Source organism: Crinia signifera, chromosome 6 (assembly GCF_055691185.1).
Source record: "Crinia signifera chromosome 6, ASM5569118v1, whole genome shotgun sequence".
NCBI lineage: Eukaryota > Metazoa > Chordata > Amphibia > Anura > Myobatrachidae > Crinia > Crinia signifera.
In genome coordinates this window covers 14,550,165-14,618,601 of record NC_139222.1, presented here as the reverse complement: position 1 = coordinate 14,618,601, position 68,437 = coordinate 14,550,165, and the positions used below count along the sequence as shown (strand labels likewise).

The 68,437-nt window shown below is 47.5% G+C and overlaps 1 protein-coding gene across 1 annotated transcript; it reads right to left on the bottom strand.

Annotated features, from left to right (window-relative positions):
• Positions 1-7,783: 7,783 nt before the first annotated feature.
• LOC146010113 (uncharacterized) lies at positions 7,784-43,057 on the bottom strand. Its single transcript, XM_083151035.1, has 6 exons — positions 42,821-43,057; positions 41,203-41,354; positions 37,539-37,656; positions 8,915-10,475; positions 8,457-8,635; positions 7,784-8,374 (listed from the first exon to the last, which is right to left on the bottom strand). Exons 3-6 carry the CDS (start codon positions 37,615-37,617, stop codon positions 7,950-7,952), a joined length of 2,244 nt encoding a protein of 747 aa, XP_083007161.1. The 5' UTR covers positions 37,618-37,656; positions 41,203-41,354; positions 42,821-43,057; the 3' UTR covers positions 7,784-7,949.
• Between the last annotated feature and the right edge of the window lie 25,380 nt (positions 43,058-68,437).

Sequence of the window (68,437 nt, the reverse complement as noted above, 5' to 3'; positions counted from 1 at the left end):
ATGGAAAATCGCGGGCATCGCGTCGGTACCATCCCATGCTTTTTTTGGCCGCATGCGATGCGACCGACGCGATTTTCACATTTTCAATGCATTTCAATGGCAAATCGCGGGCATCTCGTCGGTCGCATCGCATACCATTATAAATGACCGCGATTGTGGCCGTGCTAGGAAACAAGTACCGACATTTTACATAGCAAATAATTGCCTTCTGGATCTACAGTAATAGTAGACCGTAACAGGGAGATGCAATGTACCCAAGATTACCAGACCCCTCGCCGTTGAGTTACAGGGAGCCGCAACTACAAGTTTCCAACCTAAGGCACTGAGTTTACGGGTTTCCTGTGCAGTTGAGGTAGAGCAATATGCTCTTACATTTCTTCGTGGAATTAACGCCCCCAACATTCCAACACCCTAATCTAAGGGACATCAAAGCTGTCTGACTGGGATGTAAGCAACACAATTATGGAAAACATCATTATAATCATAATTAAAAGCAATCCTAGCAGGAAGGAAAGGAGGGGAAGCAAACAACAAAATGCAATAGTACTTCCATGTTATATATAAAAGAGTGAGAGGTCATTAAAACTAAAAAATTCAGAAAAGAAAAGTTGGCTCCTAAGACCAGCTGCCCATAAATTAATGTTCAATAAACAATAAGAACATTCATAACCACATATAACAGCATTTTCATCCTAAAGCCGGAGTACAACATGCAAACGGGCACGTGAGAGGTGCTTGTGGATTCACGGAGGTAGGCCTCATTGTCATGGGGGATAGTAAGTCCTTAAATGAGGAGCCCTCAAAGACTCAAGAGTCTGGCAGAATAGAGAAAGATGTATGACTATCCTGGATCAGGCGGGAGCAGATGGGTGAAAACTCTTATTTAGCCTTGGACAGTTCAGCTGAGTGGTCCTGGAAGACAAGTTTATACCCCCTCCCAGGATACATTTTTCACCATGCAATGCCACACAAAATAATTCTTTATGGGGAAAAATTTAAAGTTTTGAAGAGGATAGATGTCCCAATCTATGTTCACGCTTAATGACTAAATTCGTTACACCAGTCTCGAATATCCAATAATCAAGGTGAGGTGAGCTTAATGAAATCATAAAATTCCCATCCTTTGTGTTTGGGAAGCCAAGGAGATGCAGATTATTGCGTAGGAAACTATTTCCAAAGTCTTCAATTATTTATGGAGCTGGGAAAAAACCTTAATATGCCTTTTAGTAACCGGTTTCATCTCACTCACTACAGCAAATGGATCACTCACCCTATGTTCCTCCTCAAGTACAAGCTACTGTTGGGCTGATTGATGTCAGCTCTGTTCTTTAAGTAAGGGGCCAATGGCTGCCCTCACTGCTTTGATTAAATACTCATAAGTCAAATGGGCGGTAGGGTCTTGTGCATGGATCAGAAGTGGGGGAGGCAGATTGCTCACCTGTGTGACTTCTCTAAATAACTGTTGTCGGTTGAAAAAAAAAAAAATAACTCAAGCGACCAGGTTCTAGGATACAATGTGTAGAGACTGACACAGGACATTTCAAAACAAAGATAAACATTTATTCAAGCTACAATAATAAAAACATGCAAATAAGTAACAAGTTAATGCTCAGCTTTTATCTCAGATGTTTTAAGATCTGTCCCGGAAGTTTAAAGAATAAAAGTCCAGTCGTCCTCAGGGTCCCCCTTTTAGTGACTACTGAGTTATTACACTGAGGTGGATTAGAATTCTATGTCTGCGGCAGACAGACCTAGCTTCAGGGACTTCTGCTATGTATAAGTCTCTAGGCTTTAAATACCCATCCTGCAGCAAATATCCTAGTATTGTAAGATTGCATTCTGGATGTAGCAGTCTGTTCACATGATATAAATGATCCCAAAATGACACGATTCCCATTCACATAGTTATGGACACAATAGCCCATACAGCTTACTAGACAGTTCTGATTAGACATACTGATAGCAATAACATATATTCATTATAATTAGTTTGCCTAAACACTGGCTATCCTTCCCACACACTATATCTTTCGCACCAGGTCAAGGGTAAAAAAGACAGCAGACACTTAGAATGGAACTATATTTGTAACTGGTGCCTATATGTCTGTAAAAAAGGGATTTTTGTAAGAACTTACCGTTCGAATCCCTTTCTCTGATATGGTCCTGGTGACACAGCTCAACACTGGGATGTAGGAGGGTCCGAAGGAGCCAGGCACCTATCCTAAAGCTTTTAGAGGGTAGGCTCCTCCCCTACTGCATCCCGGACTCGTCAGTTCAATCTTTCAAAGCCACTGGAATACATTAACTCAGTACAAATGCCTGCACATATTATATGCACATTTTATAACAATAGCTGTTAACTGTAACCATTTTAACATGAACATCATGAAACTTCTGGCATACTTACTGAGCGTAAGGGAGGGATCGCTGTGTCACCAGGACCATATCAGAGAAAGGGATTCGAACGGTAAGTTCTTACAAAAATCCCTTTTTCTCTTTCAATGGTCCTGGTGACACAGCTCAACACTGGGACGTTCCAGAGCCGGTCCTTTGGGTGGGTACGCTCAGGTCTGCAGCTCTCAGCACTGCTCGCCCGAATGATGCGTCCTCCGACGCGAACTCATGGAATCTATAGAATTTGGCAAAGGTATGAACAGATGACCAAGTGGCAGCCCTGCAAACCTGCTCAGCTGTTGCCCCATGTCGAACCGCCCAAGAGGTGGCAACTGACCTGGTGGTATGCGCATTTATTCTGGCCGGTACAGGCCTTCCCACTTTGGTGTATGCAAAAGCTATCACAGATCGCAACCACCTAGCAATAGTCTGCTTAGATGCAGGCCAACCAATTTTATGTATGTCATACAACACCAACAAGGTGTCAGTCTTTCTGACACTCTTTACTCTGTCCACATAAATGCGTAAAGCACGCACAACATCCAAACTCTTCAACTTGTCCCTTTTCTTAGAACCCTCTGGGGGTTAAAACACAGGTAGAATTATCTCCTGATTTAGATGGAAGGCAGAGACTACCTTCGGTAAAAACTGAGGCACTGTCCGAAGAACTGCCCTATCGTCTTGAAAAATTAAGAAAGGAGATTTACATGACAAAGCTCCTAACTCTGACACCCTCTTAGCTGATGCCACCGCCAACAAGAACACCAGCTTCCATGTGAGAAACTTAAGGTCTGCTGACCTCAACGGTTCAAAGGGTGCCTTTTGAAGGCATTCCAAAACCAGTGACAAATCCCAAGGAGCTACTGGTTGTTTGTATGGAGGTTTCAACCTAGATACCCCCTGTAAAAAAGTCTGAATTTCCGGTAAAATGGCTATCCTCTTCCTGAAATAGATGGACAAGGCCGAGATCTGCACCTTCAATGACTGAAGACTTAAGCCCGATGAGAAACCATCTTGTAAAAATTCCATCATTTTTGATAACTTAAAACGGAATGTGTGTGACTTCCGTCTCTCACACCACCGAATGTAAGTTTTCCAGACTCTATAATAATTTGCAGAGGATACAGCCTTCCTGGCTTTAATCATAGTGTGAACCACTGCATCAGAAAAACCTTTACTTCTCAAAATGGCGGTCTCAATAGCCAGGCCGTCAAAATTAATCGAGCTGAATCCAGGTGATTGAATGGGCCTTGTCTTAGAAGGTCTGGCCTCAGAGGTAGACGCCACGAGTCCACAGACAACCTCTGAAGTCTCGAGTACCAGGACCTCCTTGGCCAATCCGGGGCCACTAAGATCACCGGAACCGCCTGCGCCTATTTTCTTTAGAAGTCTCGCCAGCATTGGTACCGGTGGAAAGGCATAAAGGAGATTCCCCTCCCAGGGGATAGTCATAGCATCCACCGCCTCCGCTAGTGGATCCCTCGTTCTGGCATAGAACATGGGCACTTGATGGTTGAACCTGGATGCCATCAGGTCCACATCCGGAGTTCCCCACTTCAAGGTGATCTGCTGAAACACCTGAGGGTTTAAGCTCCATTCCCCTTCCTTGAGCTCCTCACTGCTCAGGAAGTCGGCCTCTATATTCTCCACTCCTGGTATGAATATAGCTGATACAGCTGGAACATTCTGTTCCGCCCACAGGAAGATTCTGGACGCCTCCCACATGGCTAATTTGCTGCGTGTGCCTCCCTGGTGATTCAGATACGCCACAGCTGTGGCATTGTCGGTCTGAATCCTTAAAGGGAGGTTCTGTAACCTGTCTCCGGCCAAGGAAATCACTTTCCAGACAGCCCTCAGCTCCAAGATGTTGATCGGTAGAGCCGACTCCTCTACAGTCCACAAGCCCTGCAGCCTGAGGTCTAAGACTACTGCCCCCCAGCCCTTGAGGCTGGCGTCGGTAGTAACTACCAGCCAGTTCCAGGTCTGCAATGACCGACCCCACTGAAGGGAATCCACTTCTGTCCACCATTTCAAGGAGTCTCGAGTGTCCGAAGACAGCACTATCAGCTCCGACTTCATGGTCTGTGTGTTGCCTGACCAAGCCGTCAAGATGTTCCATTGGAACACCCGAGAGTGGAACCTGGCAAATTGCAGCGTCTCGAACGACGCCACCATTTTCCCCAGCAGCTTGAGGCACCTCCATACTGAAATGCTCCGAGCGCTGAGAATCTCCTGGACTAAGGCGACCAGATCCCTGGCCTTTGCCTCCGGGAGAAATACCCGATGGAGATGGGTATCCAGAATGACTCCCAAGAATTGGAGCCTCTGTGATGGTACCAACTGAGATTTTTGTAAGTTTAAAATCCAGCCGTGAGCCTGCAAAAAACCGATGGCTTCTGCCAAATGACTCTGCAGCATGGCTGCTGACTCTGCTTTGAACAGCAGGTCGTCCAAATAAGGTATCACTGTGATTCCCCTGAGCCTCAGCACAGCCGCCATCACTGACATTATTTTTGTGAATACCCTTGGCGCGGTGGCCAGACCAAAGGGCAACGCCTGGAACTGTAAATGCAGGTCTCCTATTGCAAACCTCAACAAGGCTTGATGTTCCGGGTGTATAGGAACATGCAGATATGCGTCCTGGACATCCATGGACGCCAAAAATTCTCCCTGGTCCAGGCTCAGGAGCACTGACCGTAGAGACTCCATTTTGAAATGGTCTACCCATAAATGGACATTTAGAGACTTCAAATTTAGTATTGGTCTGAAAGACCCATCTGGTTTGGGCACTAGAAACAGAGTGGAATAAAAGCCTTTCTTCCACTCTGCCCTGGGAACCAGAGTAACCACCCCCTTCTCTAACAGGGAGTGAGCTGCTCTCACAAGAGCTGTACGAAGCCGAGCTTCCTTTGGCAAAGATGTGGGGATAAATCTTTTCAGAGGCAGACCTCTGAAAGGAATTTTGTAACCCTGGGCTATAATGTCTAACACCCAGGCATCCTGGTCTAGAGAAGCCCATGTGTCCCTGAAATGTGAGAGACGCCCCCCCACCTTTATCACTGCCGGGCAAAACCCCTGACAGTCATGCGGAGGGTTTGTCCTCTCCTTTGGTGGCAGGCTTCTTGTGAAAGGAGCCAAACTCGGACTTCGGGGCCTTGCCCCTAGAGGACTGAAACTTTCCCCTAAAGGACTGTCCTCGAAAGGACGCACCACCTCTAGGGGAGGGCCGAAAGGACGGCCTAAAGGCAGAAAATCTGGAAGTCTGCTTAGCCGTGGGGGCCGGCAGAAATGTACTTTTGCCGCCCGTGGCTTGTTTAATGATTTCCTCTAATTCTGATACAAATAATAACTTTCCTTTGAAAGCTAAAGTTTCTAAGGCCTTCTTAGACTCATTGTCTGCTTCACAGGCCTTAAGCCAGAGCACTCTCCTGGCATTAATAGACACTGTGGACACTCTGGTTGCCATTTTGAGTGCTTCCTCCTCTGCTTCCAACACATACTCAGCAGCCGCCTTTCGCTTCTCCGCCAGCAGCAATACACCAGAGTCAGCCTGTAGCATGGTGCATAACTCATTAGCCCACTCAATCATGGCCTTAGAGACCCAGGCTGAAGCAATAAGAGGACGTAGGGTGAATCCCACCCCTGCAAATATAGTTTTGAGGTTTCCCTCCAGCTTTTTGTCCACCGGATCTTTGAAATCTGCACCGCCTTGTACTGGTAATACAGTAGCCTTGGACAAACGTGCCACTGAAGCATCCACAACTGGCACTTTTTCCCAGAGCTCCGCATGAGCCTCTGGCATGGGGTACAGACTAAGGAATCTCTTAGGCATCTGCAGCCTCTTATCAGGGGTTTTCCAAGCCCCTTCCAACAATTCCTGTAAACCTTCATCCGAAGGAAAAGTAACAGCCTCCTTACGCTGTCGCTTAAACACACCTTTAGCAGGAGTCTTATCCTCCACTGACAGTTTCAAAGCCTGTTTCACAGCTACAATAAGATCCTCTACCCCTGCAGAAGAGGAATCTTCCAAATCATCACCCTGATCCCAGGGGATGTCAGTATACGCTCCCTCCTCCTCATCTACCAATGCAGGCATAGCATAAGACCTTTTAGGGGTCCCTGCAACCTCAACATCAATCTTGTCTAGTATCTCACTAAACCTGTTGATCCCCCTTGCAGTATCCTGCATCACCTGAATAAAGGCAGGATCTGCCTGGGTAAGAGGCAAGGAGCCAGAGGACTGCTGAGATGATGGCATAGGTCTCTGGGATTCTACCAAGACATCACTCTGTCTGTCCAGAAGCTGCACCAAAGCGTTCACTGACCTGCCCAGGGCACTAGCCCACGCGGGTTCAATCTGCTCTGCCCTCTGAGGTTCACTCCCCATGGGTCTCACAGCAGCGCAAGCATTACATAAGCCCCCCTTGGCCATCTGCTCAGGGACAAATTTTTGTGTACACACATTACAAGCGCTCAGTGCAATAAGGGCTCCCTCCCCCAAAACCACAGCATGTTGCTCAGACATGATGAAAAGTGAACTACACAGTGCATACAATGTACAAACGATTATACAGGTTTAATGCACTCAGTCACTTAGCTGTCTGTCGGTTTCAGATGCGGGGAAACGATGCCCAGGAAATCCAAACACTCTGCCAGGATCTGTAAGCCAGCTCAGCTCCGCTGCAAGCGTTCTGAAAGGCGCCAAACACAGAGTGAGGGAAGAGACCATAGTCCCTGCTGCTGCGGGGTCCGTGACTTTTGGCGCCAACCACCCCCAGTCAGCCGCTCCCTAGGTAGGATTTCCTAGTTCCAGTATCTCCCCCTCGACTGGGGACCACTTGGAACATGCCTGTAACAACACTCCTGTCCTCTCATATAGGAGCTCAGTGTGTAAGCTCCGCAGAAAATGGCCGCCGCCATCACGGAGCGCCTGTCCCCCATGATCCCCACCTAAATGTGAAGCCGGTTTCAGGACACTCCGGAGCCCAGGCAGCTTCTTAAAAGAAGCTGTAAGCGCTGCACAGGGAGGCCAGACAGTGTCTCCCTTGTGCACAGTGAGCTGACAGGACGCGCTTCTGTCAGCTCCTGCAGCGCTATCAGTGTGAGGATTCACTATGAGAATCCTCACACTGTGCCTACCTAGCTAGAGTAAAATTAATAAAACAATAAAATTCCCCTAACTACTCTAATTCTTCAGCTGCTCCTGCAGCCCTTTAGAATAGCACCCACTCCAGTGGGCACCTAACACGAACTGAAGAGTGAGTCCGGGATGCAGTAGGGGAGGAGCCTACCCTCTAAAAGCTTTAGGATAGGTGCCTGGCTCCTTCGGACCCTCCTACATGCCAGTGTTGAGCTGTGTCACCAGGACCATTGAAAGAGAAAACACTAATACTAATAAAAAGTACATTTATATAGCAATGAAGTTTTACAGATACAAAATGGAGGTTATACATGACAAAATGGCGTCCAAAAAGTAGTTAAAAATAACACCCTATACAACAAGACCTAATTTCTGTTTAAAGCATTTTCCACACTCAGAACATGGAAATGGTTTCTCACCTGTGTGAGTTCTCTGATGTATAACAAGATTTACTTTCTGTGTAAAACATTTTTCCACACTCAGAACATGGAAATAGTTTCTCACCTGTGTGACTTCTCTGATGTATAACAAGATGTGATATCCGTGTAAAACATTTTCCACACTTAGAACATAGAAATGGTTTCTCACCTGTGTGAGTTCTCTGATGTATAACAAGATTTACTTTCTGTGTAAAACATTGTCCACACTCAGAACATGGAAATGGTTTCTCACCTGTGTGACGTCTCTGATGAAGAACAAGAGCAGATTTGTAAGAAAAACATTTCCCACACTCAGAACATGGAAATAGTTCCTCGCCTGTGTGCCTTTTCTGATGTGTATTGAGATGTGATTTCTGTTTAAAACATCTCCCACACTCAGAGCATGGAAATAACTTCTCACCTGTGTGACTTCGGATGAATAACAAGACCTAATTTCTGTTTAAAGCATTTTCAACATTCAGAACATAGGAATGGTTTCTCACCTGTGTGAGTTCTCTGATGTATAACAAGACTTACTTTCTGTGTAAAACATTTTCCACACTCAGAACATGGAAATGGTTTCTCACCTGTGTGAGTTCTCTGATGTATAACAAGATGTGATATCTGTGTAAAACATTTCCCACACTCAGAGCATGGAAATGGTTTCTCACCTGTGTGACTTCTCTGATGAATACAAGACCTAATTTCTGTTTAAAGCATTTTCCATACTCAGAACATAGGAATGGTTTCTCACCTGTGTGACTTCTCTGATGAAGAACAAGAAATAGTTCACCTGTGTGACTTTTCTGATGTGTATTGAGAAGTGATTTCTGTTGGAAACATTTCCCACACTCAGAGCATGGAAATGCTTTCTTACCGGTGTGACTTCTCTGATGAATAACAAGACCTAATTTCTGTTTAAAGCATTTTCCACACTCAGAACATGGGAATGGTTTCTCACCTGTGTGAGTTCTGATGTATTACAAGATTTCCTTTCTGTGTAAAACATTTTCCACACTCAGAACATGGAAATGGTTTCTCACCTGTGTGAGTTCTCTGATGAATAACAAGAGCTGATTTGCAAGAAAAACATTTCCCACACTCAGAACATGGAAATAGTTCCTTGCCTGTGTGACTTTTCTGATGTGTATTGAGATGTGATTTCTGCTTAAAACATTTCCCACACTCAGAGCATGGAAATGGCTTCTCACCTGTGTGACTTCTCTGATGTTTTGTAAGAACTGATTTCTCTGAAAAACATTTTCCACACTCCAAACATGGATATGGTTTCTCTCCTGTGTGACTTCTCTGATGTCTAATAAGATTTGATTTATGTGTAAAACATTTTCCACACTCAGAACATGGAAATGGTTTCTCACCTGTGTGAATTGTCTGATGTGTAATAAGAATTGATTTATTTGTAAAACATTTCCCACACTCAGAGCATGGAAATGGCTTCTCACCTGTGTGACTTCTCTGATGAATAACAAGACCCAATTTCTGTTTAAACCATTTTCCACACTCAGAACATAGGAATGGTTTCTCACCTGTGTGAGTTCTCTGATGTATAACAAGATTTTCTTTATGTTTAAAACATTTTCCACACTCAGAACATGGAAATGGTTTCTCACCTGTGTGACTTCTCTGATGAATAACAAGAGCTGATTTGTAAGAAAAACATTTCCCACACTCAGAACATGGAAATAGTTCCTCGCCTGTGTGACTTTTCTGATGTGTATTGAGATGTGATTTCTGCTTAAAACATTTCCCACACTCAGAGCATGGAAATGGCTTCTCACCTGTGTGACTTCTCTGATGAATAATAAGACCCAATTTCTGTTTAAACCATTTTCCACACTCAGAACATAGGAATGGTTTCTCACCTGTGTGAGTTCTCTGATGTATAACAAGATTTACTTTCTGTGTAAAACATTTTCCACACTCAGAACATGGAAATGGTTTCTCACCTGTGTGACTTCTCTGATGAAGAACAAGAGCAGATTTGTAAGAAAAACATTTTCCACACTCAGAACATGGAAATAGTTCCTCGCCTGTGTGACTTTTCTGATGTGCATTGAGATGTGATTTCCGCTTAAAACATTTCCCACACTCAGAGCATGGAAATGGCTTCTCACCTGTGTGACTTCTCTGATGAATAACAAGACCTAATTTCTGTTTAAAACATTTTCCACACTCAGAACATGGAAATGGTTTCTCACCTGTGTGAGTTCTCTGATGACTAACAAGATGTGATTTAAATGTAAAACTTTTTCCACACTCAGAACATGGAAAGCCTGAATCAGCTGTATGACCTGTACTACGTGTAACAATGGCAGAGTTATTAGGAGTAGAGTCCCCTTGAGATGAAGGATCAGATGATGAATTTGCATTAAGAAGCACTGGATGTATATCGGAGATAATGGTGTTTTTTCTTGGAGAATCTCGTATGATGTTATCTTCTATTTTAATGTCTGGAAACAAAATTCGATCTCCCATCACGATATTCTTCCTTCTGTCTTTATCTGCAGGGAATTAAATAAAGCAAACCTAGAATTAATCTGCACAGCCTATATATAGTATAGCTATCCAATCCCTCTATATTAATGTATTCAATAATGCAGAGATAAGGAGAGTTATGGTAGACCTACCTTTGTTAACTCCCTTTCCTTGAAGTCCATGGGAACCACAGGGGACATCGGGGTTGTAGGTGGATCCAGGGGGTCCGAGGCACCAATCAGCGAAGCTTTTAGTGATTTCCCAGGATGCCCGGGCCCTCTCCCCTACAGCCCCGCCTCCAGGCTCATCTAGTCAGTTTTTAGTAACAAGCCGTAAGCAGGAAGCGGAGAGGAGAGGAGAGAAGGACAGGCACACATGCCCATAGACTCATACACACATAAGAGCTAACATGAGCAAAATATGGTCATTGCAGGTCACATAAGGATAATACCACTTCTAGGGATAACTCAGTAGCAAATTAAAGGGAGGGCGCCCTGTGGTTCCCATGGACTTCAAGGAAAGGGAGTTAACAAAGGTAGGTCTACCATACTCTCCTTTTCCTTTTCAGGGTCCATGGGTCCCACAGGGGACATCGGGGATGTCACAAGCCGTATATTCAAGGGAGGGAATTTGCCTGAGGTGCCAGAAGAACCCGACGACCAAAGGAAGCATCCTGGGAGGCGAACATGTCAAAAGCATAAAATCTGGTGAAAGTATGGACAGATGACCACGTTGCAGACTTGCACAGTTGTTCGGCAGAAGCTCCTCTGCTTGCCGCCCAAGACGGACCAACCGCCCTGGTAGAATGTGCTTTGATTGACACTGGGATAGGTAACTTTGCCTGTTGATACACTTGATGGATGGCCATACGAATCCAGCGGGCAATGGTCTGCTTAGTGGCAGGCCAGCCCTTTTTGTGAAACCCGTACAGTACAAAAAGAGAATCAGATTTCCTGACTGTTCTGGTACGTTCCACATAAATAGTCAGAGCCCTGACCACATCCAGAAGGCGTTCCTGCTGGGATAAATTTTCAGATGTAAAGGCCGGAACCACTATTTCCTGATTCAGATGGAACCTGGAAATGACCTTAGGGAGGTGTGACGGTATGGTTCTCAGAACCACCCTATCCGCATGGAAGATAAGGAAGGGAGGTTTCCAGGACAGGGCCGAAAGATCAGAAACCCTCCTAGCAGATGAGATTGCCAGGAGAAAAACCGTTTTAACCGTAAGCCACTTAAGATCCACTGAGTGAAAGGGCTCAAAAGGTGGCTTAGCCAATGCCTGCAATACCAACGTAAGGTCCCAAGGCATGGTAGGAGGAGTATACGGTGGCTGCACATGTAGTACTCCTTGAAAGAAAGTGCGGACATCTGGTAGCAGCGCAATTTTCCTTTGGAACCAGACCGACAGGGCTGAAACCTGGACTTTTAACGATGCCAGCCGCAGTCCCATATCCAGGCCTTTCTGCAGGAAAGCCAAGATCCTGGCTATTTTAAAGACTTTGGGATTGTATTTCCTGGAAGTACACCAAGAAAAGAACGTATGCCAAATCCGGTAGTAGATTCTGGACGACGATGGTTTACGTGCCTGAATCATAGTCCTAGCCACTCTTGAGGAAAAACCCTTCTGTTTCAGTAGGGTAGTTTCAAGCGCCACGCCGTCAAAGACAGGCGCTGAGGATCCAGGTGTAGGAAGGGGCCCTGCGACAACAGATCCTTCCGAGATGGCAACGGGATGTGTGGTAGGTGCGACATTTGTAGCAAGTCCACAAACCAAGGCCTGCGTGGCCAAAATGGGGCAATCAATATAAGATTCCCGCGTTCCACTTTGAATTTCCTGATGATCCTTGGGATCATATTGACTGGAGGGAATACGTACGGGAGATGAAATCTCCATGGAACTGTGAGAACGTCTGTGAAGTCGGCTAGAGGATCCCTTGTCCTGGATCCGAACCTTTTCTCTTTGCGGTTGTGCCTGGACGCCATGAGATCCACGTCCGGCACGCCCCAACTGTCTGTGAGAGTGGCAAAGACCTCCGGGTGGAGAGACCACTCCCCCGGATGAATGTCCTGACGGCTCAGGAAGTCTGCTTCCCAGTTCAGGACACCCGGGATGAAGACAGCTGAGAGTGCCGGGAGATTTTGTTCCGCCCACAGGAGAATTCTGGAAACTTCCTGTAGGGCCGCCACGCTGCGGGTGCCCCCTTGGCGGTTTATGTACGCCACCGTTATGGTGTTGTCGGACCGGATCTGTACTGGTTTGCCCTGGATCAGGTCCCTTGCTCCGAGTAGCGCATTGTACGCTGCCCTCAATTCCAGAACGTTTATGGACAGCCTGGACTCCTGAACTGTCCATACGCCTTGCAAGGACTGGGATCCTACTACCGCTCCCCAGCCTTGCAAGCTGGCGTCGGTTGTGAGGACCAGCCATTCGGCAAACCAGAATGGTCGGCCTGTCGACAGGTGCTGCGATTGCAGCCACCACTGGAGGGACTCCCGGACTTCCTGAGTAAGTTGGAAGGAGGTAGCCCTGATATGCTGGGTCAGACAGTCCCACCTCTTCAATATGAGACTCTGAAGAGGGCGAGAGTGGAACTGGGCCCACTCGACCATGTCGAAAGTGGACACCATCCGACCCAGAATTTTCATCGCCCAATGAACTGTGACCCGTGGGCTGGAGAGGAATTTGCGAATGTGCTGATGTAAGGCAGCACTTTTGTCCACAGGAAGAAAGAGCCGGAGGGCCCTGGTGTCCAGAAGAGCTCCCAGGTGCAGCATGCGTTGCGATGGAAGCAGGATGGACTTTTCCCAGTTAAGGAGCCACCCGTGGTCCTGTAGAGTTGTAATTGTCGTCTGCAAGTGCGACAGGAGGATGTCTGGCGACTTTGCCACCAGCAAGAGGTCGTCCAAGTAAGGGAACACCCGAATGCCCTGCTGGTGTAGTAGCGAGGCCATTACCGCCATGATCTTCGTGAAGATTCTTGGGGCAGTGGCCAGTCCAAAAGGCAGAGCTCTGAACTGAAAGTGCCTGTGTAGGATGGCGAACCTCAGGTACTTTTGGTGCGCTGGAAGGATGGGGACATGTAGGTACGCATCCCGGATGTCCAGGGACACCATGTAATCCCCAGCCTCCAGCGCCAGGATAATTGACCTCAACGTTTCCATTCTGAACTTGGACACTCTGACTGACTTGTTTAGCGCCTTTAAGTTCAGAATGGGTCTGAATGTCCAGTTTTGTTTTGGGACCAGAAAGAGTGTCGAGTAAAACCACTGTCCTCTCTGGTGGGCAGGTACGGGGACAATAACCTGAGACCGTAGCAGGGACTGCAAAATCCTTTGTAGGTGGTCTGCTTTTACAGGATCGTGCGGGAGGCCTGTGCAAAATAACTTTTTGGGTGGTGTCCTTTTGAAAGAAATGGAATAGCCCCGAGACACCACTTCCCTCACCCAGGCGTCCTTTGTCGTGGACAGCCACCGTTGGGAGAAGAGAATAAGTCTGCCTCCCACCTGGGGCTCCCCCTGCGTGAGGCCCGCCCCGTCATGCGGAAGGCTTGTCAGGCTTGTTTGGGGCCTGTCTAGCCGCCCAAGCCTGCTTTGGGCTTTGCCTTACCAGGTTTACGGGAGGGGGAAGGTTTTGTAAAAGGCTGACCTCTGGCCTTGCCCTGTGGACAAAAGGACCGAAAGGCAGGCCTAGACTTCTGAGGAAGAGCTGTTGGGAGGCATGCAGTCTTAGCTGCTGCCAGAGAGGCTACTATTTTATTAAGTTCCTCTTCGAAAAGAGTTTCACCCTTAAAGGGTAGTAACTCCAGGGTCTTTTTGGACTCTAAGTCCACTTTCCAAGGTTGGAGCCAGATGATGCGGCGTGCTAGCACAGAACTAGCTGAGGCCTTGGCTGCTAGTGTACCAGCATCCGACATGGCGTCCATTATATAGGAAGCTGCTTGTTTGATATGGAGGATGCACAGTTTAGCATCCTCAGATGCATCCTGCGTAAGCTCCTCCTCCAAGGTCTAAACCCACGGGAGAATGGCTTTAGCTGCCCAAGTAGCCGCTATAGTAGGCCTTTGAACTGCGCCAGAGTAGGAAAAGGTGGCTTTAAGAGCCTGTTCCAGGCGCCTGTCAGTTTGGTCCCCTAGATTGGACCCAGATGAGACAGGTAACACCGATGGCTTTACCAGTCTTGTGACATGGGGATCCACTGAGGGTGGTATTTCCCATGGTTTGCAATCCTCTGGTGGGAGGGGGTATTTGTTTAAAACCCTCCGTGGAATGCTGGCCTTCTTGCCTAACTCCTCCCACTGATTAGTTCTCATTTCTGTTAGGTAATCAGAATGTGGGAACTGGGCCTTGACCTTTTGCTTTTTAAAGACATCTTTTGTCTTAACGACAGGTTCAGGCTCCTCAGGGTCATATAATAGAACCTCTTTAATAGCATGTATCAGGGCTGCCACGTCAGGAGTCTCTGCCTGAGCAGCAGGAGTATCCACGGGCATTGGGTCATCCTGATCATCATCCAAATTGATGTCATCACCTGCATTGTCGACATCATCTCCCCCATCGCCACCATCATCAGTGTCATCCCGTGTATCTGCCAGCAACGGAGTTAACAGGGATCTACTGGGCTGTACGGTCTGGGGCAGCAGCTTTTGCATAGCCACCGTAGTCTGTTGCAAGGTCTGCACCGTGGTCGACAGGGCATCCACCCAAGGTGGAGGGAGCTGGACTACAGGGGGAGCCACAGTGGCGGGCAAGCGATCCACAAGAGTACCCAGCAATTGTTGGAAAGCTGCCCATGGGGGTTGTTGTACTGTGGCAGTGGACTGCGCAGGGGAAATGCAGTTGACACACAGGCCATCCTGATCAACATCCATATCAGACAGGCCTGCAGCACAGCCCTTGCAGGAAAAGAGCTGAGGAGATTCTGTCTGCTGACGCCCTCTTTTAGACATGGTGTAAAAACACACTGACAAGGAGAGCTGACAGTACACAATAGGGTAATTCACTAAGGAAAACCTAGAGTTCACTGAGTGTTGTGACCACTGAGGTATTGCCTCAATATCAGAGGTGAAGGACAGATCACTGGACAGAAGCAATGAAAGTCTAGCACAAGTCACACACACACTAGTCAGGAATAGACTACCTCACCCTGTGTCAACCGCTTAACTCTATGGAGAAAAGTGGGAATAAGGGTGGCTGTGAAAGTGGCTACTGAACCTGTAGGCGATTTCACAGGGGAGAAGTGTGCCCGCTCTCTGGAAGTGCTGCTGCAGAAATGGCGCCTGTCCAAGAGAGGGGGGGCGAGCATCAAGGTCTCGGCTAATGGGACGGCAGATCTCTGGTGAGAATGGCGCCAAAGCCGGGGGAGTGGCTGCAGACCCGACGCCTCCTCCCCTTGCTGGACTTCCCCCACCGGGAATGTGTAGCCAATAATGGGGTCCCCTCTGCCCCGGTCTGCGCTATTCCCCGGTGGTCTAGTGGGGTCCCGGGCCGAAGCCTGTACCCACGCCAGCTACCGCGTGCGTCTCCCACGCTGCCCGGTACAGCAGCGATTTGCGCTCCAGGTGGAGCCTTACCTTCCTTCTATTCCAGCCACGCTGCCCGGGGGAGACCGACGGCGGTGCTAGGCGTCGCGGTCTTCCCCGCCGAGGTCCTCCGTGACGTCATTGGATGGAGCCGGCGCCGGGAGGGGTGATGCGGCAGCTCGCTCATCCGTCAGTGACTGACGGCGGTGACCAGCCTCAGCCGCAAAGCGGCTTCTGCCGCCGAGGCGGCAGATTCAAAAAGTAAAAATAAAAAATAGCTTTGTGGGGTTACCTCAGTGAGGTAACCCCCGCTGATATAACAGGTGCGTCTGCTTCCTGCAGGCACCAAACAAAAACTGACTAGATGAGCCTGGAGGCGGGGCTGTAGGGGAGAGGGCCCGGGCATCCTGGGAAATCACTAAAAGCTTCGCTGATTGGTGCCTCGGACCCCCTGGATCCACCTACAACCCCGATGTCCCCTGTGGGACCCATGGACCCTGAAAAGGAAATACAGTATATATATACAGACACAGAAGTATTCCTACAAGGGGCACTCTTGGTAACTATTAGTGTGGTGTATATAATCCCTATATTCTCTCACCAAGTGTCCCAAGAGAATAATTATACTGTAACTGTCATTGGATGATGCTAGCTAAACTCAGCGACATATATAAAAGAAATACAGTGAAAAGGATGATAACAGTGTTGTATCGTGTATTAACGTGAACTAATAAAATTAGAATGTCCGCTGTGTGTTTAGTTTATGGGATATTAATATTGTTCAACTTAATTGTTTGGTGAGGGGTAAAATGAGTATCTCCTGAATGGAATAGGCTATCTATGTGCCAGGTACCCAAGGGATGTGACATTACCTCAGAATAAAGGTTATTAATCCATTGCTACTCATGTGTACCCATATAATTATATATGATTATATATAATCATATATAAGTCTGCATCCCAATTGAGGACACCCACAATAAAGATTGCGGATAAGGCTGGAATCCTCCTCTCCACCCAACAAAAGATGGTTGATGTAGGCGGCAGTGGTCATATTGTCGGACTGCACTTGACCACCGGGTGGCCTTGAAGTGTTCCACCAGGCAGAGTCCTGAACAAAGTTCATAATTACAGTAGGTTGATGGACAGCCGACTTTCCTGTTAGGTCCTGAAAACTCCGGCTTCAAGTGATTGCTCCCCACACTCGGAGGCTGGCATCAGAGGTGAGGAGAATCCACTACGAAATTCAAGAGGGCATCTATGTCTTGAGGTTCTGATTGAGAAGTCAAGAGGGTAAAAGGGATTTTTGTAAGAACTTACCGTTTGAATCCCTTTCTCTGATATGGTCCTGGTGACACAACTCACATTGGGAAGTAGGAGGGTCCGCAGGAGCCAGGCACCTATACTAAAGCTTTTTAGTATAGGCACCTGCATCCCAGAATCCTCAGTTCAACTTTCAAAGCCACTGGAATACATCAACTCAGTACAAACGCCTGAACATATTATATGCACAAACTTTAACATTAAACATCACTGAGCATACTTACTGAGCGTAAGGGAGGGATCGCTGTGTCACCAGGACCATATCAGAGAAAGGGATTGGAACGGTAAGTTCTTACAAAAATCCATTTTTCTCTTTCAATGGTCCTGGTGACACAGCTCAACAATGGGACATTCAAGAGCCGGTCCTTTGGGTGGGTACGCTCAGGTCTGCAGCTCTCATCACTGCTCGCCCGAATGATGCGTCCTACGACGCGAACTCATGGAACCTGTAGAATTTGGCAAAAGTGTGAACAGATGATCAAGTGGCAGCTCTGCAAACCTGCTCAGCTGTTGCCCCATGGCGAACCGCCCAAGAGGTGGCTACAGACCTGGTGGTATGCGCGTTAATCCTGGCCGGAACAGGCCTACCAACTTTAGTATATGCAAAAGCAATAACTGATCTCAACCACCTGGCAATTGTCTGTTTAGAAGTGGGCCAGCCTATCTTGTGTACATCATACAAGACCAATAAGGTATCCGTCTTCAGAAAACCTTTAACTCTGTCCACATAAATGCACAAGGCGCGCACCACATACAAATTCCTCAATTTGTCCCTTTTCCTAGAACCCTCCGGGCAGGCAGAACGATCTCCTGATTCAAATGGAAAGCTGAAACTACTTTTTTACAATTCAAAAATTGGGGAACTGTTCTAAGAACAGCCCTATTGTCATGAAAAATAAGGAAGGGAGGCTTACAGGACAATGCTCCCAACTCCGAAACACTCTTTGCAGAGGAAACAGCCAATAAAAACACTAATTTCCACATAAGGAACTTAAGGTCAGCAAACCTTAACAGTTCAAAAGGGGGCTTTTGAAGACACTCCAGCACCAGAGACAAATCCCAGGGTGCCACTGGTTATTTGTATAGTGGTTTCAACCTGGAAACTCCCTGAAGGAAGGTTTGCACCTCCAGAAGTACAGCCACTCTCTTCTGCAAGAAGATTGACAGAGCTAATATCTGTACTTTAAGCGATTGGAGGCTGAGACCTGAAGAAAATACATCCTGAAGGTATTCAAGCAATTTTGACAGCCAAAACCTGGACATATGAGACTTCTGTCGCTCACACCACCTAATATAGGTCTTCCAGACCCTATAGTAGTTGGTCAAAGACACCGACTTCCTGGCCTTAATCATGGTATTCACCACTGCCTCGGAGAAACCTTTGCTCTTCAAAATCGCGGTTTCAATAGCCAAGCCATCAAAGTTAACCGATCTAAATCCAGATGGAAGAACGGTCCTTGGCTTAGTAAGTCTGGCCTTTGAGGTAGGCGCCACGATTCCACTGGCAGTTTCCGAACACTCGAATACCAAGACCTCCTTGGCCAATCCGGAGCCATTAGTATTACCGGAATTCCTTGGGACCTGATTCTCTTCAGAACCCTTCCAATCATCGGAAATGGTGGGAAAATGTATGCCAGATTCCCTGTCCAGGGAATGGTCATTGCATCCACAGCCGACACTAAGGGATCCCTCGTCGTGGAGAAGAATTTGGGAAGCTTACTGTTGAACCTGGACGCCATTAGATCCACCTACGGGATCCCCCATCGAGATGCAATCTGTTGAAATATCTGTGGATTCAACATCCATTCCCCTGCTAGCAGCTCCTCCCTGCTCAAGAAATCGGCCTCGACATTCTTCACCCCTGGGATGAATATCGCCGATAAGGCCAGAACATTTTGCTCCGCCCATAAGAAAATCCGAGATACCTCCCACATGGCCAGTTTGCTGCGCGTGCCTCCCTGATGATTAAGGTACGCCACAGCCGTGGCGTTGTCCGACTGGATCTTTATGGGGAGACCCCTCAGCCTGTCTTCTGGCAGGGATAATGCCTTCCAAACAGCCCGGAGCTCCAGGATATTTATCGGCAGTGCTGACTCCACCGTAGTCCACAGGCCCTGAAGCTTCAAGTCCAGGACCACTGCTCCCAAACCCCTGAGACTGGCGTCGGTAGTGACTACCAGCCAGTCCCAAGACTAAAGAGACCGACCCCACTGAAGGGAATCCACATCTGTCCACCATTGTAGGGAAGACCTGGTTTCTAACGTCAGCTTCATACTCTCCGACTTCATGGTCTGTGTGTTCCCCGACCAAGACGTCAGAATGTTCCATTGGAAGGTCCGAGAATGGAACCTGGCAAACGGTCTCGAAAGTCGCCACCATTTTGCCCAGCAACTTTAAACACTTCCAAACCGAGGGATCCGGTGCTTCCAGAATTGACCTCACCAGGAAGGACATGTCCTTGGCTTTTGTCTCCGGCACGAATACTCGATGTAAATGAGTATCCAGGATAACTCCCAAGAATTAGATCCGCTGAGATGGGACCAGTTGAGACTTTTGTAAGTTTAAAAGCCAACCGTGAACTTGCAAAAACTGAATAGCCTCTGCCAGATGTTTCTGCAAGGTCTCTGCTGAATCTGCTTTGAACAGCAGATCGTCCAGATAAGGTATCACAATGATAGCCCTCAATCGGAGAACGGCTGCCATCACCGGCATAATACCCTTGGAGCTGTGGCCAGTCCAAAGGGCAACACCTGGAATTGAAAATGCCGGTCCCCTCTTGCAAACCTTAGGAGTGTTTGGTGCTCTGGGTGAATTGGGACATGCAAGTATGAGTCCTGGATATCCATGGACGCTCTCCCTGGTTCTCTCATCCACCATCCTACAAACTTGTGATGGTAGGACAGCAGAAATTGGGTGAGATATAGACACCGTCGAACTATTTAGCTTTATCTCTCTCCACTTTATCTACTCCAAAAAACTTCCTATTCTAGGACAATTAATTCTCTCTCACTCATAATATCGTCCGTGTATCCGTACTGCAATACTAAATTTTAGCAACAGTGAGTGCACGTTTCGAATTAATGAGCAGCAGAAGATACTTTGGCCAAATCTCTCACTTTCTTTTCATTTGCGGAGGCTCTCCCCAATTCTCTTACCAGCCATCCTCTAAATGTATGATGGTGAGAATATAGAAACCTGGGTGAGATACAGACACCGACAAACTGATTTTCTTCTAAACTTTATCTCTCTTTATCATACAAATGTACCATATCTATAGCAGATGATACAATTGGGACTTGTTTCATTTGGCACAAGACTTTTTCAGTTTGTTTACATTATTGAATCATTATAAGTGAACACAGTGGTTGAGATACTGAATAGCTCTAAACGACATAAAATAATTTCTCTCAGTGTCGAAATTTCTGAATGAAGAGCTCTGTTCGTGCTGTCATAAAGACATATGTGCTACAATGCAACTTTTAAAAAATGTATTGTTATATACTATGTGAATTACCACTTATATTAAAAAAGAATTAAAATAAAAGCTAAGTTTTAAAGTACTAAGATTACACTAACCTTTTTCACTAACTTCGGTATATGGGTAATTTTTGTTTGCATATCAAATTTATGCAAATCATTTCTTAAGAGTGCCCCCAAAAAGAGTCTTCTTTTTCTCCATGTTTTTTTGACATTTATTTACCACTGACTCTGGGGTGCACCTCCAACCTTTAAATACCAAGGGATCCCCCTTTCTCTTTGAGAAGGGGTGCCTTTGCAAAAATTTATAATAGGATTTGGATTTATCTCAAATTGTTACTCCACTCACTTAAAAACTTCTGACAGTTAAGTCTATATACTGTAGTGGAGTTTCCAATGCGGGACGGACCCAAACACAAAAAAGTCCTCTAGTATCCATGGACGCCAAAAATTCTCCCTGGTCCAGGCTAAGAAGCACAGACCGCAGAGACTCCATCTTGAAGTGGTCTACCCACAGGTGGAGATTTAAAGATTTTAAATTTAAGATCGGTCTGAAGGTACCCTCCCGGCTTGGGCACTAAAAACAGAATGGAATAAAAGCTTTTTTTCCATTCCTTCCGTGGCACCGGGATCACCACTCCTTTTTCTAGAAGGGAATGAGCCGCCCCCAAAAGAGCAGTTCGGATTCGTGACTCATTTGGGAGTGGTGTGGGTAAGAATCTTCTTGGAGGAAGACCTTTGAAAGGGATTTTGTATCCCTGTGATACAATGTCCAACACCCAAGGATCCCGATCCAACAATGCCCAAGCTTCCTGGAACCATAACAGACGACCCTCCACTTTGACAACAGATGGGGGCTCCCCAGGCAGTCATGCCAAGGGTTTATCTTCACCTTTGGTGTTTGGTTTCTTCTGGAAAGAGCCGAATCTAGATTTTGGGGCCTTTCCCTTAGATGACTGGAATTTTCCCCTGAATGACTGTCCTCGAAAGGACGCACCCCCACTAGGTGAGGCCAGAAAGGACGGCCGAAAGGCTGCAAACTTAGAAGATTGCTTTGCTGAGGGGGCAGGAAGAAATGTACTTTTGCCCCCGTGGCCTGCTTAATAATCTCCTCCAGCTCAGATCCATATAGTAGTTTACCCTTAAAGGCCAACGCCTCTAAGGCCTTTTTGGATTTATTACCTGCCTCCCAGGCCTTGAGCCACAGGACTCTCCTGGCATTAACGGAGACAGTGGATACTTTTGAAGCCATCTTGAGAGCTTCCTCCTCCGCCTCAAGCACATATTCAGCAGCTGCCTTCGGCTTTTCAGCCAGCAGCAACACACCTGGGTCAGCGTGCAATTTAGTACACAAATTGCTAGCCCAAACAATCATAGCTTTTGAAACCCAGGCTGACGCTATAAGGGGCCTGAGTGTAAACCCCACCCCCTCAAATATGGCTTTGAGGTTTCCTTTAAGTTTCTTGTCCACAGGGTCCTTAAAAGCCACACCCCCTTGGACTGGTAGTACAGTCGCTTTTGAAAGCCTTGGAACAGAAACATCCACTACAGGCACTTTTTCCCAGAGGTCTGCATGTGCCTCAGTCATAGGATAAAGACTCAAAAACCTCTTTGGCATTTGAAGCCTCTTATCGGGCGTTTTCCAAGCCCCTTCCAAAATATCTGTAAACCTTCATCTGCCGGGAAGGTAACAGTCTCTCTACGCTGCCGCTTAAACACCCCTCTGACAGGAGTCTTGTCCTCTTCAGACAAATTTAAAGCCTGCTTAACAGCAGCAATCAAATCCTCCAACCCAGGGAATGTCTGACGTGCATTCTCCTTCCTCTCATGACTCAACAGCCAGCAAAGGCACCGAATAAGACCGTCTAGGAGTCCCCTCAGCATCATTATCAAATTTATCAAGCAGGTCATTAAATCTGCTAATACCCTCTGCAGTATCCTGCATCACCTGCAACAGGGCAGGATCTGCTTGGGTCAGAGGCAAGGAGCCTGAGGACTGCTGAGAGGATGACATAGGTTTAGGGGCAGATACCACAACATCTCTCTGCCTGTCCAACAGCTGCACTAAGGCATTCACAGACCTGCCCAGGGCACTGGCCCATGCAGGCTCCATTTGCTCTACCCTCTGGGGTTCACTGCCCATGGGTCTCACAACTGCGCAAGCAGGGCACAATCCCCCTTTGGTCATCTGTTCAGGGGCAAATTGAAGTGCACAAATACTGCACGCGCTCAATGTAATTGGGGCTCCCTCCCCCAAAGCTACAGACTGTTGCTCTGACATGATGCAAAGAAATCACACAGTGCACAATGAACAGGCGTTATACTCAGTGCTAATGTATATCACAGCCACTTATCTGTCTGAAGCTCTTCCAGTAAAGGGGGGGAAGCGATGTCCAGGAAATCCACACTCAGCCAGTATTCAGCCACTTCAGCTCCGCAGACTATGTCTCCTGAAATGGCACCGAGGGAAGAGACCAAAGTCCCTGCTGCTGCAGTGTCTGTAGCTTTTTGGCGCCAACTACCCCCAGTCATCCGCTCCCACTACTGGACTTCCTAGTGTCTCCCCTTCGCCTGGGGACCACTTGGAACATGCCTGTGACACACTGATGTCCTCTTGGTGAAGAAGCTCAGTGTGCAAGCTCCTCAGAAAATGGCCGTCGCCATCACAGAGCGCCTGTCCCCCATGATCCCCACCTAGCGTGGAGCCGGTTCAAGTGCGCTCTGGAGCCCAGGCAGCTTCTTAATAGAAGCGGCCAGCACCACACAGAGAGACCCAGACAGTGTCTCCTCTGTGCGCAGGGAGCTGAGAGGACGCGCTTCTGTCAGCTCCTGCAGCGCTGGCAGTGCGAGGATTCTGTGAGAATCCTCAGCACTGCGCCCTACCAATATGTGTAAAAATTAATAAAATAAAAAACACCTTCAATCTTTAGCAGCAGCCTCTTCAGTATAGCACCCACTCCGGTGGGCACCTAAAACGAACTGGGGATTCTGGGATGCAGTGGGAGGAGCCTATCACTCTAAAAGCTTTAGTATAGGTGCCTGGCTCCTGCGGACCCTCCTACATTCCAATGTGAGCTGTGTCACCAGTATCATTGAAAGAGAAAGACGAACATCCAGAATATCAGCTGGGACCAGATTCAGACTTGAGATTCCAACCATTTGTCCTGGATCTCCCTCTACAACGGGCAAGAGTGAAACGGAGCATGTTCTCCATGTCGAAAGCAGAAACCATTGACCCTAAGACTCGCCTACAAGCATGCACAGACACCTGTGAGAGAGAAAGTCCCGGACACAGGATTGCATGGTCCTGCGCATGTCGTCTGGCAGGTAGAGCCTCTGTATAACTGAGTCCAGCATGATGCAGAATGGACCATGAGTGGGGACTATGGAGGACTATGGCCAATTGACAATCCAGCCATGAGCCTGCAACAACGGCACCACTGTGGACAAATGATATTTGAGAACCTCCTCTGATTGTGCCAAGATCAGTAAGTCAACCAGATATGGAAGAATTCGAATGCCTTGTCTCCGAAGTTTCCTCCCCATGACTGCCATCACTTTTGTGAAGACACGTGGAGAGTCCAGACAGTAGAGCCTGAAATTGAAAATGCTGACCCTGTACCCCAAACCTCAGGAACCTCTGGTGGTCAAGTCGGATGGGGACATGTAAATAGACATCCTGGATATCCAGGGATTCCAGGAAGTTCCCCAGTTTCAACGACAGGATGATGGAGCGTAAAGTCTTGAGGCGAAACTTGTGGATGCGGAGGAACTTTAAGGTTTTTTAGGTTGAGAATGGGATGGTAAGTGCCATTGGGCTTCTGCACCAAGAACAGGCTGGCATAGAAACTCAGACCCCTCTGAGAAGTGGGGGCTGGGACTATGACAGCTGACTACAGGAGTTTTTGAATAGCCTTCTCGAGGGCCTTGGCCTATGCCAAGTCCCTGGGCAAACGGATTGAAATGAAGGAGCTGGGCAGTCAACATCGACATGTCACGGAGTGGCCTGTTGTGACCACGTCAATCACCCAAGCGTCTGTTGTGGTTTCCAGCCATATTGCCGAAAACCCCAACAGCCGGCTTCCCACTCTGGAGTCCCCCAGGTGGAGGTGTACCCCATCATGTGGACAACTTATTGGCGGGCTTGGAGTCCAGGCATCTGGTAGTCCAGTTCTGTTTTCCCCTTGACCTAGAAGGCCTAGAGGCCTGAGACTGTGGTCTGAAGAAAGCTTGAACCTCTACTTTTGCCCTTGAACTGAAAGGTAGCAGTGTGAGGTTTAAGGGCCGAAATGGGTGACAGAAAAGCGGTATTGGAAGCCGCTGCCGTAGCCATAATTTTGTCCAGCTTTGAGCAAAACAACACAGAGCCTTTATAAGGAAGCGCATCCAAAGCTGTATTAGAATCGGCGTCCGTCTTCCAATATCTGAGCCACGAGGATCATCTGGCAGCAACAGCAGAGCCAGAAACCTGCATGGCTAGAGCGTCCGCCTCCCCCATATACAGGGATGCCTGGTGAATGTATTTGGGATAGGAAGAGTGGATGACTTCAGTACAGTAGGTGCTGCCTCCCATTTAGACCTATCGTCCAGTGCAATGGGGTTAAGAGAGGGGAGGCACTTGGGCAAATTAAATTTGCGATTTGGGTTTAACCCGTATGGTGACAGGCTGTTACTCCAACCCTACACAGTGTTAGCCCTGTGTCTCCCATGGAGTGGAGAATAAAGTAGTGATTATATACACCATATCCATAGTTGCCCAGAGTGCCCCTTGTAGGAATACTTTTTTCTTCTTTTACGTATGGAAATAAAAAAAATGATCTTACACTGATAATGACTGTCATTGTATCAGTCATTTCAAGATTTTCAGTTGTTTAATTTCAAAATTGTGAACAATTACAATTCTAAATGTACTTACAGCAGATCTGACTGTTAATGAAAAGAGAAAATAAATAAAAATAGATCAGACCCAATTAAGACAATGCAACCACCCAGTCACTGTGCCATCACCAACAGAACAGCAGCCATTGGCCAGTAACATTTCCCTGCCATTGTCACAGGACTGGAAGCCTCGTTAGCAGTGATGTCCAACCCCAATGTCCACCCAAACACTGACCTGCACCCATGGTAAATCCTAATTAAACGCAGGGAAGACTCTTCATATACCTTTTTGCTTTCATCACTGTTCGTTATATTGTGGTTCTAACTGGTCTCTAGACCGGCTCAGTGTCCCCAGTCTATGTTAGAGACAAGACCAGGATTCATTCTCATCTAGCTCTGCACTAGACATGACGCTGACACTACAGTTGCCGATCCGGAAGTGATGTGCGTTCCACATACAGGAAGCACATCAGATTCCAGAAGGCATGTGCGTTCCACAGGACTCCGGAATTGCACATCCGGTTTACTAATCAAAATATTTCTGGTTTTTAACACATTTATAATACTCGTTTTTGTATTTGTTGTTTGCATTATTAATTATCTCCTCCTGCTCATGCGCCTCATATAAGTTTTATGATGTTTTTGAATGTATTTGTTTTATATAACAAACACATGTGCCAATTGGATTGTGATTGTCAGATGGGTATATAAACGCCACAGTACCTGGCGAAACGCGTTGGTGGGCCAAGAGGGTACCCCCATCCAGTTCTAGACTTTACCACTCTCCACTATTTGGATCCAGACCAGTCTCTATTTCTTTTCTGTAGGAAGTTCTGCACTGCCCCAGTGGAATGCGTTGACATCCAATAGGGAGCCAGTCACCCTGCACTAAAATAGTCTCAAGAGATGGTGAAACAGATCCAATGCACAATGGGCTACTTTGTAACCAACCATGAAACCGTGCGGCGTACAGAAGAAGTCCTGTCCAAGTAAATCCACAGAACTCAGACTCCGTCTGGTAGAGCCAGATCATCTCAGGAAGAGGCTGAAGGAGGAAAATCCAGAAAGACAAGTTCCTGGTTTAAGTGAAAAGCTGAACTTAGGACCAGTGCAGAAAACTGCTCTATGGTCATGGAAAACCAGAAAAGGCAGGCGTGGCTTGGACGAGCTAGAGGAAGGCGGCAGCTTCCCAGAGCTCTTGATTATATCCTGCTTTATATACTTTTCTCAACCCCGCTGACAGATCGGACACCCATACAGTTTGAGTGACAGCACATACCGGAACACTCGGAGCCACATTTGGTGAGTGGTGACGGACTTTTTGTGCCACCCCGGGCGCCTCATTACCTGCAGCCTACTGTACCACCAGTTCCTGGGGGCTGGGGATCTGCAGGCCGAGGTCCCTGGCACCGGGCTTAATACCCTGCTGCATGAAGTCCTGCTTGAGGTGACCCGTGAACCGGGGGGGGGGGGGTTGGCTGGCGATTTCTCCAGCAAGTTCAGCGGAGGAAGCGGTCTCGGCCGAGACGTGCTGCTGCTGACCGCACGGGAGGGTCCGGCGCCATCTTGTCCTGGTTATTGGGTTGCTGAACTGCGGTGCTCATACACGGCTGCCTAAGCTTCGGTGAATGTTGGTCGGCGCTGGGAGTTATATGTTAGTTCTCCTCTGGAATTTCACACTGCTCACAAGTGACCTTTACTCCGGCAAGTGTACTCTAACTGCGCAGTTGTGAACCCCGAGGCCCTTGCTTTCGGGATAAACGGCATCTTGTGTTACACAAATCCTGTGTGCTATATACGCCTCCTCTGCTACAATCTCTCGTCACCTGGATGGTAGTCAGAGAGGAGTCACAATCATTTGTCCTACTCTACATGGAGGTGATTCTGGAGCTGCAGGCGATGCTGCTAATTACTCTACCCGTTTGGTTTATACTGCTGCACCTATGAAGATACACCTGACCATATACTCTTCTTTTGACCTATATAAATATATGAGTACTAATGGTGCATTAACCCTGTGCATATTGCTGGTGAAATATTTGGTATCCTTCCTGTTCCTCTATTAACAATGAATATACAATGCTCCTGGTCTTCCATCTCTCTACGCTCCAGATATCCTTTGAATAGTTCTCATGAGAATGACAATCCATACAGGATGACGGCTTTAACCCATCAGGGAACTGAAAATTGGCCGGACTAGGGACTTGTTCAGAACTGAGTAGATCTTACTCACCATTTACCTATATTATTTGTTTTCTGCTGATCAATAGCATGTATCAATATTACATAAGTCTTATATTACTAGATTTTTTTTTTTTTTACTGTCTGTTCTTTTTTTTTTTTTTTTTTTGGCTACAAGTGACCTCGTTCATATACTTTATCTATTATATATGAAGAGTCGGAGCAGACATGCTTTAATTCTGGACATCTGAAGGTTTTTGCCCCTCTTGAATTCTTTCAAGCACGTCTGAAGCTGTTTATTTCTTAACCAATTGTTACATCCTGCTTAGAGTGGCCAATCCCGGGATTAAGCCCCTAAACCGCCGGGTTTCAATCCCAGGATTGGAGTTTCCAATCCCGGGATTAGACTGCGCATGCGCAGTCTAATGCTGGGCAGCGTCTGAGCAAGTGCTCAGACGCTGCCCGGCTACTCCTGTCCTGGCATTGTTGCTCTGCGCAGCGTGACGAGGCCAGAGGTCACGCTGCGCAGGCCAAGCAGCTGCACAGCCCCGTCCTGGGCGCGCAACATGATGAGGTCATCACACCTCCCTGAATGGCTCCTGTCGTGAAGTGGCCGCCTCCCACCCGCCATCAGCAATCGCCCGCCCACCCTCCCTTCTTCACCGACCCCCCGCCTGACCGCACCGCAGCGCACATGTAAGTAAACATGCGGGGCGGCTTTTTTAAATTAGGGAAGCCAATCCCGGGAATCCCAGGATTGGGCATTTTTCAATCCCGAATTCCGGGATTGAAAAAAATGCTCCGGGATTGGCTTCCTTAATCCTGCTGAATAGATTATTAGGCACCATTTACATGCGGGAAGGCTGGCCTTGAACTAGCCAAGAATATTTTGTTTCTAGGCCCGTGATATTTCTCCGTTTAACATCCTTTTATTAGGGAGGGAAATAGGAATAGGTTAGTTATAGCTGGTAGATAAGGGTAGTTATTGGGGATCCAGGTATACCACAGTTGGGGCCAGGTCATGCAGGGTGGGGGGTTACGGTAAGGTTTGATTTGGGGTTTTTAGGGACTTTTCTTAGTAATAATTGGGGTTATTTTGGGGTTCTCCTATATCCGGATTGTATATTATGTTGTTGCGATGCAATAATGTTTCTCAATATTTTTTTGTGCGTAATAATATGATGGAGTGTGTAGACAGTGCGCTATGTCTGGTCCGGCATTGAGCGCTCTCCTTTTTGAACATACACCTGAAAGGCGCCTTCAGGTTTAGGTCTTTGATTTATCCTCTGGGAAGTGCGATTTGCTAACCTACACTAGATTATAATCCTCTAATATATGCCTTATGTACATCTATATATTTCAGTATGATATTGTCCTTTTTGTTTTTTACTTATCCTATATGTATGCATCGCAATGGCTAATATGTCTTTAAAAAGACACTTGTAATTGTTCAAATTAAAATCTTCAATAAAAATTACGCAATTTAAAAAACAGAAAAGGCAGTTTGCAAGACAACAGCCCTAACTGGACAGCACGCGTGATCAGACCAGTGTCCAAGTAATAAAGGTTCCTCTGAATTTAAAATGCTCAAAAGGAGTCTGTTTTTTAAGTTGATAGCACCAGATAAAGATCCCATGGCGCTATTGGCAGAGGATACAGTGGTTGAATACGCACCCCACTCTGTCAAAGGTTCAGCCCTTTGGGAGAAGTGCCAAACATCTTTGGCAGAAAATTGACAGGGCCAAAATGTGTAGTTTCAAAACTCCCTGAAGGAAGGCCAAAAACAGAGACCCGAAACTTGAGCAGACCACAAGATGAGGCATTTACACTATACAACCGGTATCCAGGCTTATAGCATAGTGTGAACTAGAGGGAGAGAAAACCTTTGGATTTCAAAAGCTCAGTTTCAAAAGCAAGGCCAGAAAAAAACAACCAAGGAAGGTCCTGGATTAGAAGTTGACCTTCTTGCAGCAGGGATTAGAGACTTCAGAACCGAAGTAAGAGGCACAATATGGACCTACTATGCGCAGAGTTTGTCCCTATCTTGTTATCTTTGGAATTATGCAAAAGTATCTGCTGCCAGTGCCCTCACAAAGTTGGGATACAGATTGGGATGGAACTCATGGTATTATGGAAGTGTAGAAATAACGCCGGAACCCGGTGTTGAGCGCAGTAGACGGCACCGGGACCAGGAGACCCCTTCTTTATCTTACCCTTAACCTATTTTCTCGTTTTTGCTATACCTGTCCCCTTCTCAATCTCCCGTACTCTTCCCCACCTCCACCTCATCTGTCACCCTCTTACCCCCCCCCTCTCATTCTCTCAACACTCTTACCCCCCCCTCCAATTCACCTCAATTCTCAATTGCTCTCAGCCTGTAGTCTATCTCCTCTATCTTTCTTTTCCCCACCTCTTTCACTCCTCTTGCGCTTTACTCCCTCTCCCTGAAAGTCTCTCCATTGCTCTTTCAACCCCCTTCTCTCTCTACCTGGCACGGTCTCTCTCGCTCTCTCCCTGACACCCTCTCTTCAACCCCTTTCCCGCCCTGACATGCACTCTTGTTCTCTCTCTCTTTCCGACCAACCAATATGGAACTTTGAAACTTCCTTTGGCAAGAAACAGGGTGTAGTACAAAGCTTTGACTGTCATTTTATCATGAATAAACACCAACACAATCGCCAATAACATGCTTGCGGTCCACTGACTCAAGTGGCTCAGAAAAAAACAGGCTGCAAAAAATCAAGGATCATATTCAAGTCCCACTGAGTCATGGGAGGAAGAAACAGAGGCTGCAGATGGCTCAGAAACCGGCACCTTCAAAGATCGAGATGTTAACGTGACCAGACGTTGCTGAGGAATAAAAGAAGTCGGGAAAGACAAAAGGAGGAAACTCATTTCTCACACAAGGAGACGTGTCCTGTCCTTATGTAGTGACAATGCTGAGCAGAGACTGGCCAGAGAGTGTCCAGCCTTCAACACTGCCTACTGGAGAACCCTAGCTCCCTAGCCTCTTACGACTGGTGTCTGTGGTTACTAAAGCCCAGCTCCAGATCATAAGTGGTTGGCTGGAAACTGAGGCAAGAGCCAGGTGACCCGAGACAGGTGGAGATAAAGACCTTCACACTTGGACAGCAGGGTCAAATGAAGACACATGGAATAAAACAGCTTTGAAGGCGAAAACAAGTTTCCCTAAAAGACGCATACCCATATGGACTAAGAATGCATAATCACACACCTAGGGACTGGACAGCCAGGATATGGCCTAGCAGGGAAAAGACACTCCCTGTATGGACGTGTTGACAATCCAACCTTGGGATATAAGTGAACCCTTGGAAACAAGGCTTTAAAAAGAACAGATGCGAGTCCGCCTCTGAAGAATACTGATACTCCTATCTATATTCTTGGCATTGGCTACTGAGCCAATGCCAAGGATATAGATAATGGGATTTATGTCTTACCTGGTAAATCTCTTTCTTCGAGGACAACAGGGGCCACAGCCATTACAGTGGGTAGTTGGAGTGGGAGAGAGCACCAGCACCCTAAAGGTTAAACTTGAACTGCCTCCCAGGCAGCCGGGCTCCTCCCCTCCTCTACCCCGCCTCCAGGCCAGGAAGCTCAGTTTTTTTTAACAAGCCAAGGCAGGAGACAAGAGAGAAGGAAGAGAAGCACCGCACAGAAACACATTCTGAACACAGGTTAGAACCCTCAACCGAGGAACAATATAACATAATCATAACTTAACCGTAACGGAAGTAAAGCAGGCGCAGCAGGGAGGGATCCCTGTGGGCCCTGATGTCCTCGAAGAAAGAGATTTACCAGGTAAGACATAAATCTCATTTTCTCCTTCGGGAGACATCGGGGCCACAGCCATTACAGTGGGACGTCCTAAAGCAGCCACCTATGGGTGGGGACGCGCCTGTGCCGCAGCCAACACACTCCTGGGAGGCAAACATGTCAAAAGCGCAAAAAAGTATTGGCGGACAACCAAGTCGCCGCCCTGCAAACTTGTTCAACTGTAGCACCGCCCCTAACAGCCCAGGACACCCCCACAGACCTAACGGAATATGCCCGAATCCCCACCGGAACCGGGAGGGAGGCTCCCAAATATGCCTGCCAAAGCGAATCCAGCGGGCAGTAGTTTGCGTAGAGGCAGGCCACCCTCTCATCTGAAAGCCATAGGAGTACAAAGAGAGAGAGAGTCTAACTAGTGCAATGGCCCAGAACGGCGCACATACTGGAGATGCGCCCCGGCCGGACAACGTCCAAGGAGGACCAAGCAGTAGAAACCTCGTACTGACTTAATGTCGGAACAATAATGTCCTGGTTGACAGGAAAGCTGGACATCACCTAAGGCAATTGAGAGAGAGAGAGGACGGTACAAAGAACTACCCAGTCATAACGAAAGACCACGAATAAAGGACTTACAGGACAGAGCTGACGGGTCAGAGACTCCCCTGGCCAAAGCTATCGCCACAAGAAAATGATCTTCCAGGCGAGTCAACACCGGTTCACCTACCGCAAGGGCACAAAAGGTGGGCCCTGAAGCCGACAGGACTAGAGAGATCCCATGGGGCAACCGGGTAACAAAGGGAGGCTGGATATGCAAGACACCCTGCAGGAATGTGCAGATATCCGTTGACAGGGCCACCCGTCGACAGAAACAGATGTACAAGGCCGAAATCTGAACCTTTAAAGACGATAAATGCAACCCAGCCCCCAGGCCCTTCTGCAAATGGACAGAACCCTAAGCCAGGTAGTAAGTCCCGGAATTTGAAGTGTAGAGCTTGACACCAGGAAAGATAAGCCCTCCATATGCGATGGTACACCCCCGTCTAGGAAGGTTTCCTCGCCTTGAGCATGGTGGGGATCACTCTTGAGTGAAAGCCCCTGGGTCTTAACCCGGAGGTCTCAACAGCCCCCCAGTCAATGCCAGGTGCCTCAAGGCCAAGAGTTAGATGTGGACCCTGAGAGAGCAGGCCTGTGCATAGGGGTAAGTGAATAGGAGGAGCTACTGACAGGGGCTGCAGATCCGAAACCCAGATCCGTCTGGGCCACGGTGGAGCAACCAGGATCAACGTGTCCTCCTCTGGCATCCGCTTGCGAGTAATTCACAAGAGGAGTAAGAATGGCGGAAATGCGCCATCAACGTGTCCTCCTCCGGCATCTGCTTGCGAGTCATTCACAAAAGGAGTAAGTATGGTGGAAATGCGCCCTCAACATGCTGTCCTCCGGCATAAGGTTGCGAGTCATTCGCAAGAGGAGTAAGAATGGCGGAAATGCGCCATCAGTGTGGACGGCCACAGGGCGGACAGGGCTTCCACCAGGCAAGCCCCCACGGGTCATAAGACCCGGACCCGCCCAGTGGAGATATGTGGTTATAGCGAGAGGGCAACAAGGCCACCTCGGTTAGGCTCCACCATGGTACCAGCATTTGAAACACCTCCTTATGGAGGGTCAAGTCGCCGGCATCCAGTGGTCCAGATACCCTGGAATGACCTTTGACAAGTGACCTCCCCCCAAACACGGAGACTAGGCTCCGTGGTAAGGAGTGTCCACTGGTGGATCCCGAAAGGCCATCCCCGTAGTAAAGTTCCGCCCCAAAGCCACCCTGAAAGGGAGAGAGGCACTGTTGTGTGAACTTCTGGGGCCGGATATTGTTCTAGGGTCCCAACCCCTTGGAGAGAATCCTCCCCTGTAGAGGGCGGGAACGGAACTGAGCCTATTTTGCCAATGCGAAGGCCGACACCACAAACCGCAGGGCCCCCCCCCATGCAGGCATGCACAGACACCTGCCAGGGGGAGAAGAGATGGCTGATCCTGGACTGTAGGGCAGATGGCAATCCCCAAGAAGGGATATCCGCTGCCAAACAGTATCTAATGGCTCTGGCCCGAATAAGAAGGAACCCTCAAAAGGGTTTTTGAGTTCGGGCCTTCCAAGAGCGCAGACCCCAGTAGGTGTGTGCAGCCCAGAGCCTCCACCCCCATGGTAAAGTGTCCCCTGATACTTAATAGAAGGCAACAGGTTTTCCTCAGACACCTGTCCGCTGCAAGAGGAGTTGCTCACGTAACTAAGGCCGTAGCTACCCAAGCAGACGCCTGGGCAGGAGTGCGTCCACCTTAGGGACAGTCTCCCAGGGGACTCTATCCTCCTGTGGAATTGGGTAAAGGGAAGGGAAACCGCTTATGGCAAGCTAAACTTCCAGTTAGGTATCTCCCAACAGATGACTTGTCAAGTATACTGATTTACGGAAGAAACCCAGAGTACACCTAAGGAGGTTCCCAAAGGTGTAGGCGGCTCAGCGGGGTCATTTAGGGCAAGGACCTCTTAGACAGCTGAGATGAAGGCCGGCACCTCAAGACAAGGAGTAGGATTGACCTCATCACAGGCCCCCCCATCGAAAATACCGTCGTCGACGGCCCCCTCTAGACAATGCTAATTCTAGGTGTCCTCATTTCTGTCTCTGCTGACGGAGGAGTATGGACAACGGGGGTATCCACAACCTGTGTGTACAGAACGCTTCCCCTGTGCGTGGGGCCACACCCTCCAAGGATGGACAGCACCCACTCAAGGGGTTCCACCCTGAGGATGATGCTAGTCCAAGGCTGCAGGGGGTGGTGTAAATGAGAGCTTTGTCTACTAGCTGCACCGTCAACTGAGTAAAGAACTTGGGCCAAGCAGGTTCCTGAGAGGAGGCTGTAGCTGTAGGCTTCACCCACGCATTGTAGCAGCTTGCGTATAAGCTTTACTCAGTCATGGGGGCCTAGGCCAGCATCACAGGATGTACCAGACATCAGCGCCGGAGCCCCAGAGTCCCAGGGACTCCCCTGGAAGGTATTGCAGTATTATTGCACTGTGAACCGGCAGCTAAAGGCACCGTGAACACAACATACTTTTGACAAGCAGGAATAGTGTTAATACAGTACACAATATACAGCAAGCATACAAGGCAAACAATGCCATAAAATAGGCAGGACGCCTATATGGCACCACCAACACATCATACATGTGAAAGCTACGCACAGTACCCAGTAAGCTTGTACTAAGCACATATTGCAATGATATAGGCAGGCAGCCTATATGGTGCCGATAACACAGCATACCTGTGTGTACTATGCATGTACTACTTGTACTAGGCATACATTGCAGTGACGTAGACATTTAGCCTATATGGTACTGTTAATACAGTACCTCTGTGTTAGAGCTATATGCAGCACACAGTAAGATTGTACTATGCATATATTGCAATGACATAGGCAGGCAGCCTATGGGCGGTATTCAATGTGGCTGATTCGCCAGGTTTTTATGGCGATTTTTTTGCTGTAAGGTGAATTTCTGACTAAAACGGTGAATCACCCTATTCAATGACCAGATGGCGAATACATTTCAAGGTTTTTTTTTGCCATGATTCACCGAGTAGCAATCGCTATCTTTTTATGGTGAAGTGGAAGGTGAACTTTTAAAATAAAGTGTTTTGTTTTTTACATTTGGTGTCTAAAAATCAGGAATTTTATTCTGAGGAGGGGCATGCTATTTTTATTCATGTGCTGTAAGCACATGAATATATATTTAATTTAAAAAAAATATATATATTTTTTTTTTTACACAGACCAGCCAGCAGGGGGCCGGGAGCCGAGCCGCTCATTACATATTCATATATTCACTTCACCCGATCATAACATATGCATGATCGGGTGTAGTGAATATACCCGGTCCCCTGCTGGCACCCCCGGGGGGGCAGCCTGTGCTGCCTGGCACCCTGGGAGCCCACCTCCCCCCCACAAACGTTCTGGGGCAGGCAGGGAGACTTCCATCTCCCTGCCTGCCACCGTCCTCAGGCTCCCTGCAGTGTCCGCCGCAGGAGCTCAAATTCGCCGGTCAGGGGCAGTGAGCCCCTGACTCGTTGAATACCGGAGCCGGCGAGGCTCCGGAACGCAGCGAGCAGTGGCGAATGTGCAGCGAATCCTAAACAGGATTCGCTGCACATCGCCAAAATGCACATTGAATACCGCCCTATATGGTGCCGATAACACAGCATACTTGTGTGTACTAGGCATGTACTACTTGTACTAGGCATACATTGCAGTGACAGACATTTAGCCTATATGGTACTGTTAATACAGTACCTCTGTGTTAGAGCTATACGCAGCAAACAGTAAGATTGTACTATGCATATATTGCAATGATATAGGCATATATGGTACAGCCAACAGTCTGACAGGCAGTGATAGTGTTAAGGCTATATACAGTACACAGGAAGCTTGTATTAGTCGTACATTGCTTGTAGCCGACTAGGGCATGAACTCTGTCTGTAACCGCACTCCTGTTTTTGAGGACACTGAGGTACAGGGGAGACTGGTCAGGTGCCCGGCAGTGAAAGAGTGGAACACCAGACTGGCTAATAAGCTCTCTGTGTCCCTCTACACATGCTGTAATACAATGCAGGCAAGCATAGCAGAATGCAATGCAATAATGGCACAATGGCTCTGCAGCAACAAAGGCTGGCTGGAGCACTATACTGCACAGTGTCCCGAAGGAGGGGTACAGGGGGGACTTGCCCAAGTGACCTGGCAGTGAAGAAGTGGAACTCCGGGTGGCTGTGAGCTCCCCCCGTGTCCCTCCTCACATGTAGCAGGCAGGCAGGAAGGGATGTCAGTGGCGGGAACTCTCTGTGTGATAAACACAGTTCCCTGCCTACTGTCCCCGGGTGGAGAGGCTGATGTGGGGGGAGCCTTCTCCCCCTGCTGACAAATGGCCACCAGGGATTGAGTCCTCATGCAGCGCCGGTAAAATGGAGGGGATCCGGCACGCGCCGGGCGGCCGCGCATACCGTGCGCTGCTGCCCACAAACAAGTTACCCTGTTGGTCCAGCGGGACAGGCGGCGAACCGGCCGACCGCTTGCTAGCCACAGCCGGCGCTCCCCCTCGCCGGCTGGAACAGCCGCTATGTGAGCCTCGCTGCGCTACTCGCATGCGCTCCCAGCGGGGAGCGCGTTACTCACTGTGCCCTGCACTTGTGGTCCCCGGCGTCCAGTGGTGGCTGTATGCTCCCCAGTGCCCTGGGGCCGCTGCAGGTCCCCACCCATGAGTGGTGATGCAGCTCCGGACCCGGGTGATGGAGCCTGCAGCACAGGGGTCTTTACAGACCCCCAGTGCTGCTGCTCTGTCACTGACAGCAGTCAGTGTAAAATAAACATAAAAACTAAAATATAAAAATGAAGTTAGGCTGCTAAAATAGCAGCCCCTCTAGTAGGTGCATATGGCTCCTGCCAGCACCCGAAAAAACTGAGCTTCCTGGCCTGGAGGCGGGGTAGAGGAGGGGAGGAGACCGGCTGCCTGGGAGGCAGTTCAAGTTTAACCTCTAGAGTGCTGGTGCTCTCTCCCACTCCCACTGTAATGGCTGTGGCCCCTGATGTCTCCCGAAGGAGAAAGGAGACAAATAGGAAGCGGGAGTGGGCGGGTACTTAGGGTACCAGATAGGTCTCCTGGCAAAAAGCCCCCACTACCTGAAGAGTAAGCAGAATTCCCCATTGTCCTCTGGAACAGGATCCTATCTATAGCCAGAGAATCTCCTGAGGATAAACGAGACGACCTTAAGTCTTAGTACACCTGTATTTAATCAATCAATCCCAGCATCCCATAACACCGCGCAGCTACAATGTGCAGAATTTCCCATGCAATAACATATCAATAACATGATTATTACTCACCTGTGCTGGGATCTGTATGGATTTCCTCCGCATTACATGGACGATCTCTCACCGCACACGTCTCCTCGTCTCCCTCCATATCTTCTTTAATATTGGTTGGATCTTCACGCTAAAAACCCTGCAAAATACAAAAGAACTTGTTGAACGAGAACCCCACAAATTAGCCTCAAAGTGATGGTGAAACACGGTCAGGACGCTCCCTACCACCCACAGAACTAACTACTTACAGTCTACACTCTGACTGATTATATTATCCAACTATTCAGCTATACTTTTATCTAATTACATCTTCTTTTTCCTTCTGTGTTATTTTTTGCTTACTTATTAAACACACACATGCACAATAATCCCCAGCAATCTCTCTATCCCACAGGTCTCCACCAGCTCAGTGTATAACACACAGTCTACAGATCATACAGTTATAAGTCACCTTGGTATATTGGCAGGACCCCACATCACAGCTACCGGTACTTGTGCAGTTTCACAGCGCCACCGCGCGCACAGTGAAACTAGGCAACTTGCCAGACTCTGTGTTGACTGTGCGCGTGCCGCTCTAGATGTAATCTAGGTTATCAGCAGCAGCGGCACACCGCTAACAAACGGGGCTTCTAAACTAGACACCCCGGCACACCGCTATCAAAGTGGGTGTCCCAAATGTAGACGCTAAATTTAGACGCTTTAGCGTCTAAATTTGCACTCCCTGCAAACCGCTAAGAAGGGTGCATCTAAATTTAGACGCTAAAGTGTCTAGATTTAGTTGGGTCTAGGGGTACATAGGGGTGCACTGTGCATAATACTATTAAAGCTGTTCACAATGACACTAGTCAACGTAACAGCTGTCGACCTTGTTAATTCCACTATCCACGCCACCCCGAAGCGTGGCGAGTGCAGCGAGCCCCACGAGGGGACGCAGTACGCGTCCGACCGACCTTTTCATACCCCCACTATCCACGTCAGCGTGGAGTTGATTTTATATAGTGTGGCGAGCACAGCGAGCCCGAAGCGTGGCGAGCCCCGCGAGGGGCCGCAGAATACATGTAAAGTAATCCGCGGGGCTCGCTCGGTGCACTCGCCGCGCTTCAGGCTCGCCACACTATATAAATTCAACTCCACGCCGACGTGAATAGTGGGGGTATGAAACGGTCGGTCGGACGCGTACCGCGTCCCCTCGCCACGCTTCGGGTTACCGTGGATGGTGGAATTAACAAGGTCGACAGCTGTTACATAGACTACTGTCATTGTGAACAGGTTTAATAGTGTTTTGCACAGTGCACCCCTATGTACCCCTACACCCTACTAAATTTAAACGCTTTAGCGCGCGCTGCTGCTGCCAGTTGATAACGTAGATTACATATGGAAAGCAGGCACGCGCTGCGCTGAGAACAGCTAGAGAGGCGCGCGCACAGTAAACACAGAGTCTGGCAAGCTGCCAAGTTTCACTCTGTGCGCGGTGGCGCCGTGAAACTACACAAGCACCCAGCTACCTGATCCTCCTGTGGGGTCCTATGAGTCTCCTCTGTACAGTGCTGGGAATACTGAGGACGGGGACATCTCTCTGGGGTATCTCTGTTACTGGGCCCATCTGTAGGAGACACACAGTGACTGAGGACATGGTATATATGTGATTATCCTGGGAATACAGAGGACGGGGACATCTCTCTGGGGTATCTCTGTTACTGGGCCCATCTGTAGGAGACACACAGTGACTGAGGACATTGTATATATGTGATTATCCTGGGAATACAGAGGACGGGGACATCTCTCTGGGGTATCTCTGTTACTGGGCCCATCTGTAGGAGACACGCAGTGACTGAGGACATGGTATATATGTGATTATCCTGGGAATACAGAGGACGGGGACATCTCCCTGGGGTATTCCTGTTACTGGGCCCATCTGTAGGAGACACGCAGTGACTGAGGACATGGTATATATGTGATTATCCTGGGAATACAGAGGACGGGGACATCTCTCTGGGGTATCACTGTTACTGGGCCCATCTGTAGGAGACACGCAGTGACTGAGGACATGGTATATATGTGATTATCCTGGGAATACAGAGGACAAGGACATCTCTCTGGGGTATCACTGTTACTGGGCCCATCTGTAGGAGACACGCAGTGACTGAGGACATGGTATATATGTGATTATCCTGGGAATACAGAGGACAAGGACATCTCTCTGGGGTATCTCTGTTACTGGGCCCATCTGTAGGAGACACACAGTGACTGAGGACATTGTATATATGTGATTATCCTGGGAATACAGAGGACGGGGACATCTCTCTGGGGTATCTCTGTTACTGGGCCCATCTGTAGGAGACACACAGTGACTGAGGACATTGTATATATGTGATTATCCTGGGAATACAGAGGACGGGGACATCTCTCTGGGGTATTCTTGTTACTGGGCCCATCTGTAGGAGACACGCAGTGACTGAGGACATGGTATATATGTGATTATTCTGGGAATACAGAGGACGGGGACATCTCTCTGGGGTATCTCTGTTACTGGGCCCACCTGTAGGAGACACGCAGTGACTGAGGACATGGTATATATGTGATTATCCTGGGAATACAGAGGACGGGGACATCTCTCTGGGGTATCTCTGTTACTGGCCCCATCTGTAGGAGACACACAGGGACTGAGGACATGGTATATATGTGATTATCCTGGGAATACAGAGGACAGGGACATCTCTCTGGGGTATCTCTGTTACTGTGCCCATCTGTAGGAGACACGCAGTGACTGAGGACATGGTATATATGTGATTATCCTGGGAATACAGAGGACGGGGACATCTCTCTGGGGTATTCCTGTTACCGGGCCTATCTGTAGGAGACACGCAGTGACTGAGGACATGGTATTATGTGATTATCCTGGGAATACAGAGGACGGGGACATCTCTCTGGGGTATCTCTGTTACTGGGCCCATCTGTAGGAGACACGCAGTGACTGAGGACATGGTATATATGTGATTATCCTGGGAATACAGAGGACGGGGACATCTCTCTGGGGTATCTCTGTTACTGGGCCCATCTGTAGGAGACACGCAGTGACTGAGGACATGGTATATATGTGATTATCCTGGGAATACAGAGGACAGGGACATCTCTCTGGGGTATCTCTGTTACTGGGCCCATCTGTAGGAGACACGCAGTGACTGAGGACATTGTATATATGTGATTATCCTGGGAATACAGAGGACAGGGACATCTCTCTGGGGTATCTCTGTTACTGGGCCCATCTGTAGGAGACACGCAGTGACTGAGGACATGGTATATATGTGATTATCCTGGGAATACAGAGGACGGGGACATCTCTCTGGGGTATCTCTGTTACTGGGCCCACCTGTAGGAGACACACAGTGACTGAGGACATGGTATATATGTGATTATTCTGGGAATACAGAGGACAGGGACATCTCTCTGGGGTATCTCTGTTACTGGGCCCACCTGTAGGAGACACGCAGTGACTGAGGACATGGTATATATGTGATTATCCTGGGAATACAGAGGACAGGGACATCTCTCTGGGGTATCTCTGTTACTGGGCCCATCTGTAGGAGACACACAGTGACTGAGGACATGGTATATATGTGACTGTCATGTAATGTGTGTATGTAGGTGGCTGTCAGTACCGCTCCCCAGTAAAGTCTCCTGTTACCCATTGATGTGAGGGGCCGGTAATTCTCCATCATCCCGTCCTTGTGTAACTCCCAGGTGCTCTGGAAATTCTTCTTATGATTCAGCGGGTGCGCACGGTGACAGAGAGACAAGTGCAGGCGTATGTCCCCTGTGTGTGCAGGCGTATGTCCCCTGTGTGTGCAGACAAAAGAAAACACAGTTAAGATCCAACTCAATTTAGTGACCTAGATGTTTCTCTACGTGGGAAATAACAGAGGTCACCAGTATACAAAAGTGCAGTGACAAAATAAACAACAATATACAATGCACAATAACTAGTTGTTATATGGTAGCAATATTCTCAAGCTAGTTTAGCTTTAATGCAGTCACTATACCTAGCGGTAACCTTTAGGGATTTTAAATATATGCCACAGGTGAGCAGGTGACACAAATGGGTTAGGCCTTTAAACGCGTTCCACACAGGTGAGCAGGTGACACAGTACACAACATGAACTACTGTATAAGATTAGCATTATAGGAGAGGACATCTGCCTAACTCCTCCCACTTTATCATAAAACACACCATATGCAGTAGCTCCTCCCCATTCAGCATATCATCAAACACATCAGCATTTGGTGAAGGAATGGCTACCTACCCGAGGGGAGCCTACCCTGTAACCCAGGCATGGGGAACCTTCGGCTTTGCAACAGTTTTAGCATAGACAAATAGCAAAACTGTAGCAGGGCATGCTGGGATGTGTAGTTCAACATCATCTGGAGGGCCAAAGGCTCCCCATCCCCGCTCTAACTTGAGCTTTTATGGAGCGATAAAGTGGCAACAAATCAGCTCCTAACTGCAATGTTAGACAGTTGAAAAAAATTACAGTTGGGAGCGATGGTATACGATTTTTTATTGTACAACCACCCTGATGGATCCTTACAATGTTAAATGCCCCCCCACTATCAACGCCAACCCGAAGCGTGGCGAGCGCAGCGGTACGAATCCTCCGACCTTTTCATACCCTCACTATCCACGTTGGCATGGAGTTGATTTTAGATAGTGTGGCGAGCGCAGCGAGCCACCGAGCCCGAAGCCTGGCGAGCGTACGCGAAATACATGTAAAGTATAGTAAAATCTTTTGATATTTTTTTGAAATGGATGTTGCTGGCTTTCTAATTCTTTAGTATATTACATTTATGAGCCATTGTACTTTAACCATTGAATTATTGATGTGTGCAGCCCAGTCTCAGGATCAATAAATATATATATATATATATATGCAAAAATTGATTTGAGTATTGTGGAATTAATTCCTCAGTGTGGAAGGTTGCAGGCGCAAAGTACTCTATTGGCCCCCGAAGGGTTAATCTCTGATGTCAGGGGACATTGCAGGGTGCCAGTCCCCAGTGCATGTAATGGTGCAGTCACTAATGAGCCCATCACTGAGATCCGGGCACAGTATATACCCTGTATATGGGATACATCACACTGTGCCCATGTAACACTGTATAGGAGCCATTGGGATGTGTATATTATGCACCGCGGCCGGTAACAGATACAACCTAGGCTGCATTACATAACCCCCCAATAATCAGGGCCCGATATGGGGGTTACACTGCTGCACACCCGGTTACCCGGAATAGAACACCCTACTTACGTCCGGAACAAAGGAATTAATACAAAGCCACCAGGAACGGCGCCGCTGGTCCCGGAGAGCCGCTGAGCACGCTGCGAGCGGGAAAACGGGTGGAACGCAACGCAGGAAAGACCGGAAGTAGACCGGATACAGGCGGTCAGTTGGAACGCACAGGCCGGAAGTCGGGAGTAGCTAGCTTCATCTGCTGGGCCCGCCCCGGGGTGAGAGAGGAGTTCACGACTGCAGTGCACAGTGCAGGGGGGCTGGGCGTGGCCTGTGCGTGCGTGTTACTCCCAACCACTTACCTACCTACTGTCCTTATGGCCACAGATATATATCCCCCCTCCAGTCATGGACCCAGGGCATGATGGGAAAATTGACAAAATTGAAGGGGGTCTAGTCACTACCCCTTCCTTGCAGCTGGTATCTCACAGGCTCGTCCACCCATCATACCCTCAGTATGGCATGTCACCACTTCATAATGTTCCTGCAAAAGCCAGGCTAATAATGGGCAGCTATACTATGGCCATTTAATAGCTGGTCCACTGTTTCCCTATCTGTGTGCCTAAGCACCCTGGGGGGCCACGGGGCTGTTGCACGGGGTGCTCAGCAGAGCCAAACTTCCTATTAGGCACGTGAGGCACGTGCCTAGGGGCGGCACATGTTTGGGGGCGGCACTTGGATGCCTGTGATAGTAGTCAGCCTGAAATGTACCAATAGCTGCAAAATATCCACTGTGCTGTACCACATTCCATCTTGAATGGAGTGTAAATGGATAGGACATGCAGATACTGTCACTGGAAACTGCCCTACTTAGTAAATATGTATACATAGTAAAAGATTGGCTATCTATCAAATGCGGGCATATATAATCGATACAAATAATACAATTAGGGGGGGCGTTATTGTTGTGCTTAGGGGTGCCCTCACCCCTAAATCCACCCCTGGTGCTCAGATTGGAGTTTCAGGGCCAAATCAAATGAATAATGCTCAAAGTTATAGGTGAAACATGGACAATCATAAGCACAACTGTATGACGTCACAGTGACATCACTCTTCTCTCCATACCTCCCAACTGTCACGATTTCCGCGGGAACGTCCCGATATTTGGGGACGTTCCCGCGTCCCGCCCAGGGCCGCCATTGTCCCGCGGTGGGGGGGGACAGTTGGGAGCCCCCCCAGCTTGCCGAGAATAGACGCTGTGCGCATGCGCACAGCGTCTATTCAGCGCCGACGAGCGGCGAAAACGGGGGCGTGGCCGGAGTTCGCATCACCCCGTGAGGCCCCTTTTCGGGAGCGCGCAAACGTCCCGACCTCCCAACTTCAAAAGTTGGGAGGTATGTTATCTCTATTACTGACACAGGGACCTGACTGGGGAGGTGAGGGGGTCTGGGAGCATCACAGTGACATCGCTCTTATCTCTATTACGGACACAGGGACCTGACTGGGGAGGTGAGGGGGTCTGGGAGCATCACAGTGACATCGCTCTTATCTCTATTACGGACACAGGGACCTGACCGGGGAGGTGAGGGGGTCTGGGAGCGTCACGGTGACATCGCTCTTATCTCTATTACTGACACAGGGACCTGACCGGGGGGGTGAGGGGGTCTGGGAGCGTCACAGTGACGTCACTCTTATCTCTATTGCTGACACAGGGACCTGACTGGGGAGGTGAGGGGGTCTGGGAGCGTCACAGTGACGTCACTATTATCTCTATTACTGACACAGGGACCTGACTGGGGAGGTGAGGGGGTCTGGGAGCGTCACAGTGACATCACTCTTATCTCTATTACTGACACAGGGACCTGACTGCGGAGGTGAAGGGGTCTGGGAGCGTCACAGTGACATCACTCTTATCTCTATTACTGACACAGGGACCTGACGGGGGAGGTGAGGGGGTCTGGGAGCATTCATTACAAGTAGTGGGCCCATGCCAAAGCACCTGAAATAGCCCCACTGCATAACACCACCACGTTTGACGTTCTCCTAGAAATCTGAAGTGTCTATCGCTGCATTATTCTTTGTGAGTAGAGGTTTATGAGCAACTGCTTGGGCCTCCCTAGAAAATGTTCTTGTCTAAACCAACATTAGAGGCCATTTGGAGCTCATGTTTAATGGTAACATGGGACAAGACAGAGGGGGTTTGCAGGTGCACTATGCACTCATTACTGCTAACATACATTCCTTTTATAATTCATTTATGAGGATGTTAGCATACATTCGGGCAAATATATCTACCTGCCCACCAACGTTAAGGTCACCTCTTTAGAGCAGGTCCCTAGCACTATGGGGTTCATGCCTGGGGTGCAGGGCAGCCCCAAACCAGTCCAGCAAAACTACCCCAGGGCATCACATAAATAAAATCTAGCTGTAAAGTGTCATAGAATGTAGGGTATGTGTAAGCCACTAATAGTGATAAAGGGTGTGTATAAAAAAAAAAGTGAAAAACTACATATAAAAAAAGACACACAGAAAAACGATTATATGTTTATGTGAGTCTATGTGTAAAGTAGCGATGCCCTGGAGTGGTCCAGCCAGACAGGCCCAAGTGGGCCCCGCACCCAGACAATTACCCCAAGAAAACTGACAGTTATAAAGTATTAGGACTTACTTGAAATTATGCCTTCATCACGGTTGTGCAGTCATTGCTAGTGTAACACCAGGGGTCTGAGTCGCAGAGACTGAGACCTCTGGTGGGGACCTGGACCGGTACCTGAACCAGGGAGGTTGCAGAGGACCCTTTCGCATGTGATGCGAGACAGTGCACCCAGAGCCAGTAATCAGACAGAGGTAAAAGTACAACCAGATTTATTATGCAGAAGGTTGTAACGGTACAGTCAGTAAAGTATGCAATGATGGAATATATACAGTCACTGTAGATAGCAATACTTTACAGCTGGATGGAATCGATGGTGGAACATCAGATCCGGAATATCGGATATGAAGATGGAGACTGTGGGTCCGGAGTGACGGACGGGAGAAGAGACTGTGGGTCCGGAATGACGGACAGAAGTTGGAGACTGTGAATATCGGACTTTAACGATGGCGGAACATCGATGGTAGACGATGGCGGAACATCGAATGGACCAGAGTCCTGGAGCTAGGCTTAGAGTGCGGGGCCGTGGATGCAGGATCGCAGGAGATGGAATGCCTGGAACTTCACAGGAGTTGGAATGCCTGGAGTATACTGCAGAAACGGAGATAACATGCACCAGCAGGAAACCACTTGTAGAGACAAGGACAGCTGAACACACACTGGAGACAACTGAAGCACTAGCATTGATCTGAGAGCTCCCAGCATACTTATACCCACTGGGTGGCCAGGATTGGCCAGGCAGGTATGACAGGGAGATCAGATCATTCAGGATAGGCTAATGCAGACATGTGACTGGGAAAACATGGCAGCCCCCATGTCAGGCTATGGCGGGAAAGACTGTTTGTTCATGCCATGCTTGTGACCAGGAGCATTAACGAGTGCAGCTGTAGTGAGCTGATGAATTAGGTCAGACTGCAGGCCTGGCTGCACAGCTGCAGCATTAAGGAGTTACTGAAGAGACTGTGGAGAGGCACTAGAAGGTAAAATAATGTCTGTTTTACCCAGATCGTGACAGCTAGTCCCTGCTTAAAAACATTTGAGGGTGGTGGGGGAGGTGTGCTAATCTAGGCAGAAGCAATCTCAGGCTTCAGGTGTGTACGGATACACAATATAGACTATATGGAAAGAGGGGGGCCCTAGACTGCACACCCTGTAATGAGAGGTGCTACCTTGCTGGACACCCACAGAGAGAGAAAGTGTCGGGACTTCGGCAGTCGGGATTCCGGCATCGGTATTTTGAACGCTGGGATTCCGACCGCCGGGATTTCAACTGCATCCCCGAATTGTCTGTGTTTTAATCCAAGCAAGATAAGTGGGCATAACGATTGGATTAGACTTGACAACAGCAGGCAGGAGGTTATTTGGTGTATGCAGTAATGTACCTAAGGAGTCACGGAGATACCAATGATTCTTCAATCTCAAAATGAGTGTATACGGATCGTCTCAATCACAGGTGAATATCTAAAGAAGACAGCTAAGTTGAATGAATCAATGTTTGGAATTGCTAAACCCCCTTCCTCTCGCTGTACAAAAATTTTTTTTTCAAGGAAAGTCTGGATTTCTTTCCCAACCATAAATATCTAGAGGAAGCTTCTGTTGCACAATTGTATTAGAAAGCGTTATAGGCAGCATTTGTATTGGGTAGGAGAAGTTTGGGGAAAATTCCAACACTGCCGCTCGACCCAGCAAGAATAGGGGTAGCTTCTCCCAATCAGTCCGTTGTTTAATTAGGGGTGAAATTGTCAGCGCATAGATCATGTGGACTAGAAGGAACTCTGATGCCTGGGTATTTTAATGAGGATGTGAGGTAGCGGAATTGAAGTTAGTTCTGCTTAATACTGGTGGAAACCGAAGCAGCGCCTAATGTATTTCTGATCTTGGTTTACCTTGTAATCCGCAAAAACTTCGAATTCGGATATAGTAGCAGAAATGATAGGGACAGAGAGATGCGGATCAGCAATTGAGAGCAGCATGTTATCCGCAAATAGAGTGCGCCAATCCGAAATCCCATGAAAGCCTGCGTTAGATCTTAAGGCTATAGCTAATGATTCAATTGCAAGGGCGAAGAGATGGGGAGATAATGGGCAGCCTTGCCGGTTGCCTCTAGATATTTGAATGGGGCCTGAAAGGTAGCCATTACACAGGATTTGGGAGGACGAATAATATTAAAGGGCCTTCAGAGAAGTCTTGTGGAAAGCCAAAGCTGGAGGGAGGTTCCAAGAGATGGTCCCGGGTAACCAAATCAAATTAATGCTGAGTTAAAATATCGGGGCACATGATGGTTCGATAGTATTGAGTTGGAGAGAGTAGTGAGGCTCTCCACAATTCGATAAGATTTATAAAACTCCCCAGAGAACCCATCTGGGCCAGGGGCTTTGTTTTATTGATGGCATTGAACGGCCTGTTGAACTTCCTTAGGTGTTATCGGGGCACAAATTGATGTAATAGAGTCTGGCGGGATCTGAGGTAGATTGTTTTTACGCCCAAAAAGATGACTTGGCTTCGACATTCGGAGGAGACTCCTTGTAGATTGTTTTATAAAAATAGCCGGAGGACCTCTGACGTTTGGGCACTATTAGAGATTCCAGAACCACCGTGGAGGGATAGAAATTGGAAAAGATACACCCTGAACTGACTCCCATCTTATGGAAACGGTAATCTCTACGGAGAGTATAGCGATCCCCAATTGATTGCAAAATATCTTCAAAATATTGTTTGGCAAAAAGAGTATGTAAGATTACTTTGCTGAGTAGGGGCGGATGTAAAGACTTGAAAAGCGTCAGTAAGGCGTGGCTGAGACAAGTGGTATGTGTCAGGATAGGTCTTTTTAGTTTGGGCCTCAGAAGATTATCGAGGACAGACTTGGCAGTTCACCAGAAGATCTGAGGATTGGTCATGTTGGGCATTATTAATCTTGTAATCTTCCCAAAAAGTTTCTAATTTAGAGGGGAAAGGTAAGGAATTAGTTAAATGAATTGGGATCCTCCATTGTTGAGAAGCCCACACCAGGGAATGTTCAGACAATCAGTTCAATTTCCAGGTATAGAAGGCAGAGGCAATAACTCTGTGTGTTTCCTGCAAAAAAAAGCAAAATCTACATTAAGCTTATTTAAATAAGTTAATACTTTTTTCCTCTTCATGGGTGAGTTTATACCTCCCACGTTCCACGTAGCAATTGTTCAATTCCAGCATCATGAATTAGATTTGTGAATGAAATAAAATGCATAAAGTGGAACGCCTTAACTAGAAGGGGGAGGGACAAGGAATAAAAGGCAACAAAGACAATAAAAGAAAGAAAAACATTTAAAAAAAAACCATCTCATGCATTAGACAATACAAAGTTCATAACTATGTCCGCCTAATAACAATCCCAGCAGTAAAAATCAATTAGAAGAGCTAGTAAATAACCATAGTAGAAGGAAACCGCTAACATGAGCTAAAGCAGACCACCCGTTCTCTGTCAGGTAGAGGTCCTCGTCGCGGGAGACGATGAGCGCCGGATAAGCTGATGCATCAGAAAATTCTTTATAGGAATCACTGTCAAAAAATGCGAAGGCCTGCCGGGTATAATGCAGTAAATTTGCTGCTTGCTTTAGAACAGACAGGGACGAATTCTTTCCGGGTTCTTGAGACTTCAGGGGAGTAGTCCTGGAATATCAGTAAGCACTTGCCTTCCAAGGAACCCCCAATGTTGGGTGTGTGCGCCCGGCGAACACCCTGTTCGCCATGGCTGCATGCACCATACGTCTGCACATGCGCAGAAATGAGTCTGAGCATGCGTAAACCGCACACCATAAAATAACCCTCTTAGTGAGTAAAACTTAACCAATTTACCTAATATATATCTAATTTGGGTTGAAATAGCGAACAATAAGCTCCCAAATAAAAAAAAAAGGGAAAACCAAAAAAAGAAAAAACAAAACAAAATGGGTATTGGAAAAGCATGTAATAAAAACTACAGGAAAATATGAACTGAAATAGCCCAGTAGTTAGGGCTATAGTGTTTGTCGCCTTGGAAACGTGGCAACAAATCCAAAAACATTGGGTGTGGCCTAGAACAGTATCCACCCATACAGCAATGATTATATTCAAAAACATATAGCACCAGCTCTAGACCTATAATGTAGTCACATAAAACAGAATGAAACAGACTGACTTTTACATGTAGACCAGGTTAAACCTGGGCAGTGATTCCGGTTGAGTGCCTGAGATGCTGCACGCCGGCCAGCCCACGGGTGCTCCCATGGTCCACAGTCATCTCCGCCCCTCCCCATAACAAAGTGAGGAAATCACGTATGTGGAGGAATCATAGTGAATGATGATCTTGCCCGGGAAGCCCCACCTATACTGGATATCATTGTCTCACAGCGCTGAAGTAATGGTGTGAGAAGATCATCTCTTAGCCAATGTATAAGGAGACAGATCAGAGAAGATCTGGAGACCTCCTCAGAACCCTCTACTTGTCTCGCAGCTTTAAGGATCCCTTCTTTAAGGTGATCATTTTTTATTCTCATCAGTGTGTCCTTAGAGAAATGACTTGATCCTCCTCTCGGCCTTGGCAAACGATGAATACGATCCACGAGAAGATGGCCTTCTTTCGTTGGCGAGGGGAGAAGTTCCTGAATAAGTTTGGTAACGTAATCTTGAAGCGCAGCCAGTGCCACCGAGTCAGGAAACCCCCTAAACTGTCCTCCAAGAGCAGGCGGAAGTGGAGATGGTTGGCTCAGTTTCAAACCTGTCTTTGTGGATGGCTTTGAGTAGATAATTTAGGATACTGTACAGGAGCTGGCAGATGGGGATTTGGTCCCCCTCAATTTATCATCATAATGGCAATTGGGGGGTATCCAAGGTTTTAGCTAGGCATGGGTATAGAGTAATTAGCACATCTAGGACGGGTGGGAATGATCAGTCACACGTCAAGATGGCCATATCAAAAGAAAAGTGACTAACCGAAAAGGAGCCACAAGATCCAGCTCGTAACTGTATAAATATATTTTTTTGGGAGTATATCAGGGACCCCCAAAGAAGCCCCTTTCTAATAGCAGAGTCTGGTCCCCACTTAGTAGTAGTAGTACGTTTATTTATAAGGCGCCGCAAAGTGTCCGCAGCGCCGTACATAGCAAACAAAAAACAAATTACAAGGTAACGTACAGGGTGTGTTGAAAAATACAGAATAAATAGGGGTATAGCTGGTAGAACTAAAATCAGCATCAGTTCAGAAGTAGGTGTCAAAATTGTCGAGGAGACTGAAGATGAAGTAGAGGAAGGGAAGAACAGGACAGGAGCACAGGTGAGGTAATGAGGTAGGGTGAGTACGTGAGGAAGGAGGACCCTACTTATAAGAGTTAACATACTAAAAGGAGGTGGGTGGACGAACGAAAAACAATAGGATAAAGGGATTTTTGTAAGAACTTACCGTTCGAATCCCTTTCTCTGATATGGTCCTGGTGACACAGCTCAACACTGGGATGTAGGAGGGTCCGAAGGAGCCAGGCACCTATCCTAAAGCTTTTAGAGGGTAGGCTCCTCCCCTACTGCATCCCGGACTCAGTTCAATCTTTCAAAGCCACTGGAATACATTAACTCAGTACAAACGCCTGCACATATTATATGCACATTTTTTAACAATAACTTGTAACCAAATATCATGAAACATCATGAACCTGGCATACTTACTGAGCGTAAGGGAGGGATCGCTGTGTCACCAGGACCATATCAGAGAAAGGGATTTGAACGGTAAGTTCTTACAAAAATCCCTTTTTCTCTTTCAATGGTCCTGGTGACACAGCTCAACACTGGGACGTTCCAGAGCCGGTCCTTTGGGTGGGTACGCTCAGGTCTGCAGCTCTCAGCACTGCTCGCCCGAATGATGCGTCCTCCGACGCGAACTCATGGAACCTATAGAATTTGGCAAAGGTATGAACAGATGACCAAGTGGCAGCCCTGCAAACCTGCCCAGCTGTTGCCCCATGTCGAACCGCCCAAGAGGTGGCAACCGACCTGGTGGTATGCGCATTAATCCTGGCCGGTACAGGCCTACCAACTTTAGTATATGCAAACGCTATAACAGAGCGCAACCACCTAGCAATGGTCTGCTTAGAAGGAGGGCAAACAATTTTGTGTATGTCATACAAAACTAGCAAAGTCTTTCTGACACTCTTAACTCTGTCCACATAATTTCGCAAGGCGCGCACAGCATCCAAATTTCTCAATTTGTCCCTTTTTCTAGAACCCTCTGGGGGTTGGAACACAGGTAGAACTATCTCCTGATTTAGATGGAAAGCAGAGACTACTTTCGGTAAAAATTGGGGTACCGTCCGAAGGACAGCCCTATCATCATGAAATATAAGGAAGGGAGACTTGCAGGACAACGCTCCCAACTCCGATACTCTCTTTGCTGACGCCACTGCCAACAAAAATACCAGCTTCCACGTAAGGAATTTAAGATCAGCCGACCTTAATGGTTCAAAAGGCGCCTTTTGAAGGCACTCCAACACCAGCGATAAATCCCATGGTGCTACTGGTTGTTTGTAGGGAGGTTTCAACCGAGACACCCCCTGCAGGAAGGTCTGTACTTCCGGTAATAATGCAATCCTTCTCTGGAAGTAAATAGACAAGGCTGAGATCTGTACTTTTAATGATTGAAGGCTTAACCCTGAGGAAAAGCCATCCTGCAAAAATTCCAACATTTTTGCCAATTTAAAGTGTGATGTGTGTGACTTCTGTCTTTCACACCATCGAATATAGGTCTTCCAGACCCTATAATAATTCGTTGAAGACACTGACTTTCTGGCTTTTAATATTGTGTTAACCACCGCCTCTGAGAATCCTTTATTCCTCAAAATGTCGGTTTCAACAGCCAGGCCGTCAAATTTAATCGAGCTGAATCCAAATGGTTGAACGGTCCTTGTTTTAGCAGGTCTTACCTCAGAGGTAGACGCCACGAGTCCACAGACAAACTCTGAAGCCTCGAGTACCAGGATCTCCTTGGCCAATCTGGGGCCACTAAGATTACTGGGCTTTTCTGGGCCTGTATCTTTTTCAACACCCTTGCCAGCATTGGAAAAGGTGGAAAGACATAAAGGAGATTCCCCTCCCAGGGGATAGTCATGGCATCCACTGCTTCTGCCAGTGGGTCCCTTGTTCTGGCATAGAACCTGGGTACCTGATGATTGAGCCTGGATGCCATCAGGTCCACATCCGGGGTTCCCCACCTCCGTGTAATCTGGTGAAACACCTGTGAGTTCAGGCTCCATTCCCCTTCCATCAGCTCCTCTCTGCTCAGGAAGTCGGCCTCTATATTCTCCACTCCTGGTATGAATATAGCTGATAAGGCTGGAACATTCTGTTCCGCCCACAAGAGGATTCTGGACACCTCCCACATAGCCAGCTTGCTGAGTGTGCCTCCCTGGTGATTCAGATACGCCACAGCTGTGGCGTTGTCGGTCTGAATCCTTAAAGGGAGCCTCTGTAACCTGTCTCCCGCCAGAGAAATCACTTTCCACACAGCTCTCAGTTCCAAGATGTTGATCGGTAAAGCAGACTCTTCTGGAGTCCACAAGCCCTGCAGACGCAAGTCCAAGACTACTGCCCCCCAGCCCCTGAGACTGGCGTCTGTAGTGACAACCAGCCAGCTCCAGGACTGCAGGGACTGACCCCACTGAAGGGAATCCACCTCTGTCCACCATTTCAGGGAGGATCGAGTTTCCGAAGACAACACTATCTGTTCTGACTTCATGGTCTGCGTGTTTCCTGACCAAACCGTCAAAATGTTCCACTGGAACACCCAAGAGTGGAACCTGGCAAACTGCAACGTCTCGAAAGACGCCACCATCTTCCCCAGCAACTTGAGGCACCTCCATACCGATGTGCTCCGAGAACCGAGAATCTCCTGGACCAAGGCAGCCAGATCCCTGGCCTTTGCCTCTGGTAAAAATACCCGATGTAAGTGAGTATCCAGAACCACTCCCAGGAATTGAAGTCTCTGAGACGGCACCAACTGAGACTTTTGCAAGTTTAAAAGCCAGCCGTGCCCCTGCAAAAAACTGATGGCTTCTGCCAAATGACTCTGCAACATGTCTGCTGACTCCGCTTTGAACAGCAGGTCGTCCAAATATGGTATTACCGTGATTCCCCTCAGCCGAAGCACAGCCGCCATTACAGACATTATTTTGGTGAATACCCTTGGTGCTGTGGCCAGACCAAAGGGCAACGCCTGGAATTGCAAGTGCAGGTCTCCTATCGCAAACCTCAACAGGGCCTGATGTTCTGGGTGTATAGGGACATGAAGGTACGTGTCCTGGACATCCATGGACGCCAAAAATTCTCCCTGGTCCAGGCTTAGTAGCACTGACCGTAGAAACTCCATTTTGAAATGGTCTACCCACAAATGGACATTCAGAGACTTTAAATTCAGAATTGGTCTGAAGGACCCGTCTGGTTTGGGCACCAGAAACAGAGTGGAATAAAAACCTCTTTTCCACTCCGCTCTGGGAACCGGGATAACCACCCCCTTCTCTAACAGAAAGTGTGCCGCTCCCAAGAGGGCTGTACGGAGCCGAGCCTCCTTTGGTAGTGGTGTGGGAATAAATCTTCTCGGAGGAAGACCTTTGAAAGGAATTCTGTAACCCTGGGCTATAATGTATAATACCCAGTAATCCTGGTCTAGCAATGCCCATGCGTCCCTGAACTGTGACAGACGCCCCCCACCTTGACCACCGCCGGGCAAATCCCCTGGCAGTCATGCGGAGGGTTTGTCCTCTCCTTTGGTGTTAGGTTTCTTATGAAAGGAACCAAATTTTGACTTTGGGGCTTTACCCCTGGAGGACTGAAGTTTTCCCCTAAATGACTGTCCTTGAAAGGATGCACCTCCTCTAGGGGAGGGCCGAAAGGACGGCCTAAAAGCAGAAAATCTTGATCTCTGCTTGGCTGCGGGGGCAGGCAGGAAGGTACTTTTGCCACCTGTGGCCTGCTTAATAATCTCTTCCAGCTCAGAGCCAAATAACAGCTTTCCTTTAAAAGCTAATGTTTCTAAGGCCTTCTTAGACTCATTATCTGCCTCCCAAGCCTTAAGCCAGAGCACTCTCCTGGCATTAATAGACACTGTGGAAACTCTAGTAGCCATCTTGAGAGCTTCCTCCTCAGCTTCCAGCACATACTCTGCGGCCGCTTTAAGCTTTTCCGCCAGCAGCAACACACAAGGGTCAGCATATAAAATCGTGCACAAATCATTTGCCCACTCAATCATGGTCTTAGAGACCCAGGCTGAAGCAATCAGGGGATGTAGGGTGTAACCCACCCCCTCAAATATAGCTTTGAGGTTACCCTCCAGCTTTTTGTCCACAGGATCCTTAAAAGCTGCCCCTCCTTGCACTGGTAATACAGTAGCTTTTGACAGACGTGCCACAGAAGCATCAACCACTGGAACTTTCTCCCAAAGCTCCGCGTGAGACTCAGGCATGAGGTACAGACTAAGGAATCTCTTAGGCATCTGCAGCCTTTTATCGGGTGCTTTCCAAGCCCCTTCCAACAAATCCTGTAAACCTTCATTAGAAGGGAAAGTAACAGCTTCCTTACGCTGCCGTTTAAATACACCTTTAGCAGGAGTTTTATCCTCCACAGACAATTTTAAAGCCTGTTTAACAGCAGTAATCAAATCCTCCACCCCTGCGGCTGAGGAATCTTCAGAATCATCACCCTGCTCCCAGGGAATGTCTGCATATGCTCCTTCCTCCTCATCCACCAATAAAGGCACTAAGTAAGACCTTTTAGGGGTCCCCACAGTATCAACATCAATTCTGTCTAGCAAGTCACTAAACCTGTTGATCCCCTTAGCAGTGTCCTGCATCACCTGTATGAAGGCAGGATCTGCCTGGGTAAGAGGCAAGGAGCCAGAGGACTGCTGAGATGATGACATAGGTCTCTGAGAATCTACCAAGACATCACCCTGTCTGTCCAGCAATTGCACTAAAGCATTAACCGACCTGCCCTCTGGGGTTCACTCCCCATGGGTCTCACAGCAGCGCAAGCAATACACAAACCCCCCTTGGCCATCTGCTCAGGTACAAATTTTTGTGTACATACATTACAAGCGCTCAATGTATTAAGGGCTCCCTCCCCCAAAACCACAGCTTGTTGCTCAGACATGATGTAAAGTAACCACACAGTGCATTCAATGTACCACAGCGTTTATACAGAGTCAATGCACCCAGCCACTTATCTGTCTGTCGGTTTCAAATGCGGGGAAACGATGCCCAGGAAATCCAAACACTCTGTCAGGATCTGTAAGCCAGCTCAGCTCCGCTGCAAGCGTTCCGAATGGCACTAAAACAGAGTGAGGGAAGAGACCAAGTCCCTGCTGCTGCGGGGTCCGTGACTTTTGGCGCCAACCACCCCCAGACAGCCGCTCCCTTAGTAGGATCTCCTAGTTCCAGTATCTCCCCCTCGGCTGGGGACCACTTGGAACATGCCTGTAACACACTGCTGTCCTCTCATAATAGGAGCTCAGTGTGTAAGCTCCGCAGAAAATGGCCACCGCCATCACGGAGCGCCTGTCCCCCATGATCCCCACCTAGCGTGAAGCCGGTTTCAGAGCGCTTCTTCTTAAAAGAAGCTGTAAGCGCTGCACAGGAAGGCCAGACAGCGTCTCCCCTGTGCACAGCGAGCTGACAGGACGCGCTTCTGTCAGCTCCTGCTGCGCTAGCAGTGTGAGGATTCACTAATGAGAATCCTCACACTGTGCCTACCTAGCTAGAGTGAAAGTTAATAAAATAATAAAAAACCCTAACTACTCTAATTCTTCAGCTGCTCCCGCAGCCCTTTAGAATAGCACCCACTCCAGTGGGCACCTAACACGAACTGAAGAGTCCGGGATGCAGTAGGGGAGGAGCCTACCCTCTAAAAGCTTTAGGATAGGTGCCTGGCTCCTTCGGACCCTCCTACATCCCAGTGTTGAGCTGTGTCACCAGGACCATTGAAAGAGAAAAGTAGAAACGGAGGGGAACGGAGGCAGGATAGGAGGATCAAAAGAGGTTAGGAGGAGGGATAGGCTAGTCGAAAAAAGTGGGTTTTGAGGGAGCGCTTGAAGGAGGTAAGGGAATCAGAAAGCCTGATGGGTGGCGGGAGGTTGTTCCAGTGCAGGGGGGCAGCGTGAGAGAAGTCTTGGACACGGGAGTGGGAGGAGGTGATTAGGTGAGAGGTCAGTCGGCGTTCAGCGATGGAGCGAAGAGGACGGGAGGGAGTGTGGATAGAGATCAGTGAAGAGAGGTAAGGAGCGGTGGAGGAGGAGAGAGCCTTGTAGGTGGTGGTGAGGAGTTTAAAAAGAACTCAGAAAGGAATGGGGAGCCAGTGAAGAGATAGACAGAGGGGGGAGGCAGAGGTAGAGCGGCGGGAGTGGAAGATGAGCCTAGCAGCAGCGTTAAGAATGGATTGGAGAGGTGCGAGGCGGGTGAGAGGTAGAAGGTTCCTTGCTAGTCAGGTAGGCAGTAGACGATCGGCAGGAGAAGAGAAGACTTTCACCGGAGGCACAAGAACTGTAGTATTATCACAGACAGCCAGGAGTGAGCAATGATGTTAAGGCATGGACATCATTGTACTGACTGCCGGTCTGTCCGGCCAGTCAGTACTTAAGGACGGAGCTGTGCGGCTATTGGACAGCCACTTGACAGGCGGAGGTGGAGCCGCACAGTACTGGGTAGTGAAACCAAAAAGATGGCGGCCGCCAGCGGAGGTGACAGAATCCAGACGGCATCGAGTGTGCGCAGCTGCCGGCGTTTCCAGCCAGGGCCTAACCAGGAACGGACACACATGGCGTCTCACACACACCAGCCATGTCCCGCGTGGCACTGGAGCACAGCGTACAACTGTCACCACGCGGTAACATAGTGGACATCTGCACCCCACCAGCACAAGGCACCGGAGCGGAGGTGAGCGCTAAGGTATGCAGGGGCAAACGCAGGATTTTCAGAAGGGGGTTTCCAGAGGGGCGGAGCAAAGCACAGAGATGGACACTTAGGTGACCCAGTATATGCCGGGTCAGTTAAAGTATTATAGATAGACCAAATGTATATAAATAATAATAATAAAAAAAAAGTGGAGTGGGCTTATTATTCATAATTTTCTGGTGGGTGGACAGGTTGCTTGACTGCAGATATCTCCAGTTTCCGGAAATAAATTTTGGTACTTATGTATTATCTGGGCTCCCATGTTAAATGCACCCCATTTTTTCATACCCCTACTATCCAACTACGCATGGAGTTGATTTTATATAGTGTGGCGAGCGCAGTGAGCCACCGTGCCCGAAGCATGGCGAGCGGACGCGGTCTCATAAGAAAAACGGGAGCCCAGATATTACATAAGTACCTAAATTTCTTAGATTTTAATGGAAGTAAAAACTAGAGAATCCCACCTACCAAATGGTATTGGGGACTAGGGGATCAGAGTTCAGGAGGCAGAGTAATCTGCCAACAAGTATATAAAACTACATACCAGGTGTGTGGAGCTGGAGCAGTAACCAGCTGCTGGAAGGCTGATCTCTCTGGTTCTGGGAACAGTATAGACAAGCTACTAGTGTCCATCAAAGGGGGAGAGTCCCAGCTTCACAACAGAAAAACTCTAAAGCTGGGTACACACCAGGACGACTAGGGCCCGATCCCCACAATCTAGATCCAATTCCGATCAATTGGATGTAGATTGTGTGCTGATTGGGCCCTTTTCTGACCCGGTGTGGACCGATACCGATCCGATGCGCGGTCCCGCGGGTCGGTCGGTCGTTATTGAGATCCTACCTGCTGCAGGTAGGATCTCAATGACGACCATACAGCCGGGTGCGGGTCGCCATCGGATCGGACCCGCTCACGGTGCACATCGTGAGCGGGTCGTGCCCCCCCGCGTCACCGTGAGCGGGTCGGACGAGACACTGACGACCCACTCATGATGTGCATCGTGAGCGGGTCGTCCTGGTGTGTACCCTACATTAGTCAGACAGAACCTGAATTATCTGACTGGGAAGAGCAATTAACAGGCTTGGCTGGGGACCACTGCTTTGAAGTCAGATATCTCCAGTTCCCAAAGGTTGATTTTTAAAATTCTTGTACCTATGGAAAGAGGAGACCCTCAGCTTTCAGCCTAGGGCCCTTAGATTCCTAGGGGGGTTTCTGGGTACTCATAAACCCCCCTGCGTGCGCTACTGGTATGAGACACGCTGCTGCAGGAGCCAGAGCTAGGCACAGCATAGGGGATCAGGATAGCAGCCATGGTGGTCCTGACACACTGTAATCACTGATAATCACTCTGGCTTGGGAGCCAAGTATATTAAGACCAGGTAGGAGGTCCTTTATCTCACAAAGACGGGCCCAGCGTTTATACCACTCAGGAGTGCCGCAATCTGACTCGTGGAGCTCAAGAGGCGGATGCGAGCTGAAATTTAACCCCTTCATGACAGAGCCAGTTTGTGCCTTCATGACAGAGCCCTTTTTTTCAAATCTGACATGTCTCACTTAAGTGGGGATAACTTTTTTTTGCTTTTACTTATCCCAGTGATTTTGAGATTGTTTTCTCGTGACACATTGTACTTCAAGTTAGTGGTAAATTTTCGTCGATACAGTCTGTGTTTTTTTGTGAAAAATACCAAAATATCGTGAAAAAATGGAAAATTTAGCAATTTGCAAAATGTTAAATTTTCTGCTTGTGAGACAAATAATCATACCACTCAAAATAGTTAATAACTAACATAGACCATATGTCTACTTTATGTTTCCATCATTATTTCAACTTCCTTTTAATTTTTTTGGACACTAGGAGGCTTACAATATGAATAGCAAATTCTCAAATTTTCATGAAAATTTCAAACACTGATTTTTTTAGGGACCAGTTCAGTTCTGATGTGACTTTGAGGGACTTGTATGTGAGACACCCCCATAAATGATGCCATTTCAAAAACTGCACCCCTCACAGTATTCAAAACAGCATTTTGGAAGTTTGTTAACCCTTTAGGTGTTTCACAGGAATTAAAACAAAGTGTAGGTGAAATTTCAAAATTTCTTTTTTTTTGCAGAGTTTCAATTTTAATACATTTTTCTAACGAATACAGTAGATTTTACTAGAGAAATGTGACTAAAAATTGATTCCCCCAATTCTTTTGTTTTCAAAAATATCCTATATGTGGCCCTAGTGTGCACGTTGACCAAACCACAGGCTTCATAATAGAAGGAGCACCTACTTGATTTTGGAGCCTCCTTTTTATGAGATTTTTTTTTAGGCACCATGTAGGTTTCTAGGCACCATAAGTGCTAAAAGTTAGGAACCTCCCCCACAAGTCACCCCATTTTGCAATCTACACCCCTCAGGGAATTCATCTAGGGGTATAGTGTACATTTCAAACCCCCAGGGGTTTCACCAATTTTGGTACAACTGGGATGTGAAAATGGAAAATTACATTTTTTTACACAAACATGCAGTTCTGGCTCAAAATTTTTCATTTTCACAAGGAATGAAGGAGACAAAGCACCCCAAAATCTGTGCCCCAATTTCTCCCGAGTACGGCAATGCCTCACATGTGACCAAAAAATACCAGTTGGGTGCATGGCAGGACTTAGAAGGGAAGGAGTGATTTTTGGATTTTGCAGCTCAGATTCTGGTGGAATTTTGGTGGGTGCTATGTCGCATTAGCAAGACCCCCCAAGCACCAATACAGTGGAACCCCCCCACAAGTGACCCCATTTTGCAAACTACACCCCTCAGGGAATTCATCTAGGGGTATAGTGTACATTTCAAACCCCCAGGGGTTTCACCAATTTTGGTATAACTGGGATGTGAAAATGGAAAATTACATTTTTTTACACAAACATGCAGTTCTGGCTCAAAATTTTTCATTTTCACAAGGAATGAAGGAGACAAAGCACCCCAAAATCTGTGCCCCAATTTCTCCCGAGTACGGCAATGCCTCACATGTGACCAAAAAATACCAGTTGGGTGCATGGCAGGACTTAGAAGGGAAGGAGTGATTTTTGGATTTTGCAGCTCAGATTCTGGTGGAATTTTGGTGGGTGCTATGTCGCATTAGCAAGACCCCCCAAGCACCAATACAGTGGAACCCCCCCACAAGTGACCCCATTTTGCAAACTACACCCCTCAGGGAATTCATCTAGGGGTATAGTGTACATTTCAAACCCCCAGGGGTTTCACCAATTTTGGTATAACTGGGATGTGAAAATGGAAAATTACATTTTTTTACACAAACATGCAGTTCTGGCTCAAAATTTTTCATTTTCACAAGGAATGAAGGAGACAAAGCACCCCAAAATCTGTGCCCCAATTTCTCCCGAGTACGGCAATGCCTCACATGTGACCAAAAAATACCAGTTGGGTGCATGGCAGGACTTAGAAGGGAAGGAGTGATTTTTGGATTTTGCAGCTCAGATTCTGGTGGAATTTTGGTGGGTGCTATGTCGCATTAGCAAGACCCCCCAAGCACCAATACAGTGGAACCCCCCCACAAGTGACCCCATTTTGCAAACTACACCCCTCAGGGAATTCATCTAGGGGTATAGTGTACATTTCAAACCCCCAGGGGTTTCACCAATTTTGGTATAACTGGGATGTGAAAATGGAAAATTACATTTTTTTACACAAACATGCAGTTCTGGCTCAAAATTTTTCATTTTCACAAGGAATGAAGGAGACAAAGCACCCCAAAATCTGTGCCCCAATTTCTCCCGAGTACGGCAATGCCTCACATGTGACCAAAAAATACCAGTTGGGTGCATGGCAGGACTTAGAAGGGAAGGAGTGATTTTTGGATTTTGCAGCTCAGATTCTGGTGGAATTTTGGTGGGTGCTATGTCGCATTAGCAAGACCCCCCAAGCACCAATACAGTGGAACCCCCCCACAAGTGACCCCATTTTGCAAACTACACCCCTCAGGGAATTCATCTAGGGGTATAGTGTACATTTCAAACCCCCAGGGGTTTCACCAATTTTGGTATAACTGGGATGTGAAAATGGAAAATTACATTTTTTTACACAAACATGCAGTTCTGGCTCAAAATTTTTCATTTTCACAAGGAATGAAGGAGACAAAGCACCCCAAAATCTGTGCCCCAATTTCTCCCGAGTACGGCAATGCCTCACATGTGACCAAAAAATACCAGTTGGGTGCATGGCAGGACTTAGAAGGGAAGGAGTGATTTTTGGATTTTGCAGCTCAGATTCTGGTGGAATTTTGGTGGGTGCTATGTCGCATTAGCAAGACCCCCCAAGCACCAATACAGTGGAACCCCCCCACAAGTGACCCCATTTTGCAAACTACACCCCTCAGGGAATTCATCTAGGGGTATAGTGTACATTTCAAACCCCCAGGGGTTTCACCAATTTTGGTATAACTGGGATGTGAAAATGGAAAATTACATTTTTTTACACAAACATGCAGTTCTGGCTCAAAATTTTTCATTTTCACAAGGAATGAAGGAGACAAAGCACCCCAAAATCTGTGCCCCAATTTCTCCCGAGTACGGCAATGCCTCACATGTGACCAAAAAATACCAGTTGGGTGCATGGCAGGACTTAGAAGGGAAGGAGTGATTTTTGGATTTTGCAGCTCAGATTCTGGTGGAATTTTGGTGGGTGCTATGTCGCATTAGCAAGACCCCCCAAGCACCAATACAGTGGAACCCCCCCACAAGTGACCCCATTTTGCAAACTACACCCCTCAGGGAATTCATCTAGGGGTATAGTGTATATTTCAAACCCCCAGGGGTTTCACCAATTTTGGTATAACTGGGATGTGAAAATGGAAAATTAAATTTTTTTACACAAACATGCAGTTCTGGCTCAAAATTTTTCATTTTCACAAGGAATGAAGGAGACAAAGCACCCCAAAATCTGTGCCCCCATTTCTCCAGAGTACGGCAATGCCTCACATGTGACCAAAAAATACCAGTTGGGTGCATGGCAGGACTCAGAAGGGAAGGAGTGATTTTTGGATTTTGGAGCACAGATTTTGGTGGAATGAATGGTGGGTGCTATGTTGCATTACCAATACAGTGGAACCCCCCCACAAGTGACCCCATTTTGCAAACTACACCCCTCAGGGAATTCATCTAGGGGTATAGTGTACATTTCAAACCCCCAGGGGTTTCATCAATTTTGGTACAACTGGGCAGTGAAAATGAAAAAAATACATTTTTTTACACAAAAATGTACTTCTGGCTCAAAATTTTTCATTTTCACAAGGAATGAAGGAGACAAAGCACCCCAAAATCTGTGCCCCCATTTCTCCAGAGTACGGCAATGCCTCACATGTGACCAAAAATACCAGTTGGGTGCATGGCAGGACTCAGAAGGGAAGGAGTGATTTTTGGATTTTGGAGCACAGATTTTGGTGGAATGAATGGTGGGTGCTATGTTGCATTACCAATACAGTGGAACCCCCCCACAAGTGACCCCATTTTGCAAACTACACCCCTCAGGGAATTCATCTAGGGGTATAGTGTACATTTCAAACCCCCAGGGGTTTCATCAATTTTGGTACAACTGGGCAGTGAAAATGAAAAAAATACATTTTTTTACACAAAAATGTAATTCTGGCTCAAAATTTTTCATTTTCACAAGGAATGAAGGAGACAAAGCACCCCAAAATCTGTGCCCCCATTTCTCCAGAGTACGGCAATGCCTCACATGTGACCAAAAAATACCAGTTGGGTGCATGGCAGGACTCAGAAGGGAAGGAGTGATTTTTGGATTTTGCAGCTCAGATTCTGGTGGAATGAATGGTGGGTGCTATGTGGCATTAGCAAGACCCCCGAAGCACGGTGAAATGATGAACCTAATAATCCATAGATGTGTGGTATATTTTGAAACACTCCTTTATACATAGGCCGGGTTTGTCGGGGCAAGTTTCACAGTGGAAAATAGTTTCCTTTCTTATTCCCTTTTTATAGCAAACTTTGCACCTTTTTTGTGTCCTGCCCTTTCTTGCAGTGGAGGGGATTTCGTTGGAAAAATGCTGCCCTGGTACAATACGGGGGCCAGTACTAGAAGTACTGGGGCCCTCTGCCTGCTGATTCCCAAATGTTAGGCTCTTTATGACTTCCTCTTGAAAGTGCATAAATGTCCCCCTCTGGCCGGTAGAACGAAATAGCACGTAAGCGTTATACAGTGCCATCTGGATGATATACACGGCCAGCTTCTTGTACCAGATATTTGTTTTCCGCAGGGCACTGTACGGCTTCAGTACCTGATCTGAAAGATCCACTCCGCCCATGTACTTATTGTAATCTAGGATACAATTTGGTTTTGAGGTGTGGGTACTGGTACCTCGTACAGGGATGGAGGTGGTACTGTCTCCATGAATTGTTGTCAGTATAAGGACATCCCTCTTGTCCTTATATTTGACCAACAACATATTTTCGGTGCATATTCCCCTGCTTTCACCCCTTCTCATTACTTGGGCAATGTGCGTTTTGGGGAGGCCTCTTTGGTTCTTGCGCACAGTACCGCAAGCTGCTGTACCTCTTGAACCAAGGGCCTTAAACAGGGGGATGCTGGTGTAAAAGTTATCCACATAGAGGTGATAACCCTTATCCAGGAAGGGGTGCATTAAATCCCAGACAATTTTTCCACTAACACCTACGAGGGAGGGGGGGCATTCTGGTGGTTCAATTCTTGAATCCTTCCCTTCATATACCCTAAACTTGTGGGTGTACCCTGTGGTGCTTTCACACAGCTTATACATTTTTATGCCATACCTTGCCCTCTTACTGGGAAGGTACTGGCGGAATTTAACCCTTCCTTTAAAATGTATAAGGGACTCGTCGATACTAATACATTTATCAGGGATGTATAGCTCTGCAAATTTGGCACTGAAATGATCAATGACCGGCCTGACTTTGAATAGCCTGTCAAAGGTGGGATCATCTCTGGGTGGGCACTGTGCATTATCGGTGTAATGTATAAATTTATGGATTGCCTCAAAACGAGCCCGGGGCATGGCCATACGGTGAAATGGGGTGCTGTACAGAACATCTGTACTCCAATATTGCCTAATTTGTGGCTTTTTTACTATGCCCATATGTAACACCAGACCCCAAAACGTCATCATCTCTACTGCATCTACAGGGGTCCACCTAGCAAATGATGACGTGGGGTTTTGAGCAATAAACTGCTGGGCATATAAATTAGTTTGGTCCACCATTAAATTTATAAAATCATCAGAGAAAAATAATTTGAAAAAGTCAATTTCTCTGAGACCTGTTGAATCAAATTGGATTCCTGGGATGGCCAAAAACTCAGGAACCTGGGGCTCAAAATTGTCTGGTGGTGGGGTCCATACGAGATCAATTATTGGGGGGGGGGTCTCAGCTGCTCTACGGGGGCGTCTTTGAGGGGGTCCCTCATCATCAGAGGAGGAAGAGGAGCTTAAGACAAATCCTTCAAATTCCCCGCTTGCCTCACTGGCTGTGTCAGAGTCAGAGGCAAGCATGGCATATGCCTCCTCCACCGAATACATTCTCCTGGATGACTGGGACGACATTTGGGATGACATTTGGGATGCCATTTATATTTTTGTGTTACTGGTAGTGAAATGTTTCAACACGTGTATAGTGTAGGGGGGGGTACAAACTTTATTTCAACCCGGGGGGTATGTAGTGTGTAGTGTGTATGTAGTGCAGAAAAAAAAAATACAAAAAAAAAAAAATCGAAGGGTTCAAAAAAAAAAAAAAATGGAAGGGGTTAAAAAAAAAAAAAAATGGAAGGGGTTAAAAAAAAAAAAAAGGTCCTGCGCCAAAAATTGAGCACAGATGTTGGTCAGTAACGTCCGTCACTGAACAGCGCTCAAAGGCAACAGGAATTTGATCAAAAAAAAAAAAAAAATAGATCAACCCTGTGCCGAAAAAGCTGATCAGTGATGTACGTCACTGATCAGCGCACAGTGGCCACAGGACACACACAAAATCACAGTGTGTGTAAAAAAAAAATGTAAAAAAGACCCCACAGCACTCACAAAAAATAAAAAAAGGTGATCAGTGATGCGACACTGATTACCAGTGAGGGGCAGCAGGTGCACAACCTTTGGTGGTACTGACAGGTATATATAAAAAAAAAAACCTCTGTACCCCCAAAAAGTTGCTGATCACCTCAGATATAGTGATCAGCACAAAAGGCGGGGGCAGCAGACACAAAATTTAGCACTCTCTATCACTCTCTGTCACTATCTCTCTCTATCTCTCACTATCTATCACTCTATGACACTGCAGCAGCAGCACTGACAGGTATATATATATATAAAAAAAAACCTGCGCCCCCAAAAAGTTGCTGATCAGTTAATTTATACTGATCAGCACAAAAGGGGGGGCAGCAGTCAGTTATATAAAAAATATATAGCACAATCTGTCACTATCTCTCTCTCTCTATCTCTCTCTATCTATCTATAGCTCTATCACACTGCAGCAGCACAAAATATAGCACTAGGCCTCTCTATCTCTCTCTATCTCTTTCAGTTATATAAAAAATATATAGCACAATCTGTCACTATCTCTCTCTCTATCTCTCTCTCTCTATCTCTCTCTATCTCTCTATCTATAGCTCTATCACACTGCAGCAGCACAAAATATAGCACTAGGCCTCTCTATCTCTCTCTATCTCTCTCTATCTCTCTAACTCTCTCTCTATCTAATAAATCGCAGCAGCACAAGATGTCACAGGATGTCACAAGATGTCACAAGCATAAGCAATATCAATGATCAGGTAAGTATTTTGGATGGGTTCTGGTCAGTATAGGCGGCAGCTGGGCACGGTGACCGCACTGCACGCTATTCCAGACCGGAATGGCGTCTGCAGTGCAGTCACCGTTAGTTTAAACCCCCCTCCATGGCTGTGATTGGTCCGTCGGTCCGACGAACCAATCACGGCCTTTGGGGGCGGGAGGGGTGAGGTGGGGTGACACCAGTGTCACCCTTACACCCCGCGGTGATTGGTGCTGTACTTTACAGCACCAATCACCTCCGATCCTGTGTCACCGGCGAACGTTATTCGCCGGTGACACAGAAAACGCTGTGAATGGCTGTTCACAATGAACAGCCAATCACAGCGATCGCCGACGGGGGGGCGGCATCGCCGCCCCCCCTGGGCATGCACGGACATGTCTGCTGTCAGGGACAGCAGACATCGTCCCTCTGTCACTGCGTCTCTAGACGCAGTGACAGTTTTAAGCCATGACGTATATATACGTCAACGGTCGGGAAGTACTTCCCGGCCATGACGTATATATACGTCAAATGTCGTGAAGGGGTTAAGCCCTGGCTGCACTTGCGAGGAAGACCGCAACGTCTGGCTCCGCAGCACTTCCACCGCATGCAATAAGGTACCCGCCGGGCTGGAGCAACGGATGTAGCTGGGTGGGGTTGAGTATTTGGGTGAAAGTCCAGGGTCTATGTAGGCTTATACAGGAGCTCCCAAAAAAACGCCGCCTCTCACCTTATTGGCTCGGCCACGCCCCATAAATAAACATTTGAAAAATAATTTAATAGCTTATGTACTGTACATGTAGTTTTCTGTTTTTTTTTTTTTTTTTTTAACCTGTTAAATAGATGTTATATAAATAAGGATGCTAATGAGAAGCACAAGCAGATGGAAATGATATATAGCATGCCTATATTCTGTATGTAATGTTCTGCTAGTGTTTTCCATTCAAACAATGTAACATTGTTATGCAGATACAGTAGTAACAGTGATACGCGGCCTGTCCTTATGTGAGTGTGGGTTGTTAGGTCTACAACAAATAGGTCGACATGGGTCTAGGTCAACAGGACATTAGGTCGACATGGGCAAGGTCGACAGTCAAAAAGTGGACATGGGGGTTTTCACTGTTTTTTTTTACCCAAATGTCAACACAGTCGACATGGACAGTTTGAAGTGCACCGCATCCCCTGTCATCGCTCGAGATGCTCCGGGCACGGTGCCTCGCTGCTCTCGGCACACTGTTTTATTCTCCCACCACGCCCTAGTGGATGGTAGGGCATGAAATACCGCCTGTCGGCACATGTCGGCTCAAAAAACAGTGAGAAACCCCATGTCGACCTTTTTACTGTCGACCTTGCCCGTGTCGACGTAATGCTTGTGTTGACCTAATGACCTGTCGAAATAACCCATGTAGACCTTGACCCATGTCCACATCTATGCTGTGTAATCCTTAGGGGTGGTGGACTGAGGTTACTAACCCGAACCCATTGAGAATTATCATTTTTTATTTGCATTTTTATTTGATACTATTATACATGTACAATAAATATTCTGTATTCAGACACAAAGTTGTCAGTGTTTTATTGGTGACACCCCAGAGATGTGTATTGCATTTGGCTGTTTATTCACATTTGTTGGAAACCTTACACCCCTTCCTCAATCAGCAGCTATAGCTGCACCATTGGCATTCCATCCCGGCCGTGTTTGTCCAGTACGCGCCGGTGCAGATTCAACTCTGCCGAAAGTCCAATCTGCATTGTCAAAAACGCCAGCTGCCTAGTCCAATCCAATCCGCGGCTGTGTTTGGACGATCCAACTGTCGGAATCTATTCCTTAAGTCGGAAAAACAGATATTGAATAGGTCAAATGTCATTCCGACCTAATCTTGTCAGAAACGGACAATATTTCTGCCTGTTGTAAATATTGTCCGGGATTGAATACCGCCTAAATCTCACCCAAACAAACCAGTTCTAAATAAGTTCAACTTTATAGTGCTGTTTTGTGACCCTGCCTAATGAAGCTTCGGTACTCTTTACCTAGAACGGCGCCCATCGCGGGCATCGCATGTACATCGCATGCCATTATAATGGCATGTGATGCGACCGATGCCCGCGATTTTACATAGAAATGCATGTTAAAATGTAAATCGCATCGGTCGCATCGCATGCGGCCAAAAAAACGACCGACGTGATTACCGCAATTTTACATAGGGAACAATGTTAAATGGCCCACAGACCCCAAATAGCCACCCTGAAGTGTGAAATGGCCCCCCCAATTGTTAACGCCACCCCACGATCAACGTCAAC

Bases quoted from the DNA above. Each gene is read 5' to 3' on its own strand.
- LOC146010113 (XM_083151035.1), bottom strand. From the start codon at position 37,617: ATGGAGGGAGACGAGGAGACGTGTGCGGTGAGAGATCGTCCATGTAAT. The intron at 10,476-37,538 runs GTGAGTAATAAT...AATTCCCTGCAG, and splicing joins CCATACAGATCCCAGCACAG to ATAAAGACAGAAGGAAGAAT. The intron at 8,375-8,456 runs GTGAGAAACCAT...GAAGTCACACAG, and splicing joins ACATCAGAGAACTCACACAG to GTGAGAAGTTATTTCCATGC.